This window comes from Hevea brasiliensis, chromosome 4 (genome assembly GCF_030052815.1).
Source record: "Hevea brasiliensis isolate MT/VB/25A 57/8 chromosome 4, ASM3005281v1, whole genome shotgun sequence".
In the NCBI taxonomy this organism is placed as follows: domain Eukaryota; kingdom Viridiplantae; phylum Streptophyta; class Magnoliopsida; order Malpighiales; family Euphorbiaceae; genus Hevea; species Hevea brasiliensis.
Window position 1 is genome coordinate 77,500,059 of NC_079496.1, and position 72,089 is coordinate 77,572,147.

A 72,089-nucleotide genomic window follows, 5' to 3' on the forward strand; every position below is an offset into this window, starting at 1 on the left:
GAAATGTGCCTAGGAATGCTATGATCATGGACTTTCTAAGGGATTCAATTCTTGGTGGCTCAGAATTGAATCCCTTAGAAAGTTCATGATCATACCATATTTACTGCTTATCCATGAATGCATGAGATGTATGGGAATGCATGCTATTATATGACATATGCATGCTAAATGGATAATATACAAAGTGAGAACTTAATAGTAATTAAGATGACCACAAAATCTTCCAAACAAATAATTAAGTTGGAAATGTTATAATTAAAGTAATTATAACATGGGCCCTTCATTGAGGCAATTATTTTAAGAAATTTTAAATACTTGCATAAGATGCAATTAATTTAACAGATTTTCTTAAGAATAATTGTTAAGCATGAGATGTTGTAAATATGTAAATGGTTTGGTGGCCAATATTGGATGTACTTGAGGACATTAACAGTATTTGCATAATTACTAGCTTAATGGGATCAACTTAGCTAATGCAAGATAAGTCAATAATGGATGTACCTGAGATTTTGAGCATTAGGGGCTAGGTAAAGGATTGAACCTCACATGAGATGTGATGGGCAAGGAGTTGCTCACTTATAGTTTATTGTAATTCCAATAATGGATGTACCTGAGGATGATCAATAGAATTATAAGAATTCAATCACCCACTAGAAAATCCATCCAACTATGATTTTCGCTTTCTATTTTGGAAGTGTAGGATTCGTTAAGTTAGTGGGAGAACCAATTTGATTAAAAGACCATAATCATTTTAGTTCATTATATGATACATTTACTAATTAATCTGGTTATTTTCTACAGTTAATTTTCTGATAATAATGAGCACAGAACAACCGCCACCATCTAATATCCTTGCAAGCATACTTGATTGCAATAGGTTGACAGGACCTAATCTATCCGATTGGCTAAGAAATTTGAAACTTGTCCTGAACCTTGAACATATAGGATATGTTCTAGCTTCAAATGTTCCTGGTCCCTTACCTCCAGAGGCCACTCAAGAGGAACATAAAACTTTGGACAAGTGGAAGGAGCATGATATGAGAGCTAAGTGTTACATGCTTGCTTCCATGAGTAATAAGTTACAGAAGCAGCATGAGAACATGTAGAGTGCAAGTGAGATGCTCCTTCACCTACAAGAGTTGTATGGTGAGCATAGCAAGAATGCTAGGTATGAGATATCTAGGCAGCTGTTCCGCATGAGGATGTCTGAGAGACAGAATGTTAGGGATCATGTCCACAAGATGATTTGGCTGATTGAGCAGCTGGAACATCTTGACTTCAACATGGATTTCCAACTGCAGATGGATTTGATCCTTCAGTCCCTTTCTGAGTCTTTTGGGAATTTTGTGACAAATTTCCATATGACTAAATAGGAATGCACCTTAGCTGGTTTACTCACCATGCTGGTTATTGCCCAAAAGAATATGTCGGGCAATAAAGGAAAAGAGGTTGCTTTGATTGCATCTTCTTCTACTGGAAAGTCTAACAAGAAAAAGAGCAATAAGAAAAAGAAATCTCAGATTCCTGGTCCTTCCAAGAAAATAGCTAAACAAAAAGGAAAGACTAAAGTTGATGGAGGCAAAGGAAAGTATTTCCACTGCCAGAAGGATGGGCACTGGAAAAGGAACTGCCCAGAGTATCTTGCTACTCTAAAGGACAAGTAGGATACACCTTCGGAAGGTATATTCATATCTTGTTATTTAGATTCTGATAATACTCATAGTTCGTCTGCAACTTGGGTTTTAGATACTGGTGCCAGTTCTCACATTTCTAATTATATGCAGGAACTAGCAAATAGTAGCAGCTTACATTCTCGAGATGTTAGACTCCGGATTGGCAATGGCTCAACTGTTGAAGCTTTAGCCATAGGATCTAAATCTTTTTATATGTCTAGAAATGTTTTGTGTTTGGATAATATTTTATATGTACCTGATGTGTCACACCTTATCCCTCTGTTAGGCATGACATGTTCCCGTAGAATACCTAATGAACTACCGAACTTCACGTACCGATAATTCATTAAGTACACTACAAGGAATTTTAAAACTATTTTCTTACATTTTGGAAGTGGTGAGCATTTTGGTATGAATTAAAATCATTTATTCAAAGCTTAAAAACTAGTAAAAATTTTTGTCCATTTTTATTTTTTTGCAAATTTTATAAAAATTTTGACAAAGTTCCGTTTGTATTTGGAGAAAACAGTTCTTCAAATACCTGAAAAAAACACTTCCAATAATTTTCTCAACTCCCAACGTCCAAATAATCTCAAATCAACATAATTCAAATCATTCCACAATTCAACCAACAATTTATCAACTTAAGATATTTCATAATTCCATCCACAGTGCATATAGTATGAAATTCACAAATACAAATCTTAATTTATAGAAGAAAATCCAAAAATATTATTATTACAATTTATTATACAACTGCTCAACTTTACATTGATACATAAAATATTACAATATTTACATCAAAATTAACTATAAGGGTATAAAACAATACCCGTATAAAAAGATCAGTGTAGTCCTCAATTCAATAGCAGCTCACTCTGCTACTTTCTCTTTGCTCTTATCTGCGACAGCAAAATAAGCTATCGCTAAGTATAAAAATACTCAGTGGTTCACAATAAAAATTTTAAATACAATACATAAATCATTCATTAACAAAACACAATTTAAATATTTCTCAATCACATTTCACAAATTATCAAAACTCATAATAACACAATTTAGTCAAATAATTTAATAAACGCAGTGTTGCAAAGTCATACACAACTTAAGCCATGACACAAAATTTCCAATCAATGCCATGTTGTATACCACGACAAAGCAATCTACAACCCCACTAATCAAAATCAATGAGGGAGGTGGCTAGCTAGCTAATGAGTACTCATCCGATCTACAACCTCAACTGGTAAACCAGAGAGGGAGGAAAAATAATCGATCTCACCCCACAATTGGAGGAATAATAAGGCACTGTCATGATAAGTGTGTGTGACACCCCTTACCCGTCTACAGTGTAGCCGAGCAAGTTATGCCACACAGTGTGTCAGAACACCAATTCATGTTTCAATTTCAATTAATCCCTTTTTATTCATTTATTTATAATTTTTGATAAATATAAATTTTTTCGCAAATTTTATAAAAAATCCGGCAGAGTGCAGGCTATAAATTGAAAAACAGTTCTTCTGAACCTGTTTAAAAACACTTCCAATATAATTATAATCTCAATCTCAGTCAACCACCAACATTTTTCAACAATTTCTCAAATCAATTCAGTATCTCAAAATTCACATTCACATATCACACCCAATTCAATGAGAAATACTCATATTTATTTCTGAACACGGCTCATGGGTAATTACAGCAAAAATATGATTACATGAGTTTATAATATACATAACAAAAGTTTACAAATACAAAAGACTTAGATAGCCTAATGTCCTACCAATGCACTGCAATTGTGAGGTGACTTTGAACTCTGAGTGCAGATCTGAAAACTCACCCTGTATGAGGTCTGCTGGACTCCCCAGCTATGTCTCCAGTACCTGTATGTGGCAAAAGCAACTCACTAAGCAATTATGCTTATTGGTGACAATATAAAATAAAATAAAATAAAATAAAATAAAAACATGTATGCAGAATGTATGTTTATATTTTTGGGTAGACTTAATTTCCAATATTTATTACAATATTATTCGATTAAAGTTTGGTAAGATTTATTAACATTGCCCGAGTAACCTATACTAGTTGACTGGACTGGATAAACGGGTAAACTAGTACTGGGTACTAAGTACCTCAGACCATCACACCATCGGTTACATTGTGTCTCTCGGTGTGCAACAGAACAACTAATAAGCTGTAATAATTATCGGGAATTAACCCGAGTATAACAACTCAATATCATAGCCAAAGGCTATTATGTCACAGAATGGTATGGAAAGCCATGAAATACAGAATGGCATGAAGCCATATGCAGTACTGCTAAGAGAACCCTATTGGCATGCCAACCTATCCAAACCAATCACATTAGGCCTACCAGGGCATTTAACACTTTTCATTTATGTAATTCTTTGAAATTGAATTTTTATGATTACTATTCATTTCATTAGTCAACCAAAATTTTGACTTTTGCATTGGCAATAGGTAAATTAGTTTAAATATCATCAACATACCACATTTTGCATTTTAAACTTGTTGGTATTGGTTGCCAATACCATCTCTAAGCTTAATGTGAATTGGACAAAATTTTCAGTTTTCAGCTTTGGGTTTACTATTCCATTAGTCACTTTTGCAGTAGGAATTTGGAAAAATAATCAACATAAAAGTTGTTCCTTATTTTGTATAGTTGAATTTCCTTTTTTGAATCACTCCATTTGGAGTTTTGTAGCTCAAGTTATGGCCTAAACACCATAACTGGCCGGATTGCACAGATTCCAAAATTCTGGGCAAAACTGGTTCTGCTAGATTTGGTAACCTAAGTTTGGTTGGCAAGTTGATTAGGTTATGGTCATAATTTGGGTCAGGTTTCTTCATGAAAGTTGTTGGTCTATATCTCACCTTGTTGCTGGTAAAATTTCAGGTCAATTAGACCTTTCTACATTGAGTTATGGCCAAATGACCAAATACTGTTCATTTGGTCATTTTGCCCAGGCAGGTTGCAGGTCACCCAGATTAGGGCAAACTTTTGGTCAACTTGGTTTGGTTTTCTGGGCATGGTTTCTTCACCAAAGTTGTGCCATTATGTGTCTAGTTTCATGTACAATTGGCCTTGCACCAATTGGACCTCTATAATTCAAGTTATTGCTGCCCAAATCTGTTGGACTCATGTCCAATTTTGCAGGTCACCAAGGGCAGCCACACTAATCTTAATTCCCAATACGCACACCACTTCATTTCTTGTTTACACATCACTAAATGGTCACTAATTGACCATTAAAATTCACTTTCACCATTGCATGTTCAAAGTCTTCATTTTATACCCAAACCCTAACCCTATCATCTCCAATCTTGCATTTAACTAGCATTTCATCATTTTACTTGAGAGACTATTGTTAAGGCAGCCCTATTACCATTTTAGCTCCATGAAAATCATCAAAACCTTACCACATCCATGGCTGCCAAAATTATAGGATGGGCATACACATGATATTTCTTTGCACTTTTACACTCAATCATGCTCCTTCAACATGAATTTAAAGAGAAAATCTAATTTAAGTCACTAACCTCTAATGGAGTGAATTTCCCACTTGCTCAAATTCTTGCTTTCCTTTTCTTTTTGCTTCCACAAGAATCTCCAAGATGCAAGAACACTTTTTTGTGTTGGGAGTTTAGGGTTTAGTTGGGTAGAAGTTGGTGAAATCAAGCTTGAAAAAGCTTGAAAATGGCGGCTATGGTGGAGGCTTACGGCAAGGAAGAAAGAAGAAATGAGAAATCTGGTTTTTCTCTCATTTTTCAGCTCATTTGTCTATTTTAAATAAAGTTATGCCATGTGTCAACATTGGGTTGGGTGGGAGAACTTTAATGACATCATTATGATGTCATAAGTCCATTTTCCTTTATTTTCTCTTCATTTCTTGTCTATTTAATTGCAATTAAATTTTTAACAACATTTATTCATATTTTATGTTATATAAATTATTTATTTAAATGGACAAGTTGGTCAAAAATCAACTCTGAAGACGAAATGACCAAAATGCCCTCCGTTTAGCTTAACGTGCCAAAATTGTCTGTACCAATTAAAAATTTTTTCTAAGTATTTTCTTAGCATTATATTGTCATAAGAACCTCAATAACCCTTCTCTGGAGTCCTAGAAATTATTTTATAATTTTTCCCTCAGGTATAGGGCTCCTAGTTGCGGGAACCGCAACTTCTCACTAGGTTACCCATCGCTAGGGCACCGGCTCATTTAAGTTGGTTGTATTTTATTTCTAAAATTTTTGCTAAATTTTTCTTATTAATATTTGAGTTAATTATGGTTCTTCACTTTAGTTTAAATATTTTTCTGGACGTTCTAGCTGTTTGGACCGACACTGGTCACTAGAATAGTAGACTGTACGGACTAGCTAAAGTGAGGATGTTACAACTCTTCCCCTCTAATAAAAATTTCGTCCTCGAAATTTACCTGATGCAAACGGTTGAGGAAACTGTTGCCTCATTATCTCTTCACTTTCCCAAGTTGCCTCTTCAGTATTGTGGTGCCTCCAAAGCACTTTCACCAGTGGAATTTGTTTATTTCTCAATTCCTTCACTTCCCGAGCTAGGATTTGTATAGGTTCTTCTGTGTATGTTAAGTCCAGTTGGATTTCAATCTCTTCCATGGAAATGACATGTGAAGGGTCTAAGCGATATCTTCTCAGCATAGAAACATGGAACACATTGTGAATTTTATCCAGTTCTGGTGGTAAAGCTAGCCGATAGGCCACTGGTCCCACACGTTCAATGGCTTCATATGGGCCAATGAACCTAGGGCTTAACTTACCCTTTGTCCCAAACCTCAGTACTTTCTTCCACGGTGAGACTTTGAGAAACACTTTATCGCCAACTGCATACTCTTTCTCTTTTCTCTTCAAGTCGGCATATGATTTCTGTCTATCTGAGGCAACCTTCAGGTTAGCTTTGATTATCTTCACTTTCTCCTCAGTCTGTTTCACTAGGTCTGGTCCTACCAGCTTATCTTCGCCCAATTCAGTCCAACATACTGGGGTTCTACATTTCCTCCCATACAGTGCTTCATACGGAGCCATCTGAATGCTAGCTTGGTAGCTATTATTATATGCCAATTCTGCTAGTGGGAGATATCTATCCCAACTCCCCTCAAACTCAATGACACAACTCCTTAGCATATCCTCCAGGATCTATCACATAATTCACATTGTTACTATCATTTCAATTTATTAATTGCGAAAATTCAATTAGTTCTTAGGTTTTCCTGGATTACTCGTTCTGACTGTCCATCCGTCTGAGGATGAAAAGCCGTGCTAAAACAAAGTTGTGTGCCCAAGGCTTCTTGCAACTTTTTCCAAAATCTCGATGTAAACCTTGGGTCTCGATCAGATATGATGGAAAGTGGGATTCCATGCAGTCTAACTATCTCACTAATATACAATTCTGCCAGCTTCTCTAGTGAGTAGTCAGTCCTAACTGGCAGAAAATGTGCTGACTTCGTCAATCTATTCACTATCACCCATACTGCATCATGCTTCTTTTGCGTGAGAGGTAGACCACTAACAAAATCCATAGTGACCCAGTCCCATTTTCATTCAGGTATGCTTATAGGCTGTAACAATCCTGATGGAACTTGATGTTCTGCTTTAACTTGCTGACATGTTAAACACTTAGTCACTTAGTCAGCTATATCCCTCTTTATACCAGGCCACCAATAATGAGGCTTCAAATCATTATACATTTTCGTGCTCCCCGGGTGCATAGCATGAACACTAGTATGTGCTTCTTTCAGAATATTAGTCTTCAGTTCCCCATCATTTGGTACACACACTCTTCCTCTGTAGTATAGACACCCATCTTCTTTCACCTCATATTCAATTTCCTTTCCCTTAGGAATTTTTCCCACAATGGCCATTAGTTTTTTATCTGCCTTCTGCCCATCTTGTATTTGCTGTAGTAGGGTTGGCCTCACTTGCAACTCAGCCAAAATAGCTCCATCTTGAGCTAAGGACAGACAGGCATTTAGTGATCTTAAAGTTGTGATGGACTTCCTGCTCAAAGCATCAGCCACTACATTTGCCTTCCCAGGATGATAATCAATCACATAATTATAGCCCTTCTGGAACTCAATCCATCGCCTTTGTCTAAGGTTGAACTCCTTCTGAGTTGGCAAATATTTTAGACTTTTGTGGTCTATGTAAATGTAGCACTTTTCACCATATAAGTAGTGCCTCCATATTTTCAGCGCGAAGATAATTGCTGCAAGCTCTAGATCATGGGTAGGGTAATTCTGTTCATGTGGCCTTAGCTGCCTGGAAGCATAAGCGACCACCTTCCCCTCTTGCATCAATACACACCCTAACCCATTATGAGAGGCATCACTATAGACCACAAAGTCCTTTCCCGACACTGGCTATGTTAACACTGGTGCCTCTGTTAACATAGCCTTTAACTTCTCAAAGCTAGCCTGACACTTGTCATTCCAGTTAAATTTCACATTCTTGTGCAGCAACTTGGTTATTGGAGCAGCTATTAAGGAAAATCCCTTCACAAATCTTCTGTAATACCCAGCTAGCCCCAAGAAACTTCTGACCTCAGTTATATTTCTGGGAGGCTTCCATTCCATCACTGCTTCTATCTTTTTGGGATCTACTCTAATCCCCTCAGCTGATACTATGAGTCCAAGGAAGGAGATTTCACTCATCTAGAAGTCACATTTGGATAGCTTAGCATACAGCTTCTTTTCTCGCAAGGTTTGCAGAATAATCCTCAAATGTTCATCATGTTCTTCTCTGGTATTGGAATACACCAGAATATCATCAATAAAGACCACTATAAACCGATCTAAGTATGGATGGAAGATACGGTTCATAAGGTCTATAAATGCTGCTGGTGCATTTGTTAACCCAAACAGCATCACTAGAAATTCATAATGCCCATACCGGGTTCTGAATGCAGTTTTTGACACATCTGCATCCTTTACCCTTAACTGATGATACCCTGATCTGAGATCAATTTTCAAAAATACACCGGCTCCTTTCAACTGATCAAACAGATCGTCGATTCTGGGCAATGGATATTTGTTCTTCACAGTTACTTTGTTCAACTGCCGGTAATCAATACACAATCTCAAGGTTCCATCCTTCTTCTTCACAAATAGCACCGGAGCTCCCCATGGTGACACACTGGGGCGTATGAACCCCTTATCAAGCAACTCTTGTAACTGAGTTTTCAACTCCCTCAATTCAGTGGGTGCCATCCTATAAGGAGCAATGGAAATGGGTGTTGTACCCGGCATTACCTCAATAGCAAACTCGACTTCCCTTTCTGGGGGTAAACCAGGCAACTCTTCAGGAAATACATCTGGGAAGTCTCTTACTGTGGGTATATCACTCAGGTTTGGCTTAGCTTGCCTAGTATCAACCACGTGTGCTAGGTAAGCTTCACAGCCTTTTCTCATCATTCTTCTTGCAACTGTGGCTGAGATAACATTGGACAGAAAATCTATCCTTTCACCCACAACAGTGATCTCATTACCCTCAGAAGTTTTCAGAGAAATTCTCTTCAATTTACAATCAACTATTGCCTGATGACGTGACAACCAGTCCATTCCCAAAATCACGCCAAACTCGTGGAAGGGCAACTCAAATAGATCTGCCGAGAATTCATACCCCTGAATTCTCAATGGGCAATCTTTATACACTTTATTCACTACCACACTGTGGCCTAGTGGATTTGTGACCAGAATGTCTTGATCACTCTCTTCTACTAGAACTCCCCTCTCTATGGGTAGTTTGATGCAAATGTAGGAATGAGCGGATCCTGGATCCACCAATGCATGTACAGAAGTGTTGTAGAGGGAAAACGTACCCCTAATGACATCCGGGGCATCTTGCTCCTCCTGAGCTCTGATGGCATAAGCCTCGGCTGGTATTCTAGTGTTTGGCCTCTCAGCTGACTCAGATGCAGGCCTCAGTGATGGACCATCTGCCTCAGGTTTACCGAGCTTCCTACCCCTTTGTGGTACAGAAATAGGTCTGTCAATTTGTGTTGGAGCAACTGTAGTAGTCCTCTTCGGACAATTCTTGATCTGATGTTCTATTGATCCACACTGTAAGCATGCACCGGTCACTCGCCAACATTCCCCCTTATGCCACTTCGCCAGATCGACAAGCGAGAAGATGTAGGGCTGGTCCCTAAACACCGTCCCCGGAGAATCGCCCATTGATGGTGTGGGTGGCCTCTCCTAGGTGTGAGCGTGGTGCAGGCCCCAGGTGACCCTAACCCTGTGGTGGTCCTGAACTCTGAGCAGGAGGACCCTTACTCTTCTTACTGGGAGCAGAAAATGTACTGGACTGACCCGGACCCTTTTTCTACTGTCTTTTCCATTTATTTTATTCATTGATTCTGACCCTTTCCACTTTTGATGCAGCATCCACCAGTTTAGAAAAATCCGTGATCTCCAGTGCTGTGATCATGACTTTGATGTTGTCATTGAGCCCTTCCTCAAACTGTCTGCACCTCTCTGCCTCGGTAGGGACTATCTCCCTCCCATACCAGCTCAATCTGACAAACTCACGCTCATACCCAGCCACTGACAACTGTCTCTGTCTCAAACTGATAAATTCCCTTCTTCGCTCTTCTAAATACACTTTGCTAATATATTTCTTCCTGAACTCTGTAAGGAAGAATTCCCAGGTGATCCGTTCAGGTTGCACCTCACTTGTTACTGTGTCCCACCATTGATATGCATCATCCTGAAGTAGGGACACTGCACCCACTAGGTTCTGCTCGGGGGTGCAGTTTAGCTGTTTCAGCACTCTGATGGTTCTATCCAGCCAGTTTTTTGCTGCCATGGGATCATCCTCCCTCTTCCCAAAGAAGTCCACAGCCCCATGCTTTCTCAATTTCTCCAGATGAGATTTCTGTGGTGCTGGTGGAGGTTGTGACTGTGGTTATGGTGGTGGAATTGCCCCCATCATTTGCCGATAGAATTCAGTCATTTGCTGGAATAGAGCAAACTGAGGTTGAGCAGGTGCCTCAGTTGCTGGTGGAGTAGGTTCTTCCCTACCCCCAGACTCAGCCCTTGGTGGAGCATGACACTCCACCTCTTCCTCAACTGCTCTTTGCGAAGCAGGATCCATATCCTATTCAAAATAAGAAAACAAAAAGATATGCATTAGTGTCACTTCAACACTTACAAATGCAATGCAATGGAATGCACTCTATCTAGACCCCGAAACGCCTAAACTAATACTCTGATACCACAAAATGTGACACCCCTTACCAGTCTATAGTGTAGCCGAGCAAGTTATGCCACTCAGTGTGTCGGAACACCAATTCATGTTTCAATTTCAATTAATCCCTTTTTATTCATTTATTTATAATTTTTGATAAATCTAAATTTTTTCGTAAATTTTATAGAAAATCCGGCAGAGTGCCAGCTATAAATTGGAAAACAGTTCTTCTGAACCTGTTTAAAAACACTTCCAATATAATTATAATCTCAATCTCAGTCAACCACCAACATTTTTCAACAATTTCTCAAATCAATTAAGTATCTCAAAATTCACATTCACATATCACACCCAATTCAATGAGAAAAACTTATATTTATTTCTGAACACGGCTCATGGGTAATTACAGCAAAAATATGATTACATGAGTTTATAATATACATAACAAAAGTTTACAAATACAAAAGACTTAGGTAGCCCAATGTCCTACCAATGCACTGCAATTGTGAGGTGACTTTGAACTCTGAGTGCAGATCTGAAAACTCACCCTGTATGAGGTCTGCTGGACTCCCCAGCTATGTCTCCAGTACCTGCGTGTGGCAAAAGCAACGCGCTAAGCAATTCTGCTTAGTGGTGACAATATAAAATAAAATAAAATAAAATAAAATAAAAACATGTATGCAGAATGTATGTTTACATTTTTTGGTAGACTTAATTTCAAATATTTATTGTAATATTATTCGATTAAAGTTTTGTAAGATTTATTAACATTGCCCGAGTAGCCTATACTAGTTGACTGGATTGGATAAACGGGTAAACTGGTACTGGGTACTAAGTACCTCGAACCATTACACCATCGGTCACATTGTGTCTTCCGGTGTGCAACAGAATAACTAATAAGCTGTAATAATTATCGGGGATTAAACCCGAGTATAACAACTCAATATCATAGCCAAAGGCTATTATGTCATAGAATGGCATGGAAAGCCATGAAATACAGAATGGCATGAAGCCATATGTAGTACTGCTAACAGAACCCTATTGGCATGCCAACCTATCCAAACCAATCACATTAGGCCTACTAGGGCATTTAACACTTTTCATTTATGTAATTCTTTGAAATTAAATTTTTATGATTACTATTCATTTCATTAGTCAACCAAAATGTTGACTCTTGCATTGGCAATAGGTAAATTAGTTTAAATATTATCAACATACCACATTTTGCATTTTAAACTTGTTGGTATTGGTTGCCAATACCATCTCTAAGTTTAATGTGAATTGGACAAAATTTTCAGTTTTCAAGCTTTGGGTTTACTGTTCCATTAGTCACTTTTGTAGTAGGAATTTGGAAAAATGATCAACATGAAAGTTGTTCCTTATTTTATCTAGTTGAATTTATTTTTTTGAATCACTCCATTTGGAGTTTTTTAGCTCAAGTTATGGCCTAAAAACCATAACTGGCCGGATTGGACAGATTCCAAAATTCTGGGCAAAACTGGTTCTGCCAAATTTGGTAACCTAAGTTTGGTTGGCAATTTGATTAGGTTATGAACATAATTTGGGTCAGGTTTCTTCATGAAAGTTGTTGGTCTATATCTCAGCTTGTTTCTGGTAAAATTTCAGATCAATTAGACCTTTCTACATTGAGTTATGGCCAAATGACCAGACACTGTTTATTTGGTCATTTTGCCCAAGCAGATTGCAGGTCACTCGGATTAGGGCAAACTTTTGGTTAACTTGGTTTGGTTTTCTGGGCATGGTTTCTTTACCAAAGTTGTGCCATTATGTGTCTAGTTTCATGTCCAATTGGCTTTGCACCAATTGGATCTCTATAATTCAAGTTATTGCTGCCCAAACCTGCAAGACTCATGTCCAATTCTGCAGGTCACCAAGGGCAGCCACACTAATCTCAATTCCCACTATACAAACCACTTCATTTCTTGTTTACACATCACTAAATGGTCACTAATTGACCATTAAAATTAACTTTCACCATTGCATGTTCAAAGTCTTCATTTTATACTCAAACCCTAACCCTATCATCTCCAATCTTGCATTTAACTAGCATTTCATCATTTTACTTGAAAGACTATTGTTAAGGCAGCCCTATTACCATTTTAACTCCATGAAAATCATCAAAACCTTACCACATCCATGGCTGCCAAAATTATAGGATGGGCATACACATGATATTTATTAAATTTCTTTGCACTTTTACACTCAATCATGCTCCTTCAACATGAATTTAAAGAGAAAATCTAATTTAAGTCACTAACCTCTAATGGAGTGAATTTCCCACTTGCTCAAATTCTTACTTTTCTTTTCTTTTTGCTTCCACAAGAATCTCTAAGATGCAAGAACACTTTTTTGTGTTGGGAGTTTAGGGTTTAGTTGGGTAGAAGTTAGTGAAATCAAGCTTGAAAAAGCTTGAAAATGGTGGCTATGGTGGAGGCTTACGGCAAGGAAGAAAGAAGAAATGAGAAATATGATTTTTCTCTCATTTTTTAGCCCATTTGTCTATTTTAAATAAAGTTATGCCATGTGTCAACATTGGGTTGGGTGGGAGAACTTTAATGACATCATTATGATGTCATTTTCCTTTATTTACTCTTCATTTCTTGTCTATTTAATTGCAATTAAATTTTTAACAACATTTATTCATATTTTATGTTATATAAATTATTTATTTAACTGGACAAGTTGGTCAAAAATCATCTCTGAAGACGAAATAACCAAAATGCCCTCCGTTTAGCTTAACGGGCCAAAATTGTCTGTACCGATTAAAAATTTTTTTCTAAGTATTTTCTTCACATTATAATGCCATAAGAACCTCAATAACCCTTCTCTGGAGTCCCAGAAATTATTTTATAATTTTTCCCTCGGGTATAGGGCTCCTAGTTGCGAGAACCGCAACTTCTCACTAGGTTACCCATCGCTAGGGCACCGGCTCATTTAAGTTGGTTGTATTTTATGTCTAAAATTTTTGCTAAATTTTTCTTATTAATATTTGAGTTAATTATGGTTCTTCACTTTAGTTTAAATATTTTTCCAGACGTTCTTGCTGTTTGGACCGTCACTGGTCACTGGAACAGTAGACCGTATGGACTAGCTAAAGTGAGGATGTTACAATGTGAATCAGAAAATCAATTCAAAACAATTTAATCAAATAATTTGTTAGAAATCTGATTAATTTCCAAAGTCATATTTGCGATCATAAAATGGCAACACAATACATAATTAATCACAGAAGTCAAATTTTCAAGGATAAAATATTTAAATAAGAATTATTGTGCACAAACCTGACGTGAGTCGCCTCTAGGCCTTGACTCAGTCTCTCAGACATTCCAAGTCTTTTTCAGCTGAAACACACAGTTTCACAGTGTTTCAATACCATAACTTAGCATAAATCTAAAAATAAATTCAATTTCACTTTTATCTAGCTTATATCTGCTAAACTCGACGTTCTTTAAAATTTGTGTTTTGGGATTACTATTCACTATACTATTCAAGTCAATTTGTTGACTTTCTAAGGCTTAATAGGTATGGGAACTCCAACTTCACCCACATACAACATTTTGGTAACCAAACTTGTTGGTTTTGGTCATATTCTCAAAACTTAAGTCCTTTAGGCAAAATTGCAAATTTTCAGTTTTGGTGCCTTAGGTTGTACTGTTCCATTGGTCACTTTACTCTTAGAATTTGGCAAAACTTTCTCCATAGAAAATGTTCCTTAATGTCTTAAGTTTATTCTCATTTTTGAATCACTCCAATTGGAGTTTTGTAGCTCAATTTATAACCATTTGAACCATGGCTGCCGGATTGGACTCAACCCAGAATTCTGGGCAATTTTTGGTTTTGGCAGTTTTGGGTCACCAATTTGGGGTGGCCAAATGACTTGGTTAATGGCATAATTTGGGTTTGTGTTCTTCATGAAAGTTTTAGGTATATAACCACTGGTAAAATTTCAGGTCATTTAGACCTTCCTAGCTCAAGTTATGACTAAATAAATAAACACTGTTCATTTGATCAGTTTGTACATGGCAGACTGTGATTTTTCAAGTTTGGTCAATTTGTTCGCTAGGTTTTGGTCACTTTTTGGGCATGCTTCCTAAATGAAAATTGTGTCATTTAGTGTCTATTTTCATTTCCAATTGGTCTCATACCAATTGGACTTGTAAAATTTCATATTTGGTCCCTCAAAGATAACTTGGTCACGCTACTAGCAGCATGACCACATTCAATCCGAATTTGGCCTTAACTCCAACCATTCCAACACACTTCATTTGGTCTCAAATGACCCTTTCTCACTTCACATTAGGTCAAAAACATCATTTGCCACTTCCTTACATTTTTTGTCTCTAAACCCTAAGTCCAAACCCTAACCACACTAAATTGTTGCATTTAGCTAATTTCAAAGCTTTTAACTATAACCATTCAACTAATGGAGGTCCATAAACTCATTCAAATCCATCAAACCATACAAATATACTCCCATACACCTGCTGGCCAAAATTCAGTTTGGTCCTCCACACATGTTTTTATTTCATTTCAAGTTTATTTCTAAGTAACTCAAGCTATAAATACAACTACTAAATCTCAAACTTTCAAATTGGTGTGCTTACCTCACTTGAATTTGAATTCTCTAATTTCTCTCTTCTTTTCCTCTTTCTTTGATGATCAATCTCCTTTTCAAGTGACTAGAACAAGTTTTTATGAATCAATTACGGGAGAAGTTGAGGTTTAGTAAGGATTTCAAAGCTTGAGTGCAAGCTTTAATGGAGGAAAATTCATGGAGATGAGAGGGAAAGTGAGGGCGGCAAGGGAGAAAGGAAGAAGACTAATAATTTTTTTTTCTTTTCTTTTCTTTTTATGTATTTTGTCTTATGGAAGATCAAAATATCTAAATAATTAAATATATTAATTATATTCTTTATGGCATCATGCATGATGTCATCTCCCTACACCTTTTTCATTTTCTCTTCTTTTTTTTATTAGTTCTTTAATTTAATTCTCGATCCCAAAATTTTCTTTTCTCTGATTTTATTTGACAGTTAGATCAGGAGTCAGCTCTCGGGGTCAATTGACCAAATTGCCTCTCGTCGGTTCAACCCGGTTTGCAAATAATTTAATGTTTCTTCCGGCTCACTGACCTAATTATTTGACTGAGTTAACAATTCTTTTTCGTGATTTTCTCTTTTCCACTGTGTTCGTAATGGTCCTAAGGACCGCGGCGTCACATTTTACAGTTCGAAATTTGAGTTTAAATTGACTTCGCAGTCATTCCCGAGAAGGTCACCCATCATTGTGACTCTCGGCTCGTTTAACTTCTTATGTTCCGTTTTTCTTGTTTATACTTAACTAATTGGCAATTACTAATTATTTGTGTTTATAGCTTATGTAGTTGTCTTAAGTGTGGCTCTAATCCCTTTAATTGTCCGGTCCGACTTTGGTCACCAGAATAGTGAAATATACCAGGCTATACAAATGGGGGTGTTACATGATGCTTTTAAGAACATAATTTCTATGTCTAGTTTGACTAGAAACGGCTATGAATTTTAGTTCACAGGTGATGTTTGTAATATTTATTTTGGAAATAAATATGTTGGTTCGGGTTATATGAATGATGGCCTTTATTATTTGGATAATAATGACAAACACAAAATGAATGCAAGTGATCTAAATGAATGCAATGCCATGGTGAAAACCAACTCAAGTTCAAAATATATTTGGCACTTAAGATTATGTCATGTTATAGAAGATAGGATTGCAAAACTGGAGAAAATGGGGATTCTATCCTCATTGGGCTCTAAGCCTACTCCAACTTGTGAATCTTACCTTCAGGGCAAAATGACTATATCACCCTTTATTGGACAAGGGCTAAGGGCTGAAAATATTTTGGAACTAATACATAGTGATGTATGTGGTCCATTTAAGGAAATGGCTAGAGGCAGTTTTCATTACTTTATTACCTTTACTGATGATAAATCAAGGTTTGGGTATTTCTATTTGATGAAATACAAACATGAATCCTTTGAAAAGTTCAAAGAATTTAAATCTGAAGTAGAAAATCAAACAGGAAAGAGTATTAAAGCTCTTCGATCAGATCATGAAGGTGAATATTTGAATACTGAATTTGATGAATACTTGAGAGAGCATGGCATTGTTTCCCAATTAACTCCTTCAGGAACACCACAGCTGAATGGTGTATCTGAAAGGAGAAATCATACCCTATTGGATATGGTACGTAGTATGATAAGCTATACTGATATGTCAATCTCCTTTTGGGAATTTGCATTAAAATCAGCTTTGTATATTCTGAATAGGATTTCATCAAAATCAGTTTCTTCCACACCTTATGAGGTATGGCATGGAAGAAAACGAAGTCATAAGCATGTTAAGATTTGGGGTTGTCCAGCTTATATCAGAAAGATGAACATTGAAAAATTGGAAACCAAATCAGAAAAGGGTCGATTTGCTGGATATCCAAAAGGTAGTTTTGGATATTATTTTTATTTGCCTACATCACAAAAGGTTGTGGTGAGTAGAGATGCTACATTTCTTGAACAACAGTTTGTTTAAGAAGGAGGCAAAGGAAGGCAAATAGAGTTGAAATTGGAGAATTCTGACCAACCAATAGATCAGATGGATATAGATCCATCTAGACAACCTACACCTATTGATGAAACATCTACAGCTGTTCCTTGTAGAAAAACTAGGGTATCTCACCGTCCAGTGAGATATGGTTTCCTTCATGAAGAAGAACAAGAGTTGTCTACTCATGAAGAAGTAGATCATAGAAATGATCCACTTACCTATAAAGAAGCTATATCAGATATAAACTCTTCAAAATGGATTGGTGCTATGAAATCTGAGATTGATTCCATGTATAAGAATCAAGTTTGGGATCTTGTTGACCCACCTGAAGGTATTGTACCTATAGGGAACAAATGGGTTTTCAAGAAGAAAATTGGTTTTGATAGAATAGTAGAGACCTATAAGGCAAGGGTAGTAGCGAAAGGGTTTCGTCAAAGGCAAGGAATCGACTTTGAGGAGACTTTCTTGCCTGTTGCCATGCTTAAATCAATTAGGATTCTATTAGTAATAGCTGCATACTATGATTATGAGATTTGGCAGATGGATGTCAAAACAGCTTTTCTCAATGGATACATTAAAGAAAACATTTTCATGGAACAACCTAGGGGTTGTGAATCCCAAGATGGTTCCAAGGTATGCAAGCTAAAGCGATCCATTTATGAGTTGAAGCAAGCTTCGAGGAGTTGGAACATCCGTTTTGATGAAGCCATTAAATCATTTGGTTTTATCAAAAATGAGGATGAGCCATGTGTATATAAGAAGGTTAGTGACAGTGTTATCACTTTCCTTGTTTTATATGTGGATGATATACTGTTGATGGGTAATGACACAGGTATGTTAACAACTGTAAAGGTATGGTTGTCAAATACATTCTCCATGAATGACTTAGGGGAGGCAACCTATATTCTTGGGATTCGTATCTATAGGGATAAAGCGAAAAGAATAATTCGTTTATTCCAAAGTCTATACTTGGAAAATGTGTTAAAGAGGTTTAACATGATTGATTCCAAGAGAGGATTGTTACCAGTGAGACATGGTATCCACCTTTTTAAAGAGATGTCTCCAAAGACACCTGAAGAAAGAGAAAAGATGGCCAGGATTCCATATGATTCAGCTATTGGAAGTTTAATGTATGCAATATTGTGTACTAGGCTGGATATCGCATATGCTGTTAGTTTGACTAGCAGGTATCAATCCAATCCAGGTTTGGAACACTGGATAGCTGTCAAGAATATCCTTAAGTACTTGAGAGGAGCTAAGGATTTATTCTTGATTTATGGCGGTGGAAACTTGCAATTGGATGGTTATACTGATTCTGATTTCCAATCAGATATCGATGATAGAAAGTCTACCTCTAGGCATGTGTTCATTTATAATGGAGGTGCAGTCAGTTGGAAGAGTTCCAAACAGAGCACGACTGCAGATTTCACTACTGAGGCTAAGTATATTGCTGCATCAGATGCTCCAAAGGAAGCTATTTAGATAAAGAAGTTCATGACAGAACTTGCAGTAGTTCCTTCCATTGAGTCAGTAGTTCCACTACACTGTGACAACAATGGAGCAGTCATACAGGCTAAGGAACCAAGGTCTTACCAGAAATCCAAACACATAGAAAGGCGCTACCACATTATCAGAGAAATAGTTGGACGAGGCGATGTAGCCATGCAGAAAATAGCATCAGCTGAAAATCCAGCTGATCCATTCACTAAGCCTATGTCACAGACTCAGTGAGAGCAACATCTTAAGAAGATGGGTCTAAGATATTGTAATGAATGGCTCTAGTGCTAGTGGGAGATTGTTAGTAGTATGCCCTAGAGTATATCATTTAGTATGTATCTTGTACATGTGTTTATTAATAAAAGGCATTTCCACTTTTCCATTTACATAATATATTTATGTGTAATAGAAAAGATCCAATGATATTTTGTTAGAAATTTTTTTCTTAAGTTGTTAAGAATATGAGTGACAGTATTTGTAGTACAAAGTATCATAAATAGGTTCACAATCAAGGATACTTCATAATAAGGACATGACTTATCCATAAAGATTGTATTCATGTTTGTTCCCAAGTTATTTATATGAGATATAAATAAGATGGAATGGTGAGTCTCATGCCATATAACAAATATGATAGGCACTTATACATGATAAGTAGGCCGAACCAGTGACGCTTATGACAAGCACATGAAGTTTACTCTTGTCAATGTATTGTCATAAATCATATCAGTGCATATAATTTTTAGATCTGAAATAGCACAGTTATCTTATATATAGGTGGTTTGAGTTTGATACTGCTTTCATACTTGTACTGTGTATAGGTATATGAGCATGTGTTGGCTCCTACTAGTTATATATGGAGGTAGGTGTTGATCTAGATGGAATATGTTCCTCTATGTAAATAGAGATAAAATCCTATGTTCATTTAATTGTTCTTGATGTTTCAAGTTCCTGGCTAGGACAGATAGATTTATTAAAAAAGAGTTTCTGATGAGAAAATCTTTTTAATCAAGAACTGAAATTAAAAGAGAACATAATATTCATAGCAAATGGGGTTTGACATTAACCATGACTCTAGCTTGAGTTGGGATTTTGTAACAGAGAGATTCTAGTGCATGGTAACATATGACTATAGGTTCATTTAAGGTAAGCCTTATTACTAATTGGGTGGCCATGGCATGCTATGCTAGGTGTTAACCATGGTCTATGAAGTGCGTAAAATGATTTAGAGAAATCATTTATGGTAAGAAAGAGTTTTAATGATATTAAAAGTTGATATCATGTCTCCTTGTCAATTAGTGATGAGCCTAGTAAGTCACACACATACACAAGTTATCACCTAATTAAATGTGATTTAATTAATTAATTAAAGAGTTTAATTGATTAATTAAATAGATTTGGTTTGCAATTAGATTGCAAAGTCCCTAGCATGACTTGAAACCAAATTTAGGTTATTGGATGTACAGTATAAGTTAAATTTATATTTAAAGTGTTTAAATATGAATTTAATTAATGAGAAATTAATTAATAAAGATTAATTAATTAATTAATATTTGATATAAATTGATTATAAGAGATAAATAATTATTTTGGGTTGAGAACTCAAAATTAAGACACAGGGGCATTTTGGTCATTTCACAGGGTAACATGTGGCACCGTGAGATGGTGACACATGTGTTACACATAAGCTTGCCAAATGTTTTTAATCATGTAAGATGATTAAAATTAAGATTAAATATAGGTTTGACACTTGGCACAATGTGATTGGGTCAATTAAACCTTGAACCAATAAGAGGGTGACATGTGGCAAGGGTTTAATGTGTTAATCTAGCTATATAAGTGTTGTTATGAAAAGAAAAAAACACAACCAGCAGCTGATACCCTTGGTGCCTCCACCCAAGAGACTCTCCCTTCTCTTTATCTTCTTCTCTCATATATTCCAAGAGATTAGCAAACAATCTCTTGAATTGAAAATACTAGAAATTATTTCTAGTGTCCTGTTTACATTTTTAATCTCTTAGAAGGAAAAACTTGATTTGCTAATTAATAAAAAAATCTTTAGAAGTTGCTCAAGGGCTGCCATAGGTGAACTTGGTGTGGACAAGCTAGAGGGACAACATCTGGTGTCCTCAAGACGCATCCCAAAGGCACAAATACGCTGCAGTGCATCAAGAGGTTAGTGCATTTGTTCTTGATCTAATCTAGGGTTCTAAAATTAATCTGATTAATTTTAAAATCTTAAATGGCAAATACATATCCAAAAACATATTAAAAGTGTTTTAATAAATTGTTTATCATTGAAATCAAATAGATAAAAATAAATCTTGCCTGATGCATGTGACCCTAGGTGAAATTTTTGAATTCAATGGTATAAACTTGTGTTTTTCATGCTTCCGCTTCTTCACCATCATGATAAGGGCACCCTGAGCATGACAAATCATTTCTAGAGTTAGGCTCATATGGATGTATATACCCTTCCAGCACTGCCATTATGAGAATCTCATTTAAAAAATTGGGTTAACTGATGCACTTCCATAATCAAGTTTTCATCCAGGTATTCTGTCACACTTACACCATTCCCTTTGATGGTATCATGATAGGGTAATGGGTTAGAAGTGACATTAGGAGCGGAGCCATTCCCTTCAATCTTCAACCACCCATTCCTAATTAGGGATTGTACCCTTCCGCAAAGGGCTCCACAGTTATCCATTGAATGTCCCACAGCCTCGCTATGATAATCACATATGGTGCTAGGATCATACCACCTAGGATATGGTGGCTAGACAGGGTCTAGTGGGATGGGCACTATCTGATTGATACGCAACAGGTAATAGTAAATTTCACTGAGTGGGAGTGGTAACGGTGGATCAAAATTCCTTGGTGGCCTTGGACCAGGTTGAGGAGTAGGTGGTCTGAAATGAGCATTTTGGTCAGATGATCTGGGATTGTAGGCAGTTAGGGGAGGATATTATGGGCAAGGATTGTCACACCTTACCCCTCCGTAAGGCAAAACATGATCCCGTAGTACACCTAATGAATTATCGTACTTCGTCTACCAGTAACCCATTAGATATACTACAAGGGATTTTAAAACTATTTCTATTCATTTTGAAAGTGGTGGGTAAGTTTTTCACAAATATTAAAAACCTTTAATTGACACTAAATTACAAATCAAATTTTTAGATATTTAAAATTTTCACAACTTTTACAAAAATTTCTGGTAGAGTGCTGGTTGTATTTTGAGGAAATAAATCTTTAAAACCTGCAAGGAAACACACTCCAAATGTTTTCTCAATCACAACTCTAATACAAATCAATTTCATCTCAATCCCATACAAAATGCTCAATACAAAATCAACCGCAATTGAAACATCTCATTTCCGAAAAGGAAATAACTTATCATTCACAAAATATAAAAAGAATTATTTACATTAATTACAAAACTTAGAAATAAATTTAAATATTACAATAATTTGCATTTTAATTACATACTCAAAATAATATTATAAAAGTTCTTATACAATTGCTCAAATAAATTACATACATATAATTACATGCATACATCAAAATCAAACATACAAGGGTATACCTATACTATACTCAAAGCTAATCTCAATGAATCTTCAAGGTACAGCTACAGGAAATCTCATTCAGCTGCTCTGTCTTTACTTTCACCTGCGACAGCATACAAAGCTATCGCTGAGTGGTGAACTCAATGGTGCACAACTATAATTTAAAACATAGTATAATATGCTTTAACAAAATCACAGCAAAGAATTTGGAAATCTGAATATTCATCAAATTCCAAAAATCATAATATTTGTGGCCAATAATGTAAATCATTTTTTAAAATGACCTTGGTCAAGAAATTTAATTTATCAAATCACAACTGAACATTTAAAGTAATTTCAACAATTTATGGAACTAAATATTAATTTCAGTAAAATCACTTATGCACAAATCTCATTTAAAATCATAATTCCTTACTATTCAAAATCCATTCTTTATCTCACTAACTATGCAAGACTAATCCATAAAGGCCATCTTCAGGGCGATTCTAACTCCCTATGGTCAGGGAGATCGAATCAGGATTCTAACTCCCTATGGTTGGGGAGGTCGAATCATCGTGCACAGTACACACCATAATAATGCAACTTCCAAAAGGGCCAATAAAAAACTTAGATCTAACCTCTAATAACCGGAGAATCTAAGCCTGTGCATGTACCATGGTAATTAAAATAAAGCTAACTCCATTGTCTCCTCAACAAATGAGAGAGACGGGTAATAACCTAGTCAGGCATCTAAAGTGAGATATAAAACAATATCATGCATCTCTTTATCTTTTATTGTGAGCATGAATCACAATACAATTCAATTCAATATCAATTCCAATATTCAATAATTTTTATGCTCATTATAATTGAAAACATATTTTATCACAATTTTTCCAAAACTAATTTATTCAATCCATAACAATGCTTAATAATTGTTGAAATATCATTTCACAAAACTAAACTCATGCATGATAAACTCATTTTATAAAAGTATTTTAGGGTTGTTTTGCATCCATTTTGCCTTGTTAGTTTAGTAATTTTATGCTTTTAATGATTATTTTAGTTAATTTGTTAATTTTAGTTTCATTATATTTGATTTTCGAAATTTTAATGTTTTTAATAGGTTTTAATAAGGTTTAAAGGCAAAAAGGTCCATATAGAAGAAATTCAAAGTGATTTGGAAGCCTAAAGTTTCAAGGGCCTCAACATGCCCCGTGTTGAAGGTCGTGTGAAGATAAAAGTTAGCCAGCAGGAATCCACATGAAGCATGTAAGTTCACACTGAGTCGTGTAATCAAAGACTTCGAAACAAAACACGCCAAAAGTTTCATGGGCTTTAACATGTTCCGTGTGGCGGGTCGTGTAAACTGAGATTTTGGAGCAAAACACGCCGAAAGTTTCAGGGGCTCCCACATGCCCCGTGTAGTTGGTCATGCAGAATCTAAAGGCTCCTCCTCCGAATCATCATGAGGCAAATGGAAAACAACTTAAATCAACATGAGGCATGTGGGATGGTGCTGGCAGATTTGCCAACATGGAAAAATGTTCTCTTTTCACACCTTTTATCCTTATCCCTTTATAGACTATTTTTAGGGCAAACCTTAAGGGAATATATAAGCATCATATTCTCATTTTTACCATAAGGAGAAAGAGAGATAAAAATCAAAAGAGGAAGGAAAGAGGGAATCACGCCATTTTTGGAGGAAGAATACCTGCAGAGTGACATTTTCCATCTTCCATTTTCAGAGATTTAGATTCTCTTCTTCTAGGTTCTTTTATTTTTAGTTTTATTTTCATGTTTTCTTGCTCTATTTCATATTTTTTACTTGTAAATACAAGCACGAGTGAGTAGATACTTAAGATTTCAGAGTTGGGTGTAATGATTTAAGTTTTATTTATGGATTTGGACTGGTTTTAACCAGATTTTAGTATATATAAGCTTTGATTCTTATCTTGTGTGCTTATTTACATACCTATTGTTGGTACCTTTTGGGTTTTGTTCTTAATCTTAGATTGAAGGACCGAGAGGTGAAAATCTATGATAGATAATCAAGATAATGAACTTAATCACCTAGTGTTAAAAATAAACTAGTGGGTTAAGAGGAATTTCAAGTTGATTAAAATGCTTAAAGGGTTTTGGGTAATTAAACATCGCATGAGAATGGGGTTTAGTTTCCTTTAAAACACTCTTTAGTTTGCTTGAAAGAGAGATTAAAGGAAATTAGAATTAACTTCCTTTAAACTTGTATTTCCCTTAATCTTGGCTTTGCCTATCCAAATCCCAATAAAATTTACTTCATGAACCTCAACTCTGAAATCAATTTTTACCATTAATTAATTAAACCTTTTGTTACTTGTTAAAATTTTAGTAAATTAGTATAGTGCTTAGAATTTTAATTACTTCATTCATCATAATTTCTTTATTTTTCCAATTTAATTTGTTGCATCTCTTACTCTATTTTTGGCACAAATTATCGATAGCCCAAATAATCGTGACTTTTATAGTTTGATACTCAAACAATAAATCTCTGTGGGACGATATCTTTTCTTTACTACTTGAACGACCCGTATACTTGCGGAGTTCGCAATCAAGTTTTTGGCGCCGTTGCCGGGGATTTGTTTGGTTTGATATTAGATGATTGATTGTTTGGTTAATTTGGGCATTTTATTTTTTATTTTAATTTCTTTTCTTTATCATTATACTTTGAGATTTTCTTATTTTAGTTTTTTAGGTACATATTTTTTATATGAGAAGAACAAAGAGTGTAGAAATTGATTTAATTTTTGATTCTGAGATTGAAAATACAGCTAAAGCTTTAAGAACAGAGTCTAAAAGAAGAAAAGCTGAACTCATAATTCAAAGACAACAAGAGCAAAATCAAGAGAAATAAGTGACAGAAGCTATGACAAACAACAACTGATCAATTAAGGATCATGCTTTTCCTAATTTTAGAGATTTTAGACTGAGTATTACGAGGCCTAGAGTGGAAGCAAACAACTTTGAGTTGAAGCCCTCACTTTGTCAAATGGTTCAACAATCACAGTTTGGGGGAGGTCCTACTGAGAGTCCACATGTGCTCCTTGCACATTTTCTTGAGATTAGTGACATGCTGAAGATAAATGGAGTGTCAGATGATGCCATCTGATTGAGATTATTTCCTTTTTCTTTGAAGGATAGTGCTAGGGAGTGGTTGCATTCATTACCTCTGGGTTCAATAACTACTTGAGATGAGTTGTCACAAGCTTTCTTGGCTCAATACTTTCCTCCTAGCAAAACTGCAAAATTGAGAAATGAATTAACTTCTTTCAAACCAAGGGATGATGAGAGTCTCTATGAAGCTTGGGAGAGATACAAGGATCTTCAAAGGAGATGTCCACATCATGGAATCCCTAGATGGATGCTTGTTCAACATTTCTACAATGGTGTTTCTCCAGCAATTAGAAGTATAATTGATGCATCTTTAGGAGGTGATCTTATGGAAAAGTTAAAAGATGAAGCTTATTCAGCATTGGATAAAATTGCTTACAACAATTATCAATGGACCGGTGAAAGAAAAGAAATGAAGAAACCACCAGCTAGCGTATATGAATTAGATGCCATGAGTATGTTCAATGCCAAATTTGATGCTTTGACGAGAAAAATGGATAAGTTAAGCATGAAGGTTGACTCATCAATTGGAGGATCTAGTCATACAGAAGATGTTGGTGTGGGAAATATGCATTGTATCAATGATTTTCCTTCCTATGGGTAAGAGTTTGGAAATGAGCAAGTTGATTTTGTTGGGTATTATAATCAGAAACCAGTTGGTAATCCTTTTTGTGACATCCCTTACCCGTCTACAGTGTAGCCGAGCAAGTTATGCCACTCAGTGTGCCGGAGCACCAATTTATGTTTCTATTACAATTTATCCCTTTTAATTCATTTATTTTCAATTTTGATAAATCTGAATTTTTCCACAAATTTTATAGAAAATCGGACAGAGTGCCGGCTGTAAATTGGAAAATAGTTCTTCTGAACCTGTTTAAAAGCACTTCCAATATAATTTCCAAATCCAAACTCTATTATACACATTTCAAAGTCAATCTCAAAATCTCAATCTCAAATCACAACACTATTTTCAGAAAATTTTCTCTTCACTTCATTACTGGAAGCACATTCATAAATATTTCTCAACATAATATACAGAAAATTTCAATAATATGAAATTTCATATATTTACATCATTACATAATTATAAGAGTTTATAGTTACAATCCAAAACTAATACAAAATGCAAAATACAAAATGCTACCCAAAATCCTAATGTCCTACCATACGCAGTGCAGATATGAGGTGACTCTGGATCCCGGATGCAACTCTGAAGGCTCACCCTGTCTGATGTCTGCTGGGCTCCCCAGCTAGGTCTCTAGTACCTGCGCGTGGTAAAAGCGACGTGCTAAGCAATTCTGCTTAGTGGTGATAATATAAAATAAAATAAAATATAATAAAAATAAGCATGCAGAATGTATGTTTACATTTTTTAGCAGACTTAATTTTTGATATTATTTGCAGTGTTATTCAAATAAAATTTAGTAAGGTTTATTATCATTGCCTGAGTAATCTATATTAGTCGACGAGACTGGATAAATGGGTAAACTGGCACTGGGTACTAAGTACCTCGGACCATCACACCATCGGTCACATTGCGTCTCCCGGTGTGCAACAGAACAGCTAATAAGCTGTAATAATTGTCAGGGTTAAAACCCAAGCATATCAAATCAAATAACATAGCTAAAGGCTATTATGTCACAGAATGGCATGGGAAGCCATGAAACACAGAATGGCATAAAGCCATATGCAGTACTGCTAACAGAACCCTATTGGCATGCCAACCTATCCAAACCAATCTTGCTAGGTATACTAGGGCATTTTACACTTTTAAGTTTCACAATTTTTGAAATTTAAGTTTTAGTGTTACTATTTCATTCATTGGTCAACAAAAATGTTGACTTTTGCATAGGCAATAGGTGCATTGGTTCTAATACTCCCGACATACCACATTTTGCATTCTAAATTTGTTGGTATTGATTGCCAATACCATTTCTAAACTTAATGTTAATTAGATAGAATTTTCAGTTTTCATTCTTTGTTTTTACTGTTCCATTAGTCATTTTTGCAGTGGGAATTTGGAAAAATGATCAACATGAAAGTTGTTTCTTATTTTGTCTAGTTGCATTTCCTTTTTTGAATCACTCCATTTGGAGTTTTGTAGATCAAGTTATGGCCCAAAAACCACAACTGGCCGGATTAAAATTTTTTCAGAATTTCTGGACTGATCAAATCTATAGTGTTAGGAACAGTGATTGCAACTCACTTTTTGAATATGTTCTGGTCATAATTTGGTTAGGTTTCTACAGGAAAGTTTTTGGTCTATATCTTAGCTTGTTGCTGGTAAAATTTCAGGTCAATTGGACCTTTCTACACTGAGTTATAACCAAATGACCAAACACTATTCATTTGGTCATTTTGGCCAGGTAGAATACAGGTCACCCGGATTAGGGCAATCTTTTGGTCATCTTGGGCATGGTTTCTTCACCAAAGTTGTGCCATTATGTGTCTAGTTTTACGACCAATTGGCCTTGCACCAATTGAACCTTTACAATTCAAGTTATTGCTGCCCAAACCTGCTGGACTCATGCCCAGTCCTACAGGTCACCAAGGGCAGCCACACTAAGCTCCAATCCCACTGCACAATGCACTTCATTTTTTATTCAAACAATACCAAATGGTCACTAATTGACCATTAAAACCTACTTTCATTATAACATGTTCAAAGTCTCATTATTTCACCACAAACCCTAACTCAAATATCACAAACCATGCATTATCATGGCATTTCATCACTCCACTCAATTCATGCATATTGAGGGCAGCCAAACTATCATTTTAACTCCATAAAACTCATCATAATCATACCCTAACCAAGGCTTCCGAAAATCATGGGTTGGCATACAATTGGTATTCAACAAATTTTCTTTATAAATTGCACTCATACATAGTCCTTAACATGAGTTTAAGGTGAAAACTAAGGTTAGGTCACTAACCTGTATGGAGTGAAGTTTCCCCACTTGCTAGGGTTCTTGTTTTCCTCTTCTTTTTGCTCCCAAAAGAATCTCCAAGATGCAAGAACACTTTTTTGTGTTGGGAGTATAGGGTTTTACTGGGTAGAAGTTAGTGAAATCAAGCTTTGAAAAAGCTTGAAAATGGTGGTTATGGAGGAGGGTCATGGCAAGGAAGAAGAAAGGGAGAGAGAGATCTGATTTTTTGTTCATTTTCAGCCCATTTTGTCTCTTTAAAATAAGTTTATGCCATGTGTCCATATTGGATAGGTTGGGAGAATCTTAATGACATCATTATGATGTCATAAGTCCATTTTCTTTCATTTTCTCATCTTTTCTTGTCTATTTAATTGCAATTAAATTTTTAAAAACATTTATTCATATTTTATGTTATATAAATTATTTATTTAACTGGACAAGTTGGCCAAAAATCATCTCTGAAGATGAAATGACCAAAATGCCCTCCGTTTGGCTTAACGAGCCAAAATTGTTTGTACCGATAGAAAAATTTTTCTAAGCATTTCCTTGGTATTCTTATGCCATAAGAACCTCAATAACCCTTCTCTGGAGTCCCAATAATTATTTTATAATTTTCCCCCGGGTCTAGGGCTCCTAGTTGCGAGAACCGCAACTTCTCACTAGGTTACCCATCGCTAGGGCACCGGCTCATTTAACTTGGTTGTATTTTATTTCTAAAATTTTTCCTAAATTTTTCTTATTAATATTTGAGTTAATTATGGTTCCTCACTTTAGTTTAAATATTTTTCTGGACATTCTAGCTGTCCAGACCGACATTGGTCACTAGAATAATAGACTGTATGGACTAGCTAAAGTGAGGATGTTACACTTTTTCTGCTACATATAATCCAGCATGGAGGAACCATCCTAACTTTTCTTGGGGAGGTCGACAAGGGCAGCAATAGAATTATCAACAACCTCCAAATTTTCAGCAACAATAGCAGAATTTTCAGCAAAATAGAGTATCACCTGGATTTCCACCATAAAGGAATGAAAATGCACCTATTCCACAGCCACCAGTTCAGTCTTCAGACGAACATTCAATTTTGAAGTCTATGATGGAGAATTTCTTAACTACTCAATAGAAACAAGGAGAAATGATTCAACAATTAACTTCAAGGATAGACTAGCTTGCCACTTATAATAGGATGTTGGAAAACCAAATAACTCAACAAGCAAGCTCTTCTAGCAAAGCACAAGGAAAACTTCCAAGTCAACTAGAGAATCCTAGAGAACATTGCAAGGCAGTGATCCTAAGGAGTGGGAAAATTATGGGAGAAAAAGAGAAAGATGAGGTAGAAGAGGAAAAGAAGAAAGAAAATGAAGACAAGAATGAATTCACTTTGAATCATGATGAAGTTAATGAGGAAGCAAACAAGAAGAAGGAAGTTGAAAAAGAAGAAGAGGAAAAGTAAGTGCCTCCACCACCATAAAAGCCACCATTGCCATATCCTCAGAGGTTTCAGAAAGCGAAGCTAGATAAGCAGTTCGGGAAATTTTTGGAAGTTTTGAAGAAGTTATACATCAACATTCCATTTATAGATGCAATTTATCAAATGCCCTCATATGCTAAATTCCTAAAAGAAATTTTGTCAAACAAGAGGATTTTAGAAGATTATGAAACTGTGGCATTAACAGAGGAGTGTAGTGCTCTCTTACAGAATAAACTTCCACCAAAATTGAAGGATCCAGGAAGTTTCTCTATTCCTTGTCACATTGGGGACACTAGTATTGAAAAGGCATTGTGTGATCTTGGAGCTAGTGTAAGTTTGATGCCACTCTCCATTTGTGAAAAGCTGAAGGTAGGAGATTTGAAGCCCACCACCATTTCATTGCAACTAGCTGATAGATCTATCAAATATCCAATGGGAATTTTGGAGAATGTGCTATTGAAGGTTGGAAAATTTTTTATTCCTATGGATTTTGTGATTCTAGAGATAGAAGAGGATGTAAGAACACCCATCATACTTGGAAGACCATTTTTGGCTATTACAGGAGCTAATATAGATGTAAAGAATGGGAAATTAAGGTTGAAAGTGGGAGAAGAGGAAATAGAATTCAATTTATTCCAAGATTGCAAGAAATCGATTGTGGTAAATTCTTGTTATAAGGTGGATGTTATAGAAAATGATACTGGAATGGAAGATATTAAGTTGGAGGGAAGTCAAATTACTCTTCATTCTCAGTGTAATCAGCATACAGTGTGAAAGAAAAAGTCTCCTTTGCTACTTCCTTTTGATAAGAATGAAACTCCAAGAGTAAAACTTAAGGCTCCATCTAAACAACTCAAAGTAGAAGGTTCATATCAAGTTTGTAAGAGTAATTTGCAAGGTATGGTTGGGATTCTAAACAAAGCAACAGGTGTTTTCATAGTCAATGGGAAAAAGTTGAAGTACAAATTTATTGCATCACTTGTTGAGAAGGGAGGCAACACTTTCCAATTCCAACCACCATGAACTGAAAAGGGGTCAAGCTAATGACCTAAAATTAGCGCTCTTTGGGAGGCACCCCAAAAAATTTTTCCTTATACTTAACTTTTCTTTTATTTTGTTTCATCTTATATCCCATGGAACTCAATTTTGACATTAAAATTTCTTTTTGCAGGTTGGTGGAGATTTTTAACCAAATGTATATTCTAAATTGAAAGAATTAATGCCTGGGAAGTTACTGAACCTTATATTTGTCTTCCATGATGCATATTGATTTTAACAAAGTCAAATCTGAACTAATTTAAGCTTCATGTCTGATTGCAGCAACATGGTGGAGTGAAAAGCCATTTTAATTGCAGCATTTTGAGGAAATTTGTAACACCCCTCACCCGACTATAGTGTACCCGAGCGAGGCGTGCTACAATCAGTGCCGGAGCACCCTAACTTATCTTACTTTATTTTTTTAATAATTTTGAATTTTTTTAATTTAATATTAATTATTTTTCGATAGAGAAACCAGCGGAGTTTCCCCTATTTTATTATCGTTTGGTATATTTCAATATTCACCTGTTTGAAATTCAACAATATTTTCAAAATAAAATCTTATCCATGCTAATCATAATTATCTCATCAATCATTCTCATAATTTTCTCATATTTCAAATCTCATCCATACATTTCAATTTCATAATCATTTCCATACATTTCCATTCATACTCAATTCATATGTAAACATTCTCAAATTACATAAGCAAAATTTTTAAATTTCCTTAATTTACATAATTTACAAAATAATTACAAAATTTCATAATTTACATGATATATAAATTAATTACATATGAAAAAGCTAATTTATTAATTTACATCGCATTCCTATTAATTACCTGTTCATAGTATACATTATAATACAATATCAAAGCATTTTATACAAAATATAAAATAGGATCTACATGGGCCCTATCTACAAGTATTGCTGAGGAGGTGACAACCTTGAATACTTCAGACACTTCTGCAGATCAGAACTCCCAAAATTCCCAGTCAATCGTTGTAACACCCTCACTGTAGCAATTCCGTACATTATACTGTTCCGGTGACTAGTGTCGGTCCGGACAGCTAGAACGTTCAGAAAAATATTTAAACTAAAGTGAGGAACCATAAATAACTCAAATATTAATAAGAAAAATTTAGTAAAAATTTTAGAAATAAAATACAACCAAGTTAAACAAACCGGTGCCCTAGCAATGGGTAACCAGAGTGAAGTTGCGGTTCTCGCAACGAGGAGCCCTAGACCCGGGGAAAAATTCATAAAGTAATTTTTGGGACTCCAGAGAAGAGTCATTGAGGTTCCTATGGCATTAGAATGCCAAGAAAATGTTTAGAAAATTTTTTCAATCGGTACAGACAATTTTGACCTGTTAAGCCAAACGGAGGGCATTTTGGTCATTTCGCCTTCAGAGGTGATTTTTGGCCGACTTGTCCAGTTGAGTAAATAATTAATATGACATAAAATATGAATAAACATTACTAAAAATTGAATTGAAAATGAGTAGAGAAAAGAAGAAAAGAAAATGAAGGAAAATGCTTAATTATGACATATGATGATGTCATTTAAAAGCCCCCTCCAATCACCATTTGACAAACCAATAAAAAGAGATAAAAATGACTTAAAATGAGATAAAAAAACAAAGGAAACCAGCAGTTTACTTCTTCATACGGGCTGGAATAAGAAAGAAAGAGAAAGAAAGAAAGAAAGGAAGAAGGAGAAGGAGATGAACAGTAGCAGAAATAGGGGTTCAGCAGGGCAGCATCTTTCTCTTCCGTCCAGGTGAGTTTGGCTCAACATCTACGGCTGATTTTTGGATATGTTTGAGCTATGTATGTGTGGAAGTTATGGTTAAAATTTGGTGATTTTTCAACGGTTGGATTTGGAGAAATATATTATTAAACACAGGCTGTCTGTAGGTTAAATTCTGAATTTTGGCTACTGAAATTTGAGAAAAATAAATAGTTAGGATGCTTATAAAATTATGAAATTTGGTAAAAATGATATTTGGGATGTTGAGGCTGCTGGGTTAAAATTTGGTGAATTTTAGACTTGTGGTTTATGAGATATAAATTGTTTTGCATGAGCTGTCTGAGTAAGACTGATTTATGCAAAAATTCAGATTTTGAAGGGTTGAATGAATGTTTTGATATCTCATGATATAGAGATTTTTCGATGCTAAAATTTTTACTGATATTGTACAGGGATGTCTTGAATATATGGTTAAAATTTGGGATTTATCTAACGGTTAGATCATTATATATAAATTTGAATGCACAAGCTACCAGATTGGGTATTAATGGGTGGTTGTGGATTTAAGATTTATGATAGGAGTTTAGTCCAATTTAAGGGGAAATGCTGTTGAATTTTTATTGGATATTTAATTTAGGAAAGTGAAGTTATAATTGATTATGATTATTATGATTCTAGGAGAAATCTTGAAGAATAACAAGCTCAAGGTTGGTTTCAAAAAGGTTAGTGCATATTTATACCTAAATCCCTTTCATTCCATGTTAAGGACTTAAAGTGAACAAGAATTTGTAAATTAAATGAAAAGAATTCATGTGTATGTATACCATGAATTTTGGAAGCCCTAAGAAAGGAATGAGTTTGATTGTTTTAATGGACTTAGAGTGAATTAGAGATTATGTTTAAAGTGTATATATATATATATATATATATAAGGAATGAAAGAGTTAACTAAGGAAATTTGTGAAAACCTTGACTTTGAGCTAGGGTTTGGGAGTGAAAATTTGACTTTGCTTAGGAAATTGTTAAAGAACATTCTAATGGTCAATTAGTGACCATTTGGGGTAAGTTGACCATAATTAGGAGTGAACTATTGCATGGCAAACTGAAATGGGCATGCTGCTTAGTGATAGCAGCAGGGAGGCTGTGAGTCCAGCCTATTTGGACTGCCATATCTTTGGCTGTGTAGGTCCAATTGGTGTTTGGCCAATTGGACATGAAACTAAACTTATAATGACACATTTTTGCTGCAGAAACCATGCCCAAAAGACCAAAGCAAGTGGACCAAAAGTTGGCCCCAATCCGGGTACCCTGCAAGCCAATTCTGTAGAATGACGGCCATAACTCACTGTAGAAATGGTCAATTGACCTGAAATTTTTACAGCAACAAGTTAAGACATAGAAAAACAACTTTTATGAAGAAACCTACCCCAAATTATGACCAGAACCTAACCCAAATGGCAGTGGCAATCACTGTTTATGGTACTGTAGATTTGGTAAATTCTGCAGAATTGAAATCCGGCCAGCTGTGGTTTTTGGACCATATCTGGAGCTACAAAACTCCAAATGGAGTAATTAAAAAAAAATAAATTCAACTAGACAAAATAAGGAACAACTTTCATGTTTACCATTTCCTTAAATTCCCACTGCAACAGGACCCAATGGAACAGTAAAGTTGGGTCACAAAAACTGAAAATTCTGCTCTTTTGGTTTTAGGTTTGGAAGTGGATTTGGTGGTTAATTCCAACAAGTTTTAAATGTAAAATGTGGTACATTGGGGGTGCTAAAACCAATGTACCTATTTTCTATCTAAAAGTCAACATTTTTGCTCACCAATGAGGTGAATAGTGACACCAAAACTTGAAATTCAAAATGTGAAATTAGAAATGCATCTAGGGGACTTTAAATTGCAATTGGCAATTAATACTAGCAAATGTAAAACTCAAAATGTGGGATCTTGGTGTAATTAGAACTAATATATCCATTAAGTAGAAAAAGTCAATATTTTGGTGGACTAGTAAGGTGAATAGTAGTCAAAATAATTAGCAAATTAAGATGAAGACCTAGAACCAATTCTAAGCTTAATGCTTAGAATGGTATGACAAATGTGGACTATGCATCTTAGTCAAAATTGTTAAAAGGAAATTAAGAGCATAAATTTGAAGTCCATGAAATTTTCATGGATTACTAGAAACATGAAAAATAAGTCATCTAATTGATGTAAATAGATAGTTAGGGCTTATATGCCCATCACAAATGGAATTCATAAAATATTAGTAACTCAACTTGAAATATAAAATTTGCAATTACATAAGTAGATTCTTGAATGTATAAATGAGAAAAGGAAAAATGTTTTGAATACAATGGTACATGTGAACCATTGTTTAGAATTGTGATTAATATGAATAACATAAAGAATGAATAAATGAACCATATTAATGTATGAATGAGACATTAGTTCTCATTATTGTAGAAAGGAGAAGTATTTTGAGTACAATGGTATAAAAAAGATAATTGATGTGAATTGTGATCATATAAATGATCAAATGAATGTATGAATTAAAATTGAAATTTATTATGAAATAATGAAGTCATAAAACACAATATTTTAATGTTTAATGATATTATGTGCCCTTGTATTGCCTAGACATGTGTGTCAGATTGGATAGTTTGGCATGCCAATAGGGTATTGTTTTAGCAGTACTGCAAAAAGCTTTATGCCTGTATTTATGGCTTTGTGCCCGCATTCATGGCTTTATGCCCGCATTCATGGCATTATCGCAACATTCATGGCTTTTATGCCCGATTATGTGTATCATGGCTTTTTAGCCATACTGACTGCATACGTGGTTGACGTTCTGCGTCCCATGGTATGACGGCCCGAGGCACCGCGGTGTCCAGTGCCAATGACCCGTTATCCAGTTTAGTCACCGTCAGAGGTTACTTGGGCAGTGTAATTTATTGAAATAAATTAAGACTATTAGTAATTAAAAATATTAGAAATCAAATAAATGAGTTAATAAGACTTCAAAAGAATTAGTTAGAATTATGAAATGATCCAAACCACATAAAAAAAAAATTATTAAGTAAAATGATAAAATAGTTGCAAAAATAGGTATAACTTAACTAAATATTTTAAATGTGCTTTCTATTGCCATATGAATATAAACTGAGTATTTTTATTAATTCTATATATTGTACATTATCACTGTGAATTTAGGAATTAAACGCTTCCAAAGCGGAACAAATTAGAACAAAAGATAATTAATATTAGACACATTGTATTAAATTAAATTGATTCTTAAATATTCAAATTATGCTTCGTTCTTTCTTTATTGGTATATTATTTTCTTGTTCTATTATTGCACCACTAAGCAGCAATGCTTATCGCGATGGATTTGTTTCTCGCAGTACTTTGACTAAGATTTTTGGAGTCCAGATCTGCAGAAGTGCCTGAAGTAATCAAGGTTATCACCTCCTCAGCAATACATGTAGATAGGGCCCATATAGATCATATTTTGTATTTAGTATAAAATGCTAGATATTGTATTATAATGTAGATTATGAGCAGGTAATTAATAGAAATGTAATGTAATTTAATAAATTAGCTTTTTCATATGTAATTAATTTATATATCATGTAAATTATGAAATTATGTAAATTAAAGAAATTTGAAAATTTTACTTATGTGATTTGAGCATAAATGAGATTGTATGGATTCGAAGACAGATTTGAAATATATAGATAATGCATGGAAATGAATATGAAATTGAGATATATGAATGAGAAGTAAATTATGAGATGGTTATGAAAATAATTGATGAGATTTTATTTGTAAAATATTATTGAAACTTTCAAACAGGTAAATAGTAAAATACGTCAACTGGTAATAAAATAGGGGAAACTCCGCTGGTTTCTCCGTCGAAAAATAATTAATATTAAAATATAACGAGATCAAAATATGAAAGGAATAAAGTAAGATAAGATAGGGTGCTCCGGCACCGAATGTAGCACACTTTGCTCGGCTACACTGTAGTCGGGTGAGGGGTGTTACAATCGTCCATTGGGTTCTAGCTTCATTACCTGTGCGAAGGAAACAATTCCATCGCGCTAAGCATTGCTGCTTAGTGGTGCAATAATATAACAAAAAAAATAATATACAAATAAAGATAGAAATAAAATTCAGATAATTAAGATTTATTTATACTTCACATGCGGTTTCTAAAATTTAACATATTTTATCCAAATTTAGTCTTCTTTGAAAGTGTTTATTTCGCCAATGCACAGTAATAATGTGCAAAGAAAAATGATCTAAATATAATAAGTTTATGCTTATATTATTATATAAGTCACATTTGTAATATTTATTTATGTTACAATTTTCTTTGCTAATCTTTTAGCATTTTCTCAATATTTGCTAGGTTGTCTCAAATTATCTCATACTAAGTAAATTTTAATATTGGTCCAGTTCATTTCGATTCTTTCTAATAAATAACTATTCTAATTTATTTTAGGTCATCTTACTCATTTATTTTATTTAATTTCTAATATTTTTAATTGCTAATATTCTTAACTTATTTCAATAAATTTTACTGCCCAAGTAACCTATGACAGGCTGACTAAACTGGATAACGGGTCGTTGGCACTGGACACCGCGGTGCCTCGGGCCGTCGCACCATGGGACGCGGAAAGTCAACCACGTATGCAGTCAGTATGGCTAAAAAGCCATGATAACACAATCGGGCAAAAAAGCCATCAATGTTGTCATAAAGCCATGAATACGGGCATAAAGCCATGAATATAGGCATAAAGCCTTTCGCAGTACTACTAAAACAATACCCTATTGGCATGCCAATCTATCCAATCTGACACACATGTCTAGGCAATACAAGGGCACATAATATCATTAAATATTAATATATTGTGTTTTATGACTTCATTATTTCATGACAAATTCCATAATTTATACATTCATCATAATATTCATATATTCCTTACATCATTCATATTGATCACAATTCACAACAATGGTGTTCATGTACCATTGTACTCAAAACATTCTTCATTTCTCTTATAAAGAAAACTAATGTTCAATTTATATTTTCATGTGATTCATTTATTCATTACAATATTTATATGAATTCATAACTCATACAAGGTGTTATTATCTTATTTGTAATGGAAACATAAATCCCAATGTAAACCTCATCTCATTTATACTCAACAATCCATCTAGGTTAATGTCATTTCATATTCAAGTGGTATTACTTATGTTTTATTAGACCTACTAGTAATGGGAATAAATCTTAACTATATACTCACATAACTTAAATGTTCATTAAGTCATTTAGGTGAATTACTATTTCTATTCCAAGTAATCCATGAATGTTTCATGGATTCCAAATTTCATACCTTAATTTTCTCTACCAATTTAGTTATTATACTTTGTGTCTTTGTATTACTATTCACATTACTATTCACTCAAACTGTTGACTTTTTAATACATAATAAATTTATTGAACCTAAGTTCTCCAAGATACCACATTTTGCATTCAAAATTTGTTAGTATTGGTTGCCAACACCATTTATAAGCTTAATGTTAATTGGGCAGAATTTTCAGTTTTCATGCCTTGTTTTACTATTCCATTGGTCAATTTTGTAGTTGAAATTTGGCAAACTGATCAACATGAAAGTTGTTTCTTATTTTGTCTAGTTGCATTTCTTTTTTTGAATAACTCCATTTGGAGTTTTGTAGCTCAAGTTATGGTCCAAAAACCACAACTGGCCGGATTGGAATTCTGTCCAGAATTTCTAGACTGACCATATCTACAGTGCAATGAACAGTGATTGCAACTCACATTTTGAATATGTTCTGGTCATAATTTGGGTTAGATTTCTTCATGAAAGTTGTTGGTCTATATCGCAACTTGTTGGTGGTAAAAGTTTAGGTCAATTGGACCATTCTACACTGAGTTATGGCCAAATAACCAAACACTGTTCATTTGGTCATTCTATAGAAACAGACTGTAGGTCACCCGGATTAGGGCAAGCTTTTAGTCCACTTGGTTTGGTTTTATGGTCATGGTTTCTTTACCAAAGTTGTGCCATTATGTGTCTAGTTTCATGTCCAATTATCCTTGCACCAATTGGACTTCTATAATTCAAGTTATTGCTACCCAAACCTGCTAGACTCATGTCCAATTCTGCAGGTCACCATGGGCAGCCACACCAAACCTAAATTCCACTACTCAACACACTTCATTTTTTATTTAAACAGAAATAAATGGTCACTAATTGACCATTAAAACCTATTTTCATCATCACATGATCAAAGTCTCAATTTCATGCTCAAACCCTAACTCTAATTTTCAATTCATGGCATACACACACCAAACTCATACCAAATCACTTTATCCATCATCTATACTCATCAATAACATAATTAAGCCACTTAATTTCATCAAAAACCAACAATCCTTAAACTTTCTCATGGCTGCCAAGTTTAGAGATTTCATTTACTCAAGTTTTTCTTTTAATTTCACACAATTTCTACTTGATTTAACATGCTTACAAGATTAAAGAAAGAAAAGAAATTGTTTTGTGCACTAACCTTTTTGAGCTTCACTTAACCTTGATTAAACCTTCCTAATCTCTTCTTCTTTGGCTGCCAATAGCTTTTTCTAGGTAAAAGATCAAATTTTAGTGAAGGGACTTGGAAATTTTGGTGAACAAATGGAGAGGAAATTCAAGCTTTTAAGCTTGAAAATGGTGGAATCTCCTCTCTCTCTCTCTCAACGTTTTTGGCTGCCCAAAGGTTGAAGATGCATATTGGTTTTTCAATTTTATTTTGTCTCTTTTATCTATTTTAATGATTTTAATAAATTGTGATTGGTGGAGGAAATTTAAATGACATCGTATGATGTCATAATTAGCATTTTCTTTCATTTTCTTTTCTTCTCTTGTCTACTCATTTCCAATTTAATTTTTAGTAATATTTATTCATATTTAAATCATAATAATTATTTGCTTAACTGGACAAGTTGGCCAAAAATCATCTCTGAAGACGAAATTACCAAAATGCCCTCCATTTGGCTTAACGGGCCAAAATTGTCTGTACCGATTGAAAAATTTTTCTAAGCATTTTCTTGGCATTCTAATGCCATAAGAATCTCAATGACCCTTCTCTAGAGTCCCAAAAATTATTTTATAATTTTTCCCCTGAGTATAGGGCTTCTAGTTGCGAGAACCGCAACTTCTCACTAGGTTACCCATCGTTAGTGCACCGGCTCATTTAACTTGGTTGTATTTTATTTCTAAAATTTTTCCTAAATTTTTCTTATTAATATTTGAGTTATTTATGACTCCTCACTCTAGTCTAATTATTTTTCCAGATATTCTAGCTGTCCGGACCGACACCGGTCATTGGAACAGTAGAATGCATGGAATTGCTACAATGTGGGTGTTACAATTCTTTCCCTCTAATTTAAATTTCGTCCTCGAAATTTACTGGGTGTAGGTGTCTAAGATAATTCTTTTCCCTTTCTATTGCTTCCTCTGTCTACTTCTTTTATATATATGGTGCTATTTAGTCTTTTCGAATCTATCATTATACACTTAGGCATATCATAAAGGAAATACTTTACCTCAAATTCACATCTGAGGCTTCATGCTCCTCTCGGCTTGGGTGACATTTGGAAGTGGTGTTACTGTTATACTTGGTCTTTCCACGACCTATGTTTGGGTCCATGGTAAATTCCTCTTAGGACAATCTTTCAAACGATGGTCTATGGCCCCACATCTATAACAGGCTCTAGTCAATCCCCTATATTCACCTTTATGCCACTTGTTACAATGGCCACATTTTCTTGCTAGTCCTGGCGCACTCACTATTAGTGTTTCTGGTTGATCTCTTCTGGGTATAGGCCTGGGTCTAGATCTCCTACTTTGATCAGATGTCTGACTTAACTGTTCTCTCGGCCTCTTATTACTAGACTGTCCAAATTTCCTATTTTGCTGATCACCACTCCTCTTATGTTCCTCTTCATGAACACAGCAAATATATTTCTTTCTGAACTGTATTAGAAAGAATTCCCAAGTTACGTCAGCTGGTGGCACTACCTTGGTTACGACATCCCACCATTGATATGCAGCTTCTTGTAACAATGAAACTGCAAACTCCAAACTCTGTTCTGGTGTGCAATGGAGCTGCTGCAGGACTCTTTCAGTCCTTTCTAACCAATACTCAGCTGCTGAAGAATCATCTTCCTTTTTACCATTGAAATCTACAGCTCCATACTTCCTAATTTTTCCTAGAGGTGATTTCTGCTGAGACAGTGGTGGAATAACCCCAGTCATCTGTCAAAAGAATCCAGTCATCTGCTCAAACAAGGACTGTTGCTGTTGTACAGGCACTTCTTGCACTGGTGGAGCAGGATCTCCTCGATTTCCAATATCACTCCCAGTCGGGATACGGCTTACTACTTCTTCTTCTACTGCCCTCTGCAATTCTGAGTCCACACCTTAACCTAAAATAACCAAGAAAATAGATCTGCATTAGTGTCACCTCGACCCATATGAATGCAATGCATGTCATGCACACAATCTTATTCTATCCATCTATGCCTAGGAACGCCTAAACCGTGCTCTGATACCAATAAATGTAACACCCCTCACCCGATTATAGTGTAGCCGAGCGAGGCGTGCTACAATCAGTGCCGGAGCACCCTAACTTATCTTACTTTATTTTTTTAATAATTTTGAATTTGTTTAATTTAATATCAATTATTTTTCGATGGAGAAACCAGCGGAGTTTCCCCTATTTTATTATCGTTTGGTATAATTCAATATTCACCTGTTTGAAATACAACAATATTTTCAAAATAAAATCTTATCCATGCTAATCATAATTATCTCATCAATCATTCTCATAATTTTCTCATATTTCAAATCTCATCCATACATTTCAATTTCACAATCATTTCCATACATTTCCATTCATACTCAATTCATATGTAAACATTCTCAAATTACATAAGCAAAATTTTCAAATTTTCTTAATTTACATAATTTACAAAATAATTACAAAATTTCATAATTTACATGATATATAAATTAATTACATATGAAAAAGCTAATTTATTAATTTACATCGCATTCTTATTAATTACCTGTTCATAATACACATTACAATACAATATCTAAGCATTTTATACAAAATATAAAATACGATCTATATGGGCCCTATCTACATGCATTGCTGAGGAGGTGACAACCTTGAATATTTCAGACACTTCTGCAGATCAGAACTCTCAAAATTCCCAGTCAATCGTCCATTGGGTTCTAGCTTCAGTACCTGCGCGAAGGAAACAATTCTATCGCGCTAAGCATTGCTGCTTAGTGGTACAATAATATAACAAAAAAATAATATACAAATAAAGATAGAAATAAAATTCGGATAATTAAGATTTATTTATACTTCACATGCGGTTTCTAAAATTTAACATATTTTATCCTAATTTAGTCTTCTTTGAAAGTGTTTATTTCGCCAATGTACAGTAATAATGTGCAAAGAAAAATGATCTAAAAATAATAAGTTTATGCTTATATTATTATATAAGTCATATTTGCAATATTTATTTATGTTATAATTTTCTTTGCTAATCTTTTAGCATTTTCTCAACACATGCTAGGTTGTCTCAGATTATCTCATAATAAGTAAATTTTAATATTGGTCCAGTTCATTTCGATTCTTTTTAATAAATAACTATTCTAATTTATTTTAGGTCATCTTACTCATTTATTTTATCTAATTTCTAATATTTTTAATTGCTAATATTCTTAACTTATTTCAAAAAATTTCACTGCCCAAGTAACCTATGACAGGCTGATTAAACTGGATAACGGGTCATTGGCACTGGACACTGCGGTGCCTCGGGTAGTCATACCATGGGACGCGGAACGTCAACCACGTATGCAATCAGTATGGCTAAAAAGCCATGATAACACAACCGGGTATAAAAGCCATGAATGTTGGCATAAAGCCATGACTATGGGCATAAAGCCATGAATATAGGCATAAAGCCTTTCGCAGTACTGCTAAAACAATACCCTATTGGCATGCCAATCTATCCAATCTGACACACATGTTTAGGTAATACAAGGGCACATAATATCATTAAATATTAATATATTGTGTTTTATGACTTCATTATTTCATGACAAATTCCATAATTTATACATTCATCATAATATTCATATATTCCTTACATCAATCATATTGATCACAATTCACAACAATGGTGTTCATGTACTATTGTACTCAAAACATTCTTTCTTTCTCTTATAAAGAAAACTAATGGTCAATTTATATTTTCATGTGATTCATTTATTCATTACAATATTTATATGAATTCATAACTCATACAAGGTGTTATTATCTTATTTGTAATGGAAATATAAATCCTAATGTAAATCTCATCCCATTTATACTCAACAATCCATCTAGGTTAATGTCATTTCATATTCAAGTGGTATTACTTATGTTTTATTAGACCTACTAGTAATGGGAATAAATCTTAACTATATACTCACATAACTTAAATGTTCATTAAGTCATTTAGGTGAATTACTATTTCTATTCCAAGTAATCCATGAATGTTTCATGGATTTCAAATTTCATACCTTAATTTTCTCTACCAATTTAGTTATTATGCTTTGTGTCTTTGTATTACTATTCATATTACTATTCACTCAAATTGTTGACTTTTTAATACACAATAAATTTATTGAACCTAAGTTCTCCAAGATACCATATTTTGCATTCAAAATTTGTTGGTATTTGTTGCCAATACCATTTCCAAACTTAATGTTAATTGGGCAGAATTTTCAGTTTTATGCCTTGTTTTACTGTTCCATTGATCAATTTTGTAGTGGGAATTTGGCAAACTGATCAACATGAAAGTTATTCCTTATTTTGTCTAATTGCATTTCTTTTTTTGAATCACTCTATTTGGAGTTTTTTAGCTCATGTTATGGTCCAAAAACCACAACTGGCTGGATCGGAATTCTGTCCAGAATTTCTGGACTGACCATTCTACAGTGCAATGAACAGTGACTGCAACTCACCTTTTGAATATGTTCTGGTCATAATTTGGGTTATGTTTCTTCATGAAAGTTGTTGGTCTATATCTCAGCTTGTTGGTAAAATTTCAGGTCAATTGGACCATTCTATACTAAGTTATGGCCAAATGACCAAACACTATTCATTTGGTCATTCTGCAGAAACAGACTGCAGGTCACCCGGATTAGGGCAAGCTTTTGGCCCACTTGGTTTGGTTTTATGGGCATGGTTTCTTCACCAAAGTTGTGCCATTATGTGTCTAGTTTCATGTCCAATTGTCCTTGCACCAATTGTACCTCTATAATTCAAGTTATTGCTGCCCAAACCTGCTGGACTCATGTCCAATTCTGCAGGTCACCATGGGCAGCCACACCAAACCTAAATTCCACTGCTCAACACACTTCATTTTTTATTTAAACAGAACTAAATGGTCACTGATTGACCATTAAAACCTATTTTCATCATCACATGATCAAAGTCTCAATTTCATGCTCAAACCCTAACTCCAATTTCCAATTCATGGCATACACATTCCAAACTCATACCAAATCACTTTATCCATCATCTATACTCATCAATAACATAATTAAGCCACTTAATTTCATAAAAAACCAATAATCCTTAAACTTTCTCATGGCTGCCAAATTTAGAGATTTCATTTACTCAAGTTTTTCTTTTAATTTCACATAATTTCTACTTGATTTAGCATGCTTACAAGATTAAAGAAAGAAAAGAAATTGTTTTGTGCACTAACCTTTTTGAGCTTCACTTAACCTTGATTAAACCTCCCTAATCTCTTCTTCTTTGGCTGCCAATAGCTTTTTCTAGGTGAAAGATCAAATTTTTGTGAAGGGACTTGGCAATTTTGGTGAACAAATGGAGAGGAAATTCAAGCTTTTAAGCTTGAAAATGGTGGAATCTCTTCTCTCTCTCTCTCTCTCTCTCAACGTTTTTGGCTGCCCAAAGGTTGAAGATGCAGATTGGTTTTTCAATTTTTTGGCCTCCTTTGTCTCTTTTAATGAGCTTAATAAATTGTGATTGGTGGAGGAAATTTAAATGACATCATATGATGTCATAATTAGCATTTTCTTTCATTTTTTTTCTTCTCTTCTCTACTCATTTTCAATTTAATTTTTAGCAATATTTATTCATATTTTAGATCATAATAATTATTTGCTTAACTGGACAAGTCGACCAAAAATCATCTCTGAAGACAAAATGACCAAAATGACCTCCGTTTGACTTAACGGGACAAAATTGTCTGTACCGATTGAAAAATTTTTCTAAGCATTTCCTTGGCATTCTAATGCCATGAGAACCTCAACGACCCTTCTCTAGAGTCCCAAAAATTATTTTATAATTTTTCCCCCGGGTTTAGGGCTCCTAGTTGCGAGAACCGCAACTTCTCACTAGGTTACCCATCGTTAGGGCACCGGCCCATTTAACTTGGTTGTATTTTATTTCTAAAATTTTTCCTAAATTTTCTTATTAATATTTGAGTTATTTATAACTCCTCACTCTAGTCTAATTATTTTTCTAGATATTCTAGCTGTCCGGACTGATACCGGTCATCCAAACAGTAGAATGTACGGAATTGCTACAATGAGGGTGTTACAATTCTTCCCCTCTAATTTAAATTTCGTCCTCGAAATTTACTGGGTGTAGGTATCTAAGATAATTCTTTTACCTTTCTATTGCTCCCTCAGTCTACTTCTTTTATATATATGGTACTATTTAGACTTTTCGAATATATCATTATACACTTAGGCAAATCATAAAGGAAATACTTTACCTCAAATTCACATCTAGGGCTTCTTGCTCCTCTCCGGCTTGGGTGACATTTGGAAGTGGTGTTACTGTTATACTTGGTCTTTCCACGACCTCTGTCTGGGTCCGTGGTAAATTCCTCTTCGGACAATCTTTCAAACGATGGTCTATGGCCCTACATCTATAACAGGCTCCAGTCAATCCCCTACATTCACCTTTATGCCACTTATTACAATGGCCACATTTTCTTGCTAGTCCTGGTGCACTCACTATTAGTGTTTCTGGTTGATCTCTTCTGGGTATAGGCCTGGGTCTAGATCTCCTACTTTGATCAGATGTCTGACTTAACTGTTCTCTCGGCCTCTTATTACTAGACTGTCCAAATTTCCTCTTTTGCTAATCACCACTCCTCTTCTTTTCCTCTTCATGAACACAGCTAATATATTTCTTTCTGAACTCTATTAGAAAGAATTCCCAAGTTACGTCGGCTAGTGGCACTACCTTGGTTACGACATCCCACCATTGATATGCAGCTTCTTATAACAATGAAACTGCACACTCCAAACTCTGCTCTGGTGTGCAATGGAGCTGCTGCAAGACTCTTTCAGTCCTTTCTAACCACTACTCAACCGCTGAAAAATCCTCTTCCTTTTTACCATTGAAATCTACAGCTCCATACTTCCTAATTTTTCCTAGAGGTGATTTCTGCTGAGACAGTGGTGGAATAACCCCAGTCATCTGTCGAAAGAATCCAGTCATCTGCTCAAACAAGGCCTGTTGGGGTTGTACAGGCACCTCTTGCACTGGTAGAGCAGGATCTCCCCGATTTCCAATATCACTCCCAGTCGAGATACGGCTTACTACTTCTTCTTCTACTGCCCTCTGCAATTCTGAGTCCATACCTTAACCTAAAATAACCAAGAAAATAGATCTGCATTAGTGTCACCTCGACTCATATGAATGCAATGCATGTCATGCACACAATCTTATTCTATCTATCTATGCCTAGGAACGCCTAAACTGCGCTCTGATACCAATAAATGTAACACCCCTTACCCGACTATAGTGTAGCCGAGCGAGGCGTGCTACAATCGGTGCCGGAGCACCCTAACTTATGTTACTTTATTTTTTTAATAATTTTGAATTTGTTTAATTTAATATCAATTATTTTTCGATGGAGAAACCAGCGGAGTTTTCCCTATTTTATTATCGTTTGGTATATTTCAATATTCACCTGTTTGAAATTCAACAATATTTTCAAAATAAAATCTTATCCATGCTAATCATAATTATCTCATCAATCATTCTCATAATTTTCTCATATTTCAAATCTCATCCATACATTTCAATTTCATAATCATTTCCATACATTTCCATTCATACTCAATTCATATGCAAACATTCTCAAATTACATAAGCAAAATTTTCAAATTTCCTTAATTTACATAATTTACAAAATAATTACAAAATTTCATAATTTACATGATATATAAATTAATTACATATGAAAAAGCTAATTTATTAATTTACATTGCATTCCTATTAATTACCTGTTCATAATATATATTACAATACAATATCTAAGCATTTTATACAAAATATAAAATACGATCTATATGGGCCCTATCTACTTGCATTGCTGAGGAGGTGACAACCTTGAATACTTCAGACACTTCTGCAGATCAGAACTCCCAAAATTCCAAGTCAATCGTCCATTGGGTTTCTAGCTTTAATACCTGCGCGAAGGAAACAATTCCATCGCGCTAAGCATTGCTGCTTAGTGGTACAATAATATAACAAAAAAATTAATATACAAATAAAGATAGAAATAAAATTCGGATAATTAAGATTTTTTTATACTTCACATGCGATTTCTAAAATTTAACATATTTTATCCTAATTTAGTCTTCTTTGAAAGTGTTTATTTCGCCAATGTACAGTAATAATGTGCAAAGAAAAATGATTTAAAAATAACAAGTTTATGCTTATATTATTATATAAGTCACATTTGCAATATTTATTTATGTTATAATTTTCTTTGCTAATCTTTTAGCATTTTCTCAATACTTGCTAGGTTGTCTCAGATTATCTCATAATAAGTAAATTTTAATATCGGTCCAGTTCATTTCGATTCTTTCTAATAAATAACTATTCTAATTTATTTTAGGTCATCTTACTCATTTATTTTATTTAATTTCTAATATTTTTAATTGCTAATATTCTTAACTTATTTCAACAAATTTCACTGCCCAAGTAACCTATAACAGGCTGACTAAACTGGATAGCGGGTCGTTGGCACTGGACACCTCGGTGCCTCGGGCCGTCATACCATGGGATGCGGAACGTCAACCACGTATGCAGTCAGTATGGCTAAAAAGCCATGATAACACAATCGGGCATAAAAGCCATGAATGTTGGCATAAAGCCATGAATACGGGCATAAAGCCATGAATATAGGCATAAAGCCTTTCGCAGTATTGCTAAAACAATACCCTATTGGCCTGCCAAACTATCTAATCTGACACACATGTCTAGGCAATACAAGGGCACATAATATCATTAAATATTAATATATTATGTTTTATGACATCATTATTTCATGACAAATTCCATAATTTATACATTCATCATAATATTCATATATTCCTTACATCATTCATATTGATCACAATTCACAACAATGGTGTTCATGTACCATTGTACTCAAAACATTCTTCCTTTCTCTTATAAAGAAAACTAATGTTCAATTTATATTTTCATGTGATTCATTTATTCATTACAATATTTATATGAATTCATAACTCATACAAGGTGTTATTATCTTATTTGTAATGGAAACATAAATCCCAAAGTAAACCTCATCTCATTTATACTCAACAATCCATCTAGGTTAATGTCATTTCATATTCAAGTGGTATTACTTATGTTTTATTAGACCTACTAGTAATGGGAATAAATCTTAACTATATACTCACATAACTTAAATGTTCATTAAGTCATTTAGGTGAATTACTATTTCTATTCCAAGTAATCCATGAATGTTTCATGGATTCCAAATTTCATACATTAATTTTCTGTACCAATTTAGTTATTATACTTTGTGTCTTTGTATTACTATTCACATTATTATTCACTTTTTAATACATAATAAATTTATTGAACCTAAGTTCCCCAAGATTGTAACACCCTCCCGAAAACCACTCCGTACATCCTACTGTTCCGGTGACCGGTGTCGGTTCGGACAGCTAGAATGTCCGGAAAAATATTTAAACTAAAGTCAGGAACCATAATTAACTCAAATATTAATAAGAAAAATTTAGTAAAAATTTTAGAAATAAAATACAACCGAGTTAAATGAGCCAGTGCCCTAGCGATGGGTAACCGGAGGGAAGTTGCGGTTCTCGCAACGAGGAGCCCTAGACCCGGGAGAAAAATTATAAAATAATTTTTGGGACTCCAGAGAAGGGTAATTGAGGTTCCCATGGCATTAGAATGCCAAGAAAATACCTAGAAAATTTTTTCAATCGGTACAGACGATTTTGACCCGTTAAGCCAAACGGAGGGCATTTTGGTCATTTCGCCTTCCGAGGTGATTTTTGGCCGACTTGTCCAGTTGAGTAAATAATTAATATAACGTAAAATATGAAGAAATATTACTAAAAATGAAATTTGAAATGAGTAGTGGAGAAAAGAGAAGAAAAATAAAAAAAAATGCTATTTATGACATCAAAGTGATGTCATTTAAAATGTTCAACCAATCACAATTAACCTACCATTTGACTAACTAATAAAGAGATAAAATGAAGACTAAATAACCACAAATTTCAGCAGCCTTCCTCCTCATCCTCTTGCAGCCGTGACCCTTGCCCTAAGCCAAACCTCCATTGTTGCTCAAATTGAGCTTGAATCCTCCCAAAAACCAACCTTAAAATCCTAAGTCACCTTCACCAAAATTTATCTACACATCCTAAGGAAGCATTAGGCAGCCACAAAGAGGAGAAAATCAAGAGTTTCACAAGCTCAATAAGTTGAGCAAAGAGGTTAGTGCTACACTTTTGTTCTCACTCTTTTAATTTTAGTTAAAACATCATTTTGAGCTAAGAGATTTTAAGAGATTGAAGTAAATTACATGTGCTAAGGGTACCTTCAATTTTTGGCAGCCCTATGGGAGATTGAGTTTGATTGTTTAATAAACTTAGAGTGGTTGGAAATCATGGTTAAGGTATTAATATGCATGGAGATTGAACTAAGCATGTTAATCAAGGTTTATGAGTAATTGGTTTGGACATTAGGGTTTGGAAAGGTGAAATTGTGACTTAGCTTAGGAAATGGTTAGAGAACTTTTTAATGGTCAATTAGTGACCATTTTAGGTAGGTTGACCCTAATTAGAACTGAAAAATTGGATGGGAAAGTGAAGGAGAAATCTGCCTATGGACAGCAGCATAGGGACTGAAAATTCAGTCCCTTTGCACTGCCATAACTTGGGCTGTGCTAGTCCAATTGGTGTTTGGACAATTGGACATGAAACTAGGCTTATAATGGCACATTTTTGCTGAAGAAACCATGCCCAAAAGACCAAAGCAAAAGGACCAAAACTCAGCTCCAATCCGGATACCCTGCACTGAATTCTGCAGAATTGACCAAATGAACAGTAACTGTTCATTTGGCCATAACTCACTGTAGATTTGGTCAATTGACCTGACATTTTTACAGCAACAATTTAAGACATAGACAAACAACTTTCATGAAGGAACCTACCCCAAATTATGGCCAGAACCCATCCAAACAAGTGGTTCCAGTCACTGTTCATGCACTTTAGATATGGTAATTTTCTGCAGAATGCATATACGGACAGCTTGGGTTTTTGGGCCATATCTGGAGCTTCAAAACTCCAAATGGAGTGATTCAAAAAAGGAAATTCAACTAGACAAAATAAGGAACAACTTTCATGTTTTACATTTCTTCAAATTCTAACAGTAACAGTGTCCAATGGAACAGTGAAATTGACTCACCAAAACTGAAAATTCTGCTTGTGTTGAGTTACACTTTGAAATGGTATTAACACTTAATGCCAACAAGTTTTAAACACTAAATGTGGTATATTGGGAGTGCCAAAGTCAATGTACATATTTGCTATCAAAAAGTCAACATTTTAGTTGACCATAGAGGTGAATAGTAACACCAAAACTTGAAATTCAAAGATTAAAGAATTTAAAAGTTTCAAATGCCCTAGTATACCTAACAAGATTGGTTTGGATAGTTTGGCATGCCAATAGGGTTCAGTTAGCAGTACTGCATATGGCAATATGCCATTCCGTGATTTTATGGCTTTTAGCCATTCTGACTTTGTATTGAGACTTGGCCTTGTGCCTGATATTATTTACAGCTTGTTAGCTGCTCATGCACACCGGAGATGCATCTGCGGATCGATGGTGTGACGGCCCGAGGTACTAGGTACCCAGTGCCAGTTTACCCGTTATCCAGTCCAGTCATCTAATGTAGGTTACTTGGGGCAACCAAATGAATAAAAGTGAACAACGTTAATGAAACAATGAATATATCAATACCAAACAAAGAAAGCATACACATTCTATACACATTTATTTTCTTGCTATTTTCTTTTATTATATTATTGCACCACTAAGCATTATTGCTTAGCGCGTTGCTTTTGCCACGCGTAGGTACTGGAGATCCTGATCGCGAGCCCAGTAGACCACAGACTGGGTGAGTCCATCCGTAGTTCGCTCGATGTCCGTGTCACCTCGTCACCTGCAGTGCATTGATAGGACACTAGATGTCATTTTGTCATTTTGTAATTAACTTTTTATTTTCTCATATGTATTTGGGATTTATGTAATGTATTTTGAGGTTCATATAAATAATAAAGATTTATGGTCATGTATGGTATTAAATTGAGCATTTAATGGTTGTTTATATATGAGAACCCTGAGAAAGGGATGTTTTGAGAAATGAAAAAGGTTGTTAAGACCTGAAATTGACAAATTATTGAGATATTGATATTGAGTTTTATTGATGATATTGGAGTTGAGAATGAATGAAATAGTATATTGGAAGTGTTTTTAACGAGTTCAAGAACTGCTTCTCCATTTTTAGCCAGATTCACGGATTTTCCTTAAAATCTTCGGAACCTCAAATGAATAATACTTTTGATAAATAGTTAAAATAAATCATATTTCATAAATTAACTTCAAAAGCATGACACAAATTAAGTAAGGTATATTAGAGTGTGCCAGTACACCGTGTGGCATTACTTACTCTGTATATCTTACACGGTAAGGGGTGTCACATTTAGTGGTATCAGAGCACGGTTTAGGCGTTTCTGGGCCTAGATTGAGTCCATACCATGCATTGCATTTGTAAGATTCGAGGTGACACTAACGCAGATCTGTTTATTTTTCTTATTTTGAATAGGATATGGATCCCTCATCTCAGAGAGCCGTCGAGGAGGAAGTGGAGAGTCATGCTCCACCTGCAGCAGCTGAGACTGGGGGCATGAGAGAATCTGCTCCGCCAGCTCAAGCAGAGCCTGCTCAGCCTCCACAGGCCATGTTTCAGCAAATGGCCGACTTCTTTAGACAAATGGCCGGGGTAATGCCAGCACCACCACCACCACCACCAGCTCCACAGCAGAAATCACACCTGGAAAGACTAAGGAAGTTTGGAGCTGTGGACTTCTATGGCAAGAGAGAAGATGACTCTGTTGCAGCCGAGAATTGGTTGAACAGAACAGGCAGAGTACTAAAACAACTCCACTGCACTCCAGAGCAAAACCTGGAAGCTGCCATCTCTTTACTGCAAGATGATGCATATGAGTGGTGGGACACGGTATCCAGTGAAGTGCAGCCAGAAGTTATGACATGGGACTTCTTTCTCTCTGAGTTCAAGAAGAAGTATGTGGGTACTGTATACCTGGAAGAGAGAAGAAGAGAATTTATTAACCTGAGGCAGAGACAGTTGTCAGTGGCTGAGTATGAGAAAGAATTCGTCCGATTAAGCCGCTATGGAAGGGAGATAGTCCCAAATGAAGCTGAAAGATGCAAGAGATTTGAAGAGGGACTAAATGACAACATCAAGATCCAGCTCACTGCCTTGGGAATCACCGAATTTACCAAGTTAGTGGAAGTTGCAATAAAGGTGGAAAAAGTAAGAATTAGTGAGTGGACTAGAAGAGAGAGACAACAGAAGAGGGGACCGGTCGCCTAGTTCACCCTGCATCGTGGAAGAAGTTCAAGGGTCCTCCCGCACAGAGTTTGGGTCACCACAGGCTGTGGTCGGGCCTCGGGGCCCGGACCACGATTCACCCCTAGGAGAGGTCACCCACACCATCGTGGGCAGCTCCAGGATGGGGTTCAGGGGACCAGCCCCAGCATCTTCTGTATGTCCACACTGTCAAAAATGGCATAAGGGGGAGTGTTGGAGAGTGACTGGTGCTTGCTTGAGATGTGGGTCGACAGAACATCAACTGAGGAACTGCCCATGCAGACTCTGCACCGCTCGACACAAGCGCATGCACCGCCCTCGCACTACGAGAGAGGTAGAAGGTCTGGTAAATCCGAAGCTGTGGGACCATCTCAGAGGCCCGCATCTGAGCCAGCAGAGAGGCCAGATAACATACCACCTGCCAGAAATTATGCCCTGAGAGCTCAGGAGGAGCAAGATGCCCCGGACGTCATCGTGGGTAATGCGTTCTCCTCTACAATACTCCTGTGCATGCATTGGTGGATCCAGGATCCACACATTCCTACATTTGCATCAACTTACCCGTAGAAAGGGGGATACTAGTAGGGGAGAGTGACCAAGACATTCTGGTCACTAATCCATTAGGCCACAGTGTAGTGGTGAATAAGGTATACAAAGGTTGCCCGTTAAGGATTCAAGGGTTTGAATTCTTGGCAGACTTGATTGAGTTGCCTTTCCATGAGTTTGACGTGATTTTGGGAATGGACTGGTTGTCACGTCATCAGGCAATAGTTGATTGCAAATTGAAGAGAATTTCTTTGAAAACCCCTGAGGGTAATGAAATTTCAGTTGTAGGTGAAAGGACAGATTTCTTGTCCAATGTCATCTTAGCCACTGTTGCAAGAAGAATGATGAGAAAAGGCTGTGAAGCCTACCTAGCACATGTGGTGGATACTAGGCAGGCTAAGCCAAACTTGAGTGACATACCCACAGTGAGAGACTTCCCAGAAGTATTTCCTAAAGAGTTGCCTGGTTTGCCACCAGAAAGGGAAGTCGAATTTGCTATTGAGACACTGCCGGTACAAAGACCCATTTCCATTGCTCCTTATAGGATGGCACCCATCGAATTGAGGAGTTGAAAACTTCGGTTGCAAGAGTTGCTTGATAAGGGGTTTATACGCCCATGTGTCACCATGGGGAGCTCCAGTGCTGTTTGTGAAAAAGAAGGATGGGACTTTGAGGCTTTGTATTGATTACCTAGCTTGAATAAAGTGATCGTGAAGAACAAATATCCGTTGCCTAGAATTGATGATCTGTTTGATCGGTTGAAGGGAGCAGGAGTATTTTCTAAGATTGATCTCGCATCGTGGGTATCATCAGCTGAGGGTGAAGGATGTAGATATGCCCAAGACTGCATTCAGGACCCGATATGGGCATTATGAGTTTCTGGTGATGCCCTTTGGCCTAACAAATGCACCAGCGGCGTTCATGGACCTTATGAACCGTATCTTCCATCCATACCTAGATCGGTTCGTAGTGGTTTTTATTGATGACATTCGTGTACTCCAAGACCAGGAAGAACATGATGAACATTTGAGGATTGTTCGCAAACCTCATGGAAAAGAAGTCAGATGCTAAGTTGTCCAAGTGTGACTTTTGGTGAATGAGATTGCATTCCTTGGACACATAGTGTCACCGATGGGATTAGGTGGATCCCAAGAAAATAGAAGCGATGATGGAATGGAAACCTCCTAAACACAACCGAGGTCAGAAGCTTCGTGGGGCGAGCTGGGTATTACAGAAGATTTGTGAAGGGATTTTCCCTAATAGCTGCTCCAATGACCAAGTTGTTACACAAGAATGTCAGATTTGACTGGAATGACAAGTGTCAGATCAGTTTTCAGAAGTTGAAGGCTATGTTGACAGAGGCACCCGTGTTAACACAGCCAGTGTCAGGAAAGGACTTCGTGGTCTACACTGATGCCTCACATAATGGGTTAGGGTGTGTATTGATGCAAGAGGGGAAAGTGATCGCCTATGCTTCCAGACAGCTAAGGCCACATGAACAGAACTACCCTACCCATGATCTAGAACTTACAGCAATTATCTTCGCACTGAAGATATGGAGGCATTACTTGTATGGTGAAAAGTGCTACATTTACACAAACCACAAAAGCCTGAAATATTTGCCAACCCAGAAGGAGCTCAACCTTAGACAGAGGCGATGGATTGAGTTCCTGAAGGACTACGATTGTGTAATTGACTACCATCCTGGGAAGGCAAATGTAGTTGCTGATGCTTTGAGCAGAAAGTCCATCACAGCTTTGAGATCATTGAATGCCCGTCTAACCTTGATTCGAGATGGAGCTATTTTGGCTGAGTTGCAAGTGAGGCCAAACCTGCTACAGCAGATACTAGATGGGCAAAAGGCAGATGAAAAGTTAATGGCTATTATGAGCAAGATCTCAGAGGGAAAAGCAACTGACTATGGGGTGAAAGCTGATGGGTGTCTATACTACAAAGAAAGACTGTGTGTACCAGATGATGGGGAATTGAAAGCCAATATTCTAAAAGAGGCACACACTAGTGTATATGCTATGCACCCAGGAAGTACAAAGATGTATCATGATCTGAAGCTTCAGTATTGGTGGCCTGGTATGAAGAAAGACATAGCTGACTATGTGACTAAATGTTTGACATGTCAGCAAGTCAAGGCAGAACATCAAGTTCCATCGGGTTTGCTACAGCCGATACGCATACCTGAATGGAAATGGGATCGGGTCACCATGGATTTTGTAAGTGGTCTACCTCTCACCCTAAGAAACATGATGCGGCAAAGATGGGTGATAGTTGATAGATTGACAAAGTCAAGACACTTTCTCGCCGATTAGACCGACTACTCACTAGAGAGGTTAGCGTAATTGTATATCGCTGAGATAGTTAGACTGCATGGAATTCCACTTTCCATCATATCTGATCGAGACCCAAGGTTTACATCGAGATTTTGGAAGAAGTTGCATGAATCCTTGGGTACACAACTCCATTTCAGCACAGCTTTCCATCCTCAGACGGATGGGCAATCTGAAAGAGTAATCCAGGTAAACAATTGAAACCAATGAAATTGATACAAATATTGAATTGAAATGATAACAATAACGTGAAATACTTGTCGTCCTTGAGGATATCCGAGGAGTTGTGTCATTGAGTTTGAGGGAAGTTGGGATAAATACCTCCCACTGGCAGAATTTGCATACAACAATAGCTACCAAGCTAGCATCCAAATGGCCCCGTATGAAGCGCTGTATGGGAGAAAATGTAGAACTCCAGTGTGCTGGACTGAATTGGGCGAAGACAACCGTAGGGCTGCACTGTGAAACAGCCGAGGAGAAGGTGAAATCAATCAAAGCCAACTTGAAGGTTGCCTCGCATGCATGTAAATCCTATGCCGACCTGAAGAGAAAAGAAATAGAATATGGGGTTGGCGACAAAGTGTTCCTCAAGGTGTCACCATGGAAGAAGGTGTTGAGGTTTGGAAGAAAAGGTAAGTTGAGCCCTAGGTTCATTGGCCCATATGAAGTCATTGAACGTGTGGGTCCAGTGGCCTATAGGCTAGCTTTACCACCAGAGCTGGACAAGATCCACAATGTGTTCCACGTGTCCATGCTCAGAAGATACCGATCAGATCCTTCACATGTCATCTCCAGAGAAGAAATTGAAATACAGCCGGATTTGACATACGAAGAAGAACCTCTACGGATCTTGGCTCGGGAAGTGAAAGAGTTGAGAAACAAGCAAATTCCATTGGTGAAAGTGCTTTGGAGGCACCACAACACCGAGGAAGCAACTTGGGAAAGTGAAGAGACGATGAGGCAACAGTTCCCTCAACTGTTTGCATCAGGTAAATTTCGAGGACGAAATTTAAATTAGAGGGGAAGAGTTGTAACACCCTCCCGATAACCACTCAGACATCCCATCGTCTGTGACCGGTGTCGGTCCGGACAGCTAGAATATCTGGAAAAATATTTAAACTAAAGTCAGGAACCATAATTAACTCAAATATTAATAAGAAAAAATTAGTAAAAATTTTAGAAATAAAATACAACCGAGTTAAATGAGCCGGTGCCCTAGCGATGGGTAACCGGAGGGAAGTTGCGGTTCTCGCAACGAGGAGCCCTAGACCCGGGAGAAAAATTATAAAATAATTTTTGGGACTCCAGAGAAGGGTAATTGAGGTTCCCATGGCATTAGAATGCCAAGAAAATACCTAGAAAAATTTTTCAATCGTTACAGACGATTTTGACCCGTTAAGCCAAACGGAGGGCATTTTGGTCATTTCGCCTTCCGAGGGGATTTTTGGCCGACTTGTCCAGTTGAGTAAATAATTAATATAACGTAAAATATGAAGAAATATTACTAAAAATTAAATTTGAAATGAGTAGTGGAGAAAAGAGAAGAAAAATCAAAAAAATGCTATTTATGACGTCAAAGTGATGTCATTTAAAATGTTCAACCAATCACAATTAAAATACCATTTGACTAACTAATAAAGAGATAAAATGAAGACTAAATAACCACAAATTTCAGCAGCCTTCCTCCTCATCCTCTTGCAGCCGTGACCCTTGCCCTAAGCCAAACCTCCATTGTTGCTCAAATTGAGCTTGAATCCTCCCAAAAACCAACCTTAAAATCCTAAGTCACCTTCACCAAAATTTATCTACACATCCTAAGGAAGCATTAGGCAGCCACAAAGAAGAGAAAATCAAGAGTTTCACAAGCTCAATAAGTTGAGCAAAGAGGTTAGTGCTACACTTTTGTTCTCACTCTTTTAATTTTAGTTAAAACATCATTTTGAGCTAAGAGATTTTAAGAGATTGAAGTAAATTCCATGTGTTAAGGGTACCTTCAATTTTTGGCAGCCCTATGGGAGATTGAGTTTGATTGTTTAATAAACTTAGAGTGGTTGGAAATCATGGTTAAGGTATTAATATGCATGGAGATTGAACTAAGCATGTTAATCAAGGTTTATGAGTAATTGGTTTGGACATTAGGGTTTGGAAAGGTGAAATTGTGACTTAGCTTAGGAAATGGTTAGAGAACTTTTTAATGGTCAATTAGTGACCATTTTAGGTAGGTTGACCCTAATTAGAACTGAAAAATTGGATGGGAAAGTGAAGGAGAAATTTGCCTATGGACAGCAGCATAGGGATTGAAAATTCAGTCCCTTTGCACTGCCATAACTTGGGCTGTGCTAGTCCAATTGGTGTTTGGCCAATTGGACATGAAACTAGGCTTATAATGGCACATTTTTTCTGAAGAAACCATGCTCAAAAGACCAAATCAAAAGGACCAAAACTCAGCTCCAATCCGGATACCCTGCACTGAATTCTGCAGAATTGACCAAATGAACAGTAACTGTTCATTTGGCCATAACTCACTGTAGATTTGGTCAATTAACCTGAAATTTTTACAGCAACAAGTTAAGACATAGACAAACAACTTTCATGAAGGAACCTACCCCAAATTATGGCCAGAACCCATCCAAACAAGTGGTTCCAGTCACTGTTCATGCACTGTAGACATGGTAATTTTCTGCAGAATGCATATACGGACAGCTTGGGTTTTTGGGCCATATCTGGAGCTACAAAACTCCAAATGGAGTGATTCAAAAAAGAAATTCAACTAGACAAAATAAGGAACAACTTTCATGTTTTACATTTCTTCAAATTCCAACAGTAACAGTGTCCAATGGAACAGTGAAGTTGACTCACCAAAACTGAAAATTCTGCTTGTGTTGAGTTACACTTTGAAATGGTATTAACACTTAATGCCAACAAGTTTTAAACACTAAATGTGGTATATTGGGAGTGCCAAAGTCAATGTACATATTTGCTATCAAAAAGTCAACATTTTAGTTGACCATAGAGGTGAATAGTAACACCAAAACTTGAAATTCAAAGATTGAAGAATTTAAAAGTTTCAAATGCCCTAGTATACCTAACAAGATTGGTTTGGATAGTTTGGCATGCCAATAGGGTTCGATTAGCGATCGCACATGGCAATATGCCATTCCGTGATTTTATGGCTTTTAGCCTTTCTGACTTTGTATTGAGACTTGGCCTTGTGCTCGATATTATTCTGACTTGTTAGTCGTTGCATTTGCCTGAGAGATGCATCTGTGACCGATGGTGTGACGGCCCGAGGTACTAGGTACCCAGTGCCAGTTTACCCGTTATCCAGTCCAGTCATCTAATGTAGGTTACTTGGGGCAACCAAATGAATAAAAGTGAACAACGTTAATGAAACAATGAATATATCAATACCAAACAAAGAAAGCATACACATTCTATACACATTTATTTTCTTGCTATTTTCTTTTATTATATTATTGCACCACTAAGCATTATTGCTTAGCGCGTTGCTTGCCACGCAGCGTAGTCGGAGATCCCGATCGCGAGCCCAGTAGACCACAGACTGGGTGAGTCCATCCGGCAGTTCTGCTCAGTGTCCGTGTCACCTCGTCACCTGCAGTGCATTGGTAGGACACTAGATGTCATTTTGTCATTTTGTAATTAACTTTTTATTTTCTCATATGTATTTGGGATTTATGTAATGTATTTTGAGGTTCATGTAAATAATAATGATTTATGGTCATGTATGGTATTAAATTGAGCATTTAATGGTTGTTTATATATGAGAACCCTGAGAAAGGGATGTTTTGAGAAATGAAAAAGGTTGTTGAGACCTGAAATTGACAAATTATTGAGATATTGATATTGAGTTTTATTGATGATATTGGAGTTGAGAATGAATGAAATAGTATATTGGAAGTGTTTTTAACAGGTTCAAGAACATTTTCTCCATTTTTAGCCGGTACTCCGCCGAATTTTCCTTAAAATCTTCGGAACCTCAAATGAATAATACTTTTGATAAATAGTTAAAATAAATCATATTTCATAAATTAACTTCAAAAGCATGACACAAATTAAGTAAGGTATATTAGAGTGTGCCAGTACACCGTGTGGCATTACTTACTCGGGTATACTGTACACGGGTAAGGGGTGTCACAAAGAGACCACATTTTGCATTCAAAATTTGTTTGTATTGGTTGCCAATACCATTTCCAAGCTTAATGTTAATTGGGTAGAATTTTTAGTTTTCATGCCTTGTCTTTACTGTTCCATTGGTCAATTTTGTAGTGGGAATTTGGCAAAATGATCAACATGAAAGTTGTTCCTTATTTTGTCTAGTTGCATTTCGTTTTTTGAATCACTCCATTTGGAGTTTTGTAGCTCAAGTTATGGTCCAAAAACCACAATTGGCCAGATTGTAATTCTGTCCAGAATTTCTGGACTGACCATATCTATAGTGCAATGAATAGTGACTGCAACTTACCTTTTGAATATGTTCTGGTCATAATTTGGGTTAGGTTTCTCCATGAAAGTTGTTGGTCTATATCTCAGCTTGTTGGTGGTAAAATGTCAAGTCAATTGGACCATTCTACACTGAGTTATGGCCAAATGACCAAATACTATTCATTTGGTCATTCTGTAGAAACAGACTACAGGTCACCCGGATTAGGGTAAGCTTTTGGTCCGCTTGATTTGGTTTTATGGGCATGGTTTCTTCACCAAAGTTGTGCCATTATGTGTTTAGTTTCATGTCCAATTTTCCTATTGGACCTCTATAATTCAAGTTATTGCTGCCCAAACCTGCTGGACTCATGTCCAATTCTGCAGGTCACCATGGGCAGCCACACCAAACCTAAATTCCACTACTCAACACACTCCATTTTTTATTTAAACAGAACTAAATGGTCACTAATTGACTATTAAAACCTATTTTTATCATCACATGATCAAAGTCTAAATTTCATGCTCAAACCCTAACTCCAATTTCCAATTCATGGCATACACACACCAAACTCATACCAAATCACTTTATCCATCATCTATACTCATCAATAACATAAATAAGCCACTTCATTTCATCAAAAACCAACAATCCTTAAAATTTCTCATGGCTGCCAAATTTAGAGATTTCATTTGCTCAAGTTTTTCTTTTAATTTCACACAATTTCTACTTGATTTAGCATGCTTACAAGATTAAAGAAAGAAAAGAAATTGTTTAGTGCACTAACCTTTTTGAGCTTCACTTAACCTTGATTAAACCTCCCTAATCTCTTCTTCTTTGGCTGCCAATAGCTTTTTCTAGGTGAAAGATCAAATTTTTGTGAAGGGACATGGCAATTTTGGTGAACAAATGGAGAGGAAATTCAAGCTTTTAAGCTTGAAAATGGTGGAATCTCTTCTCTCTCTCTCTCTCTCAACGTTTTTGGCTGCCCAAAGGTTGAAGATGCAGATTGGTTTTTCAATTTTTTGGTCTCTTTTATCTCTTTTAATGAGTTTAATAAATTGTGATTGGTGGAGGAAATTTAAATGACATTATATGATGTCATAATTAACATTTTCTTTCATTTTCTTTTCTTCTCTTCTTTACTCATTTCCAATTTAATTTTTAGTAATATTTATTCATATTTTAGATTATAATAATTATTTGCTTAACTGGACAAGTCGGCCAAAAATCATCTCTGAAGACGAAATAACCAAAATGCCCTCCATTTGGCTTAACAGGCAAAAATTGTCTGTATCGATTGAAAATTTTTTCTAAGCATTTCCTTGGCATTTTAATGCCATAAGAACCTCAATGACCCTTCTCTAGAGTCCCAAAAATTATTTTATAATTTTCCCCCAGGTTTAGGGCTCCTAGTTGCGAGAACCGCAACTTCTCACTAGGTTACCCATCGTTAGGGCACCGGCTCATTTAACTTGGTTGTATTTTATTTCTAAAATTTTTCCTAAATTTTTCTTATTAATATTTGAGTTATTTATGACTCTTCACTCTCGTCTAATTATTTTTTCAGATATTTTAGCTGTCCGGGCCGACACCGGTTATCGGAACAGTAGAATGTACGGAATTGCTACAATGAGGGTGTTACAAAATTGGTGAGAAATATAGGAACCTTCATGGTAATCAATAGCAACATGCTTTTTATTTTACTTTTTGGGTAATGAATTTTGATATAGTGCACTGGGATTGACATATTTGCCTTTGTATATTTTGTGAAATTTCATAATACAATTCTGCAGAAATTTAACCATGTGAACAATGTTTGCAGTAGAATTTTATTCCTTATTCATGAATTTTTAATGATGAGTTTGGGGTTGAATTTGGGTGTTATTCCTTGTTGTGTGATTGTTAAAGTGAACATTACTTGAATAATGTTTTAGTTTGTATTTGGTGGATTAATAGATTTTAATTATTTTCCAATTAAATGTTGAGTGAAATTTCTGTGCAAATTGTGTTTTACGGTTGGTTTTAGTGTGTTTAGGATCACATTTCTGGGTTTTTCATCTGGTCATTTAACACTAGGTTCAACATGATGTATGCTGGGGGTAGTGTCACCACCAAAACCTATTCTGGGCACTTTAGATTGCTAAAAATGTAAAACCTGCCGAGAGTTTCAAGGGGTCTCACATGCCTCATATAGCACTTCATGTACAATAACACGGGCATGTCATTTTTCCCTTTTATTCCAACATGCCTCATGTTATTCATCTTACACCAATTCACACAGAGCATGTCACCCCTCACTATTCTTAACATGCCTCATGTTAGACACTAGGTATATCACCACTTAAACATTTACCCTAGCCATTTTATCCTATTTCATCTCATCAGCCGCATGACCTAAGCCTTCACTATTCCTTCCATGGTGCGCACCAACTAGCTTTCAACCCACATACCCAAGCAGTGAGCCATAAAAATGGCTGGCAACAGTAATTCTTCAACCCCAACACCAAACCCTACACCACCCAATGCTCAACCCAAAACACCCATTTCGTCCCCAAATCCCTAAATTCCCGATACGAACCCTAGCTCTCCACCTTGCCAATTCTCTCATTCCACCCCTAATCTCGATAATGCCACCTAAGACACCACACTTCCCTCCCAAAAACACACCAAATCTACCCCTTCAGCTGTATATGAGACACGAAAAAGAAAGAAATCAGTTCTCATCTCCTCTGCTTCACCAAAACAGCCTAGAGTTGATTCCCCAAGACCTATTAGCGCCACAACCCGCTCTACTGCCCAAAATCCTATCTCACCACAGGTTTATTCTGCTCCAATTAGGGTCCAATCACCCTTGCATCATTCACCTACAGTATCTCAAACTACTCCAGTTATCCCTCCATCTGGAAGTCAGGTAAACTCGTCTTACCCATGGACTTTTAGGGACTTTGAAATGAGGAAAAATTACAAGGCCCTTACTAAAAAGAAAATTTTATCCACCAAGTACATTGATGAACACAGTCTCAGGGAAATAGGGCTTTATGAATTTGTTAGTGAATATTTGGAAAGTATAGGTTGGAGTGATTTTGCTAGGATTCAAGAACCTGCTTCTAGGGAATTGACAATTGAATTTTTAAGCTCATTGCAATTGGACTTCCATCCTATGCAAAGTAACCATGGGGACACCATTTCCTTTAGGTTTTTGGGTCGGGATAGAGAACTTAACACTGTTCAAGTGAATGCCTTATTTGGTTTTTGTAATGATGGAGAAAAAGTGATAGAGTGGCAAAGGACTATTTATAACCCCCCTACATTTTGGAAGTCCATTGAACCATATGGGAAATACTACAACTCTAGTTCTGCAAAGGCCTCAGCTATTCAAGACCCTGCTCTGAGAAACTTGCAAAGATTCATGTCTTATACTATACTAGGTAGATGGCATGGTAATGGGGTTATAGGAAAGAATGATTTATTCTCTTTATGGTGCATGAAAGAGAAAAAAAAAAATAAATGTTGCTTATTTTCTTTGCTCTCGTATGGAACATATAGTCTCTAAGCATTCAGTTGGTAGTATAGTTATTAGAGGGATGGTGACTGTAATTGCCAAATCATTTGATTTTAACCCTGACTAGTATGCTATGGTGTCTATGGTTGGCCAGTCTCTTCTAGATAGAATTATTATGACTCAAATGAAAATTTGTGTAAAGAGGGGTGATTTTTATGTGTTGGTAAATGGGGGACATGAGGGTACAAAGCAGCAGCAATCACAGGGTATAGGACAGCATACTGATGTTGTTCCTTCTAGCTCACACCAACCTACTGCTGGACAATCAGACTTACTTGTATTTCTTAAGGATTTAGAAGCAAAAATTGACAGAATGAGTGCAGCACAACAGCTTGTTTCTGATGCTAATTCTGATATTATGGTTACTTTAAAGACTTTAGAAGCTAAGGTTGATACTCTTGGTCAGAAGCAAGCTAAGCTTGAGACAAAGATTAAAAAGAAGTTTTCTGCATTCAGGAAAAAGCAGAAAATCCATAACAAAGAAATGATTGACATTTACAAGAAGTTGGCAACCTCTTTTAACCAGCTGTACAAATGGGGCCAAGACATTTTTAAAGAGATGAAGGCTATGGTAGAAAACTTGGATACTGCTTTTGAGAAATCCACTGAGCAAGTACCTGGAGCAGCAAATGAGCCCATGCCATCCACCAATGAAGAAGACCAACCAGCTGTTTAGTTTTAGAATTTTGTTTTCGTTAATTTCAATGAGTTTATGAAACTTTAGCTTTTAATTGCGCAAATTGGTCAGTTTGCTTTATTCTTCAACTGTTAATTTCCTGGTTATTGGAACATTTATATGTTTTATCTATTTATAAATGATTTAATTTTTGTTTCTTTTCATTCAGTTTGTTTCATGAATCTTGCGTTGGCTTGTTCATTGTTGCTGGCTGCATTGTTTTCTTTTGCTATGATACTCGCACTATCCTTGTTATTCAGATTTCTATTGAATTGATCATTTTCTTTAATTTCAGTTTCTATTGACTATTGTAATAACATTACTAATATTGCATTTTAATAGTCATATAACTGAATTATTGACAATACAGCAGCTGCTCTTCTCTTAGCCTTGACAATTCTGCCTCTAAGGTAACTTCTCGACATTCATCTGCCACATGTTGACACTGCTTCCCTTTGCCATGCCTCATGCTAAGGGCCATGCTCTCCAATGAGCTATTTGCATTGCTTCAAATTTTCAAAATTTTTTAAAACCCACTGAAACTTTCATGGATCATGACATGCCCCGTGTTGATACCCCATATCAGTTCCTTAGTAGTTGGCACAGGGCATGCTAATTTACCTTTACTTTAACACGCCTCATGCATTTTGATTAACATGCCTCATGCTCTCAATACTTATAATTCACATGCCTCATGTACATATTCTGATCATTCACCACTAGGCATGTACGTTCTATATGGTAACTCTGTTCCACTCTTTCTTAGTTTATATCTCTCCAAGTTATCATTTATTGATTTCATTGATATTTCTGCCACTTCGATTAAGCCAATGTGAACATTGTCTAATTTGAGTTTGGGGGAGGGCAAAATTTTTGCAAAATTTTTAATCCTTTTCATTTACATTACTTAATTTTCATTTCATTGCATTTCATTTATACTTAGTTACTTAGTTCACATACACTATACACCTACACCATGTAAATATATACACTTGCATATAGGTATCATATAGATTATGCATAGTTTTTCTTTCATTTTTTTATTTTTATTTTTTATATAATTTTTGCATTCATTTAAGGAATCATGCATACATAAAAAAATATAAATAAATAAATTTTTACCTAATTCTTAGAAGATTGAGAATCATTTTGAAAAGCAATTGAGCTTACCTCTAGATGGGTTTGACGGATTAAAAGTTTCGGATTGGTATGAGGTTATGAGATTCTTATCTAGGTTTATATCTTCTTAGCGAAGGGCTACCCAATTAATTACATTGCCTTTTGAGTGTTTAGAGAAAACTCTGGAATAAGAAATAACTAATTGTGTCTCACTAATCCTAGCACAAGCGTTCTAGGCCTTTCGAGGCGAAATTTTAGCATTCACTTGAAAAGAGAAATGATTAAGGCATTCTTCGAATTTTAAACCCACATTTTTAGCCTTAACCAACATCATTTTAAATTTTTCCTTTAAAACCAATTTGAGCCTTTATTTATACCCCTTATTTCTTTGGTACCCATAATTTACCTAGCCATAAACCTAAAAACTTACCTACCCTTTATGATAATAATTTGTTTAAGTGATAGATACAAAAAAAAAAAAAAGGAGAAAAAGTATAATAATTAAATGGGAGAAGTACTAATGTAAAATTGGCTAGCAATCATATCATGTTAGGAAAAATAAATTATTTACCACCCAAGTATATAAAGAAATGAGTTTTGGGGTGGATTAAAAAGGGACAATTGCAATGCAAAATTCAATGTTATTTATGTTGTCCCTAAAAGAGTTGCAAAAAAATTGTATGCTAGCATTGGTGATTTATTGTAAAGTTCTTCCTCCCATTTGATTATTTAAAAAAAAAAGTAATAATAATAATAATAATAATAATAATAATAATAATAATAATAATAATAATAATAATAATAATAATAATAATAATAATAAAAGAAAAGTGTATCTTGATATTTTTAACAATTTAATTATTCTTATATTTTGCTTCCCTTTTACCTTTTCTTTGTTAGCCACATTATTACCCCTTAGCCCCATTACAACCATTAAAAGTCCTTTTGATCTCTTGATTGTGTTTTTCTACATTAGTGGAGATTGGATTAGTTGGTTTGCCTGTGGGATTGGCACATTATTTATCTATTTAAACTATTTCCATCATCATTTGAGACTCTTTAGTTTATGGATTATTTTAGAGTCTATTTTAGCATGATTTCTCTATGTAATTAATTGGTTTGGGTTTCATGGAATGAATAATTGATCTAAGACTAAGCGATGATAACTTTGGTGAGAATTGAATTCCTTATATCTTAAAGGTGGGTATATAGTTTGTTGGTGGCTAGAGGTAGGTTTGTAAGTTTAAAAGCTTGAATGAGTGATTTTCATGAATTTAAGAAAAGGTACTCCAATTTCATATAATTTTTTTTAATTTACTTGAGGGCAAGCAAAGATTTGAGTTTGGGGGAATTTGATAAACTCATTTTATATAAGTATTTTAGGGTAGCTTTGCATCTATTTTTCCTTTTTAGTTTAGTAATTTTATGCTTTTAATGCTTATTTTAGTTAATTTGTTAATTTTAGTTTCATTATATTTGATTTTCAGAATTTTAATGTTTTTGATAGGTTTTAATAAGGTTTAAAGGCAAAAGGTCCATATAGAAGAAATTCAAAGTGATTTGGAAGCCTAAAGTGGTGTGAAAAATGAAGAAAATTCGCTAAAGAAGAAGACCAGCCGAGACTTTCAAGGGCCTCAACATGCCCCATGTTGAAGGTCATGTGAAGATAAGTGTAACACCCCTCACCCGACTACAGTGTAGCCGAGCAAAGTGTGCTACATTTGATGCCGGAGCACCCCAACTTATCTTACTTTATTTCTTTAAAAATTTTGTTCTCGTTATATTTAATATCGATTATTTTTCAACAGAGAAACTAATGGAGTTTCCCCTATTTTATTTTCGTTTAACATGTTTTACTATTCACCTATTTGAAAATTCACCAATATTTTCTAAGTATAATCTCATCCATACTCCTATCATCATTTGAAAAATCATTATGTAATTCAAATCTATACTCATTTGTATAAATTCATTCATGCTCCATTCTTATAGCAAAATTCTCAAATTTGCATTAATTTACATGATTTGCAATAATTACATAAATCCTTAATTTACATGATGTACAAATTAATTACAATTTGCTAATTTACATTACAATATAAGAAATAAATAACATACACAAAAATGTTTAATGTGAGCCCTATCTACATGCATTGCTGAGGAGGTGACAACCTTGAACGCTCTACAAATCAGAACTCCAAAATCTCTATTTAGTATTCGCTGGGCTTTAACTTCAGTACCTGCGGGACAAAACAAATCCATTGCGCTAAGCATTGCTGCTTAGTAGTGAAATAATATAAAAAGGAAATAATACACAAATAAAGATAGAAATAAAACATAATTCAAATAATTAAGATTTATTTATACTTCACATGCGGTTTCTAAAATTTAATATGTTTTATCCTAATTTAGTTTTCTTTGGAAGTGTTTATTTTGCTAATGTACAACAATAATGTACATAGAAAAAATGATCTAAAAATAATAAATTTATGCTTATATTATTATTTAAGTCACATTTGCAATATTTATGTATGTTATAATTTTCTTTGCTAATCTTTTAGCATTTTCTCAATACTTTCTAGGTTGTCTCAGATTATTTCATAATAAGTAAATTTTAATAGAGATCCAGTTCATTTCAATTCTTTCTAATAAATAACTATTCTAATTTATTTTAGGTCATCTTACTCATTTATTTAATTTCTAATATTTTTAATTACTAATATTCTTATCTTATTTCAATAAATTTCACTGCCCAAGTAACCTATGACAGGCTGACTAAACTGGATAACGGGTCGTTGGCACTGGACACCGCGGTGCCTCGGGCCGTCATACCATGGGACGCAGAACGTCAACCATGTATGCAGTTAGTATGGATAAAAAGCCATGATAACACATAATCGGGCATAAAAGCCATGAATATTGGCATAAAGCCATGAATACGGGCATAAAGCTAAGAATACAGGCATAAAGCCTTTCGCAGTACTGCTAAAACAATACCCTATTGGCATGCCAATCTATCCAATCTGACACACATGTCTAGGCAATATAAGGACACATAATATCATTAAATATTAATATATTGTGTTTTATGACTTCATTATTTCATGACAAATTCCATAATTTATACATTCATCATAATATCCATACATTCCATACGTCATTCATTTTGATCACAATTCACATTCATTTGATCTACCATTCAAATTCAAAACATCTTTCCTTTCTCTCTTGATGGTAACCTAAATCCCAAATGACACTTTTATCACATTTATTCATTCAACAATCTATTCATGTAAGGTACATTTCATACTTCAAGTTGTATTGCTAATATATTATGAACTCCATTGGTGCTGGGAGTATAAGTCTCAATTACAAAATTTTCGGTATTCATTAAGTCATTCAAATTCACCAATTACAATATATATTTATACATTACTCATAATGACTTCTTTAATTTCTTTTATTATTTCTTATGTATTTAAGGTTACTATTCATACATTACAATTCACTCAAATTGTTGACTTTTTATATATAATAGGTGTGTTAATTTCAATTGCACTAAGATCTCACATATTTGGTTCTAAATTTGTTGGCATTGATTGCAATTCAAAGCCTTCTAAAAGTATTTCCAAATTTTCAATTTTTATGTCCTATGTTTATTGTTTCATTGGTCTATGCTAAAGTGAGAATTTGGCTAATCTTTCTTCAAGAAAGTTGTTCCTTTATGTATCTAGTTTAATTTCATTTTTTGAATCACTCCATTTGGAGTTTTGTAACTCAAGTTATGGTCAAATAACCAAAACTGGTTCATTTCCTAGTTCTGGTTCCTTAGCTAGGCAGATTTTGTACTTACACTTTGCAAATTTTATTGACCAAGTTGCAGTCACATCTAGGCCTAGTGCTCTTCATAGAATTTGTTTCTCTATGTCTTATGGTCACTCAAAATTTTTAATCACAATTTTTCAAGTTTTTAGAATTTATTATACCAATTTAATTAGCCTAGACTCCAGTACCCTGTGTCTTTAGGGTCCAGATTCAAGTCAGTGACTACGAGTGGATTTTTAGGGTTCTTACATTCATAATTTGATGAAGGTTTCTAAAAAAAAGTTAGATTCCTCTGTCTTAGGATTCTGAAAAGGTATGTCTCATCCTAAATGGAGTTTTCTAGTGGAAGATATGCTTTAAAAACTAATCCGGGGTCAGATGAAATTGGGTAAATTTCCAGGTTTGGATGTACTAAGTTCTTTTAAGTATTTGACCTAATTCCTTTGGGTTATGGGTTTTGGTCAAAATACAAATATTGTAGATCTATGTCTTATAAAACTTTTTCCATTGGTTTCATTACATTTAAATTTTTATAGGCCAAGTTATGGCTATTTTGCCAAAACTGGTCGGGTAGTCTATGTCCAGAAAATTATGGGCAGAATGGTTCAGGTCAGTTTGGTGTCCTAATTTGAGTCAACAATTTCATTAGGTTAGAAGCATTTCTGGGCTTGGTGTTCTCAATGAAAGTTTTAGTACTATGTCTAAGCTTTCTAATGTATAAAATTTAGGTCATTTGGACCTGTCTAAAGAGAGTTGTGGCCAAATGAACATTTGCTGTTCATTTGGATATTTTTCTTGGTTCAGTGTTTGGATATCCGGATTGGACCAGCAAATTGGTCAACTTATGGACAGAATTTGAGTAGGGTTTCTCCATGAAAAATGGGGCATTTTGAGTCTAGTTTCACTGCCAATTGGCCTCATACCAATTGGAGTCACACAACTTTAGTTATAGGTCAAACAATACCCTGGACTCATAGGTCCGAATTTCCTGCATAAGAGAAGCCCTTCCAATTTTCAATTCCACCCAACTTCCAAACTTCAATTTACATTTATAGCACTTCTAATAGTCAATAATCAACCTCAACATCATCAAATTCAAGTCACAACACAAAATTCCATATTTTAGCAAACCCTAAATTAATTTGCATAAATTTTAAATTCCAAGAGAATTTCTAGCACTAACCTTATTTCTAGCAATCCAACACTTGATTCACCTCTTTGGGGCTGCCAACCAGATTTTCCTTTCACTTTTCTTCCCACTTTCCTTGGGTTTTATGGCTGGCTGTGGAGGTTTATCAAGGCTGCCAACTATTTTTGTGAAGGAAGGTAATGATTTGGAAGCTTGAAATGGTATTTTAATGATAGGAAAATGAAAGAATTTGAGAGGAAATGGAGAAGAGAGGTTGGGCAGGAGAATGCTGGAGAAGAAGATGGATTTTTCATTTTTTTTTTGACTCATTTATCTCCTTTTTACTTGTTCATTAAATGGTTGTCTCATGGTGATTGGTGGAGAGCTTTTAATTGCATCATGCTTACTCAAGCATGATGTAATTATTAAACTTTTCTTTCATTTTTCTTTTTTTTTTTTCATTTCTACTCATTTTTAATTAAATTTTTAGCAATATTTATTCACATTTTATGTCATAATAATTATTTACTTAACTGGACAAGTCGGCCAAAATCAACTCTGAAGACGAAATGACCAAAATGGCCTTCGTTTGGCTTATCGAGCCAAAATCGTCTATACCAATCTAAAAAATTTTCTAAGCCTTTTCTTGGTATTCTAATGCCATAGAAACCTCAATGACTTTTCTCTGGAGTCCCAAAAATTATTTCATGAATTTTCTCCCGGGTTTAGGGCTTCTAGCTGCGAGGACCGCAACTTCCCACTGGGTTACCCATCTCTAGGGCCTCGGCTCATTTAACTTGGTTGTATTTTATTTCTAAAATTTTTCCTTAATTTTTCTTACACTTATTTGAGTTATTTATGACTCTTCACTCTAGTCTAAATATTTTTCAGATGTTCTAGCTGTCCAGACTGACACCGGTCACCAGAACAGTAGAATATACGGAATTGCTACAGTGAGGGTGTTACAATTCTTCCCCTCTAACAAAAATTTCGTCCTCGAAATTTATTGGGTGTAGGTATCTAAGATAATTCCTTTAGCTTTTTATTGCTCCCTCTGTCTACTCCTTTTATATAAATATGGTATTATTTAGTCTTTTTGAATCTATCATTATACACTTAGGCATATCATAAAGGAAGGATACTTTACCTCAAATTCACATTTGGGGCTCCTTGCTCCTCTCCGGCTTAGGTGACATTTGGAAGTGATGTTACTGTTGTACATGGTCCTTCTACGACCTCTGTCTGGGTCCGTGGCAAATTCCTCTTAGGACAATCTTTCAGACGATGGTCTATGGCCTCACATCTATAATAGGCTCCAGTCAATCCCCTACATTCACCTTTATGCCACTTATTACAATGGCCACATTTTCTTGCTAGTCCTAGCGCACTCACTACTAGTGTTTCTGGTTGATCTCTTCTGGGTATAGGCCTGGGTCTAGATCTCCTA

General features: G+C 35.5%; 1 protein-coding gene and 1 non-coding gene across 2 annotated transcripts; one reads left to right on the forward strand and one right to left on the reverse strand.

Annotated features, from left to right (window-relative positions):
• Positions 1-25,835: 25,835 nt before the first annotated feature.
• Positions 25,836-25,942, reverse strand: LOC131179813 (small nucleolar RNA R71). The gene has a single exon (XR_009148699.1). It is a non-coding gene; the product is annotated as a small nucleolar RNA R71 (small nucleolar RNA).
• A 4,285-nt stretch (positions 25,943-30,227) lies between these two features.
• On the forward strand, positions 30,228-30,878 carry LOC110650304 (uncharacterized). The gene is made up of 2 exons (XM_058146317.1): positions 30,228-30,554; positions 30,609-30,878. Exons 1-2 carry the CDS (start codon positions 30,228-30,230, stop codon positions 30,876-30,878), a joined length of 597 nt encoding a protein of 198 aa, XP_058002300.1.
• Positions 30,879-72,089: the final 41,211 nt, after the last annotated feature.

Excerpts from the sequence above, each read along its gene's own strand:
- LOC110650304 (XM_058146317.1), top strand. The coding sequence starts at position 30,228 with ATGCCCTCATATGCTAAATTCCTAAAAGAAATTTTGTCAAACAAGAGG. Across the intron at positions 30,555-30,608 it reads CAATGGGAATTTTGGAGAAT|ATAGAAGAGGATGTAAGAAC; the intron begins GTGCTATTGAAG and ends GTGATTCTAGAG.